Here is a 70,613-nt window from a genome sequence, read left to right as displayed (position 1 = left end):
GCAATATTTCAGATCCCCCCAACACCAAGCGCAGAGCCTTGTGCATGAAACAAAACCAACACAGCCAGACCGAGAGACAGAAACAGACAGACAGAAGGGCATAGAACCACCAGCTGCCAAATCTCCCTGGGTTGTTGACGGTATCGTTTCTGGTGCTCGGTGTAGCCCATGTGCCCTGCACGGCACAACCACTAAAGTAAAGGACAGGACTCGGTATATTTGATGAAGCAACAATCAGCAAGAATGTTTTGATGTCAGAAACTGGAAGTCTAGCCAGACACTACCGTGGCCGGTTGCCCAGAGACGGTCACGCCCATCTCTGTAGGACAGTCATGGAAACTCTGCATCCAGGGAGCCAAGAAACAGGAAACCTCTAATGCTGGGCCAGCCTGCGGCCCCAGTCCCGGGTCTGGGTGTGGCTTGAAGCAGCGATGCTGTCTGTTTGAAAATTAACTAGCAGCACTCTCACACACACTGATAGAAGTGACCATGGTCAGAACCTTTTAAAAACAGGTTTACTGCTCTTCTTGAAAAGTGAAAGTCATGAAAGTAATACAGGATCATTTTACTTCCTAAATACAGAAATGTGTTAATAGGAGAAGAGAGACACTTATAATGCTGCCTCCCAGGAAAAAAAATCACAGCCGACATATTGGTGTTCATCATTTTTTCTGAAAATTTTCTCTGTGTATAAAGCTCCATAATTTTCATAATTCTATTTATTTAAAAAATAAAATGGAATCATAAATACATAATTCTGTAGCTTTCCATTTTCCCTTTTTTTGTGTCAAAGAATATTAATCTACAGCAACATTGTAAAAGCTGATAGTAGTCCATTGTATGGATGGACCATAACTTATTTGGTAAATTCTCTTTCTGTGTGTGTGTGCTTAGTTGCTCAGTCCTGTCCAACTCTTTGCAATCCCATGGACAGTAGCCCACCAGGCTTCTCTGCTCCTTTCTAGGGACAGTTAGATTCATTCCTCCGTTTTCATTGTTATAGCCGTAGAAAGGCATTGAGAGCATGGACCCTGGAGTCTGCTTGGATTTTTTTTTTTTTTTTAATTTTTTGCTGGTTGACTTTCCACTTGGTGCCAGGCACAGAGTTATGGGGTGTCGGGAAGGTTCTCGTGTGGCTTGAATAGTAAAGGAGATCCTCTTAACTTCCTTTTTGGCGTTCTGCTGTTTTGATATTAAAGAATGGAGCTGCTTCTGCTGGCTACTGCCCGTGAAGCCTTGAGGTCAGGGGCTGGGGGAAGGGGAGGGGTGGGGCAGGGCTGTTAGTGCCTAGAGCCTTGGAAGGAAGCCCGGTGGCTGGCGGTGACCACTCTGGACGGGGGCTGGTATTGGTTTTGTTGGGGTGGCCACCAGGCTGCTGCTTCCTCATTGTTTTCCAAGCCAGGTCACAGGTGACCATGCCTCTGGATGCTGGGGGACTGAGGACTTCAACACCGTGGCCATGAATAGGGGTGTGGACTTCTTGGAAAAGAAGGTGGCCCATCAGTGCCTGAGTCGACCTTGAGGGGCCTGGGGTGGTAGGGGCTGGCGTCCCCAGGGTACTGGGCACCTCTGCAAAAGTTGTTACTGAAAGTGAAACCCAGGGAACCCTGGTGGTCATGGGTGGCCACTGGCTGAGCCGCTGGAGGGGCTGGTGGGAACCTCGACAGAAACCCACGGCTGGCAGGGATGAGGGCACTTGATGATGGAGCTCGTTTGCAGAGGAGACCAAGAGTGGCCACTCCATGACCCAGACATGGGGCTGCCTGCCCAGATTGAATCCCTAGAGCCACTTACTAGCTTTGGGACTTCTTGGTACTCAGCCTTCCTCTCACTAAAACAGGAATAACCATAATATGCACTGTTATCACAGGGCTGTTGTAAGGATCCAATGAGTTAACGTATGTCATGGATTTAGAACAGTTCCTTGCACATAGTCAGTTGCTGATGTGTTAGCTATTTTTATTATTGAGATGGTATTGAGATGAACATTCCTGCCTATATCCTTGGGAACATATTTTCTTATGTTACATTTCTGGAAGTGGAAAATTCTGGGAAACCAGGTATATGTTGAACTTACTTGTCACCCACCTGCCCTCCAGAAATGTATCAACTGATTGGGAGTAAAGATGAGGGTCTGAAGGAGAATTTTTGATTGTAACTGTATATTTCTGTATTAATTGAAGTTTCATCAGAAGGTACTCATGCATTACTTGTACATATACTTTTAAATAGTTTGCTCTCTTACCAACATATCTTTAAAAGAATGCATATGATCTTATCCTCACCAACACCGAGCATGTCAGTTCTTTATCAGTGTCAGTCTTTTAAATCTTCGCCAACATGACAGGTGAAAATGTTATCTCATAATTTGTATCTCTTGCTCATTTTTCATATAGTTTGGGAGAAATAGTTATGTTGCATATATTATGAAGCTTAAACATGTTTATGTCATTTGAGTCGATGACTCTACATCTAAGAAGTAAAATCAAGACATTATTAAAAAATAAAATATATTTTTAAAAATTAAAAAAAGAAAATTGATGTGATACCCACAGATTTATGTAACAATGATTACCTTATTATTATTTATAAGAGTAGAGAATGGTTAAATAAATTATAAAGTATGGTATCATCTATGTGATGCTATGTCATACAGTCATTTAAAAAATCATGTTTGAGAAGAGTTTGTAGGATATTATTTTATAATAAATAGGGGGAGAGAAAAATCACATTAAAAATACAAAGGAAAAAAATACAAAGGAAAAAAGCATGAGAAGGAAATATATTAAATTGTTAGCAATAGTTCTTTGGGGGTGATGGAACCTTAGGTAATTTTTTTCTCTATTTCTTTTTTTTTAACTTTTCTGTATTTTCCATATTTTTAATGGGTATGTTCTCACTCTTGTAATTTTAAAAAGGGATCCCTTGCCTTGAATAATTAAAAACTTGCATTTATAGGGGACGCTGTGAATATTTAGGGGCAGAGAATATGTAGGAAATCTCCGTACTTTCTGGTTAATTTGCCAGGAACCTAAAACTGCTCTAAAAAATGGGATCTATTAAAACAAACAAACAAAACAGGCATTTTTCTTTCCCAGACATACATTTCTGGGCACCAGACAGGAGAAGCAAATTCAGCTACAAACACAAGCATAGAACTCAGGCCTCATAAGATCACTCCAAAGTTATAGAGGATTTTATAACTAGAAAGGGCGAAATGCGGGCGAGGTTGAATTTCAAGTAAATAACAGACATAGGCAAGAAGCTCTGTGTCATTTCTTTTCAGTCGAAGTGTTTGAAGTCATGGGCACCAGCTTAAAAGTCAGTGTCTGGGTTATTCTCAACAACACAGATCACTTCTTGACCTGAGAACCTTTCTCTCTGTGAGTTTGTGCCCTTCCACAGAATCGCTCTTGAGTTCTCCCAAAAGCTCTGCCCACAGGAAGAGCTGCCCACAGGGTAGGCTGGGGTGAGACCAGCAGCTCACAGGTTATGTCTCTCCTTGTGTGATGTGTCCACGCTTGTGGAACAGCAAACACTTCTGACAGACTCCAGCAGGGCCACTGAGAACCAGTCAATAAAACAAAGTTGGCCGTAGGGAGTCCTTAGATGAGAGGCACCATGTGAAGCCCAAGAGATACTGACTCATTCTCATCCCTCTGACTGATGCTCAGCCCAAGGTTTATACGAGGTTTATTGTTATTTCCTTGATAATGTTCCTGCCAAGTTTGGGTTGGGAAAATTTAGTGTTTGTCTTTGCAGGATTTTGTTCATTCACTTCCTAGACTCAGTTGGATTTTGACTGGACCAGCCTAGTAGATCACTGCCCCAAGATGGTTGGAGAAATATGGAAGGAAGTGGAGAAGGCAATGGCACCCCACTCTAGTACTCTTGCCTGGAAAATCCCATGGATGGAGGAGCCTGGTGGGCTGCAGTCCATGGGGTCGCTGAGAGTTGGACATGACTCAGTGACTTCACTTTCACTTTTCACTTTCATGCATTGGGGAAGGAAATGGCAACCCACTCCAATGTCCTTGCCTGGAAAATCCCAGGGACGGGGGAGCCTGGTGGGCTGCCGTCTATGGGGTCACACAGAGTCGGACACGACTGAAGTGACTTAGCAGCAGCAGCCTTATCCTGAAACAGCCTCTCCTGAGCAGATTATCATGGGATCTAAGGGCCCACCACCAGTGATTCATAATAATGATCTCTTAATCACACACTTATATACAAATGCATTTTTGCCTGACCTATAGTATTTCTGAACAGCTTTCCATCCAAGTCCTTAGCAGGCTCAGCAAACTTTAGCTGCCACCGAAGACCTGTGCTAGGTGGTATATCTCAAGGACATACAGCATTTTTATGTTCTACTAAGGTGTTTTCACATATGACCTCACCTCTGCTTCATCTTCTTGTGGCCCCCTGCATTAGTTTCATGTGGCTGTGGGCAGGAACGGAGGCGCCCATTCATCTCCGGTCCAGCCCTGAGTAGCTCTGCCTGCTGCACTGGCCAATAGTGGAAATGGTGAGAGGAGGTCAGACTGATGGCCCAGTAGGCACAGCCCTGACCACTGACAGACTGAGATATAATCCCTTCAGAAGCCCTGGTGGTCCGTGTGACCAGTGCTCGTGAATTATGGAATCATCTACTGTGCTGGATTCACCAGCTCTCATGCAAGTTAACTTTGCCTCTTTCCTTAGTTTGTCTGTGAAATGGCGTTGATAACAATGCCATTTCCTAGGGGTTTGGTGAGGATTGCAGATGTTAACACATGCCCAGTACCTGAACTTGCACTCTCCAGCACTGATAATAGGTGTTTCTTAAATTGAAGCTTCCTTTCCCCCTAGGGCAGGTCTGGGAGGCCCCATAGTCTTGGCACTTTAGCACTGGAATGGGCTTAGGGAATGCCCTGGTACAGTAAGTGTTTCCAGACTTTTATATTTCAATCATTAATAAAATAATAATTAAAAAAGGGATTCATGTTGATGTATGGCAAAACCAATACAGTATTGTAAAGTAAAATAAAAAAAAAAAAATAAATTTATAAGGATCAGCCTGAGAGTTGCTGACACTTTATTTGCAGGTAAGGGCACAAAAAATAAGTGTACAAAGACTGAAATCTACTCTCATTTTATTTCATAAAAAAAAGAATCTTAACCACCCTGTTTTTAAAAAAGAGGACTGGCATAATATCCAGCTTCATTAAAAAAAAGAAAAAACTCTTTACATTGTCTTTTCTGAAAATCAGTGAAAACATCACTGACGATCCGTGATCGTCAAGCCAGGCCTTTGCTTTATGGATGAAGCCACTGAAGCCCAGAGAGGTGGCATGACATGCCCAAGGTTAGCCAGTGGCTGCCATGTGTCAGCGCTGTCTAGAACAACACAGCTCAGCGGGAGAGTCCGTTTCTTGTGGCTGAGATGGGTGCTCTGAGCTGACCGTAGGTCTGGGCTCCACTCCCAGCCATTTGCCCTCAAGGCACATTTTCTGCCTTGTCTGCTTCTCTAAAACAGGGATGATCATCACCCCCTCACTCAAGACTGTCTGAGAATCTAATGAAAAAAAGAGCTTCAGAACTGCTTGGAGGGACTTTCCTGGAGGTTCAGTGGTTAAGACTTCACTTTCTAATGCAGGGTGTGTGGGTTCGATCCCTGGTTGGGAAGCTGAGATCTCACATGCCTTGGGGCCAGAAAACCAAACCATAAAGCAGAAGCAGTGTTTTAACAAACTCTAGACTTCCACATCAACAAATCTTAAAAAAAAAAAAAAAAAAAAAAAACACACCTGCTTGGAGATGTATTCCAGGGTACTGGAGAATGAGGTATTAGGAGTGAAAAGTTTCACGGTCTGTGATTTGCTTAAAAGTATTTCAGCCAACAAAAGGAGATGAAGCAAATACGGCAGCATATGAACAATGATTAATCTAGGTGAAGGGTCTATAGATGGGTATAGTTACCCTTATCTCTACAGTTTTCTGAATACTTGAAATTTTTCATAGCAAGCATTCCATCGTCATCCAAAAAAGTACTCGAGCAAGGTAAACGGAAGAGACGGTGTTACTTACGGAGAAGATGCCCTCGGGGAGGTCCAGTCCTAGGGTCTTCAGCCAGGTGGGGTTCACCACCCCAGGAGCTGCAGCAGCCCACCCTTTACCAGCCTTGGGCACAGAGCCATGGTCAGGAAGTGATTTTGGTTTCCCTGCTTCCTCCCCAGACAGGCCTGGTGCCTGTGGCTGGGTGAGGAAAGCCTCCCACCTCTTCTCAGTGCAAGGCACTATCTGACAGACCCAGCTCCAAAGCAGGCACTGGGGACAGTGGGGGCTGCCTAGCACAGCCAACCAGTATGGGGGTGGGGGCGGAAGGGGCTGATGAATATGCAGATAGAGGCCGGAGCTGGTTGGCTGCCCCCTGCCATCTCCCATTCCCACCCCAACTCAGATGCACAGGAGAGCCAGCTCAGAGAGGACCTTCTTGAAATACCATCTCTTCTGCTGTTGCCTAAGGATCCACAGAGCCTCTTGAAATTTTGAGACTGAATTATCCAGCTTCTCCCATTACATAGCGCTCTCGACCTCTGCTTCCAGATTCTCCAGGGAGTCAGCACCAAAGGGATCATTTTTCTCCCTGTCCCTCAAGTTTCTTGAGGAAACCAGCTCAGCACCAAAAAAATGGCATCTCAGCTCTGCAGGAAAGCTATGTGACTTCTCCCTCCAGCAGAGGTCTGGGGAGGTCATTTGCTGGGCCCAAAGCCCCCTTCTCTGGCAGAGCTGGGGAGAACTCACTGGCCAAATCACTTCCCCCAAACATCACTTGAATTTTAGCAACTTCTCCTTCATTTTGGGAGGTAAAGTGAAGGTTGTGAAACACAGCAATGAAAGTTGATGAGCTTAAAGCTCAATTCACCATGGATAAGTCCTCAAAGCATAATGTTGAGTGAAAGACTTAAGTCACAGAATGATAACAGGTACTGTGATTCCATTTATATTGCATTTAAAAATAGGCCCAAATGTGTAGATTATTGCTGAGCACTTATCCATTCATTATTTTTAATTACAAATGAATGAAGAGATAGATGGATGAAATCTGGGTATCATGAGAATAGAAAGAGAATATAGGATATAGTCTCTATGGACCCCAGGCTCTAGCCCCATCTACCATCTGGTAAATATTAGGAAAAATGTAAGAAAGGATTGAGTGTGAAGTTCAGGCCACACTTATGAATACTGGAGGATTTCAGTTAGAGAAAAATTAGGCTGTGTGTATTATTTAGGCTGAGCTGCCCTCTTTGGGGCTTCCCAAGTGGTGCAGTGGTAAAGAATCCGCCTGTTGATGCAGGAGATGCAAGAGACACAGGTTCGATTGCAAAGACCCAACGCAACTGAGCACGCACGCACATGTCCTCTCTGCAGTGTTTATTTTTCTTAATTAACTGAGCCATTTATTCTTCCTAGAAATACATATTTTTTCCTTGTACAATTTGAAAGTAAATACATATTTTCCTCAGTTTAAAGAGCCAAAAACATGTGTACAGTTTAGGACACATGCAGACTGAAACTGCGATGAAAACAAGGAGATGGTTAATATACAGTCCAGTATAGCAGGGGTTAACTCTGGGATGACCAGCAAAGAAGGGTCACACAGGGCTTTGTCATTTCTTAAGTTGCATGGTGAGCATGGGTATTCTTTTTTATTCCTTCCCTTTAAATCACACACATGTATTTTATATGCCATATTGAATATATATTTTACCATAAAAATTTACAAATTTTCTTAGGACTCCTGCCATAAACATAAGTTTATGAACTTGTAGTCATCAGCTCCTGTCCCAGTAGATGATGCTGTGTTCTGGGAGGCTTTAAATACAGAAGGCATAAGCTGATTGGGGTGGACCTTGGGCTCCATGGAAGCTTATATGAGAATTTCAAGAAAATTAGTTTCTACCTTTATCCTGTGAGATAAATTTTGCATGTTACCAGATACGTGTGTACACACACATGTACACTCCTACATGTGTGCAGTAACTGATACTGTAACATCTAATTAACTTGGGTGATGACTGAAACTCCAGGAGAAATGCTTTGCCACATTTCCAGGCTTGAGCTTCTAAACTGTCAATGAGAATCTCAAAAACTAATTATTGAAAACTGCAAAAATTAAGTAGCTATTAAGAAATATTAACAGCTACCCCTGCAAGAGATTGCCACGACTTCTGATCACTGTTTTTGGACTCTTCAGCTGCATCCGTCAGTGTTGTCAGCATGGCAGTTGTGTTCATTCCACTTGTATTTATTGAGTACCTATGGAATACCAGAGACTGCATCCTGTGCCGAGCATTCAGGAAAACAAAGTCTACTTTTCCTCCTGCTACTCTGCCCAGTAGAGGAGACAAACAGGTAAAAATGACATTACAATGCAGTGTAGAGATACAGGCACATGCTTTGGAAAAACGGAAAAGATATGTTAATTCTGCTACATGGGATTTGGAAGGGATTCACAAGGTATGTAGAAGATGATTAAGAGTGCCTAAGAGAAGGCAATGGCAACCCACTCCATTACTCTTGCCTGGAAAATCCCATGGATGGAGGAGCCTGGTAGGCTGCAGTCCATGGGGTCGCTAAGAGTCGGCCACGACTAAGCGACTTAACTTTCCCTTTTCACTTTCATGCATTGGAGAAGGAAATGGCAACCCACTCCAGTGTTCTTGCCTGGAGAATCCCAGGGACGGGGGAGCCTGGTGGGCTGCCGTCTATGGGGTTGCACAGAGTCGGACACGACTGAAGCGACTTAGCAGCAGCAGCAGGCAAACGGGAGCTGGGAACAGCCCAGGCAAAGATGTGAAGGAGTGAAAGAAAGCTACTGAAGCTCAGAACCTGTGCAAATGAGGGTGGGCAAGTAGAGAGAGGATTACAGCATAGCCAGAGGCCAGATTATCTGGTCACACTGAAGAGTTTGGACTTTATCCCACTGATAGGGAGAAGCAATCTAAGGACTTTAAGCAGGGGAGTGACAGGATTAGATTTGCATTTCAAAGACATCTTTGACACAGGTGTGGGGAATGAGTTAAGAGAATTTGGGAATGGCCTCCTGGGTCCTTTCGGGAAGCTTTTTAAAATAATCTAGGTGAAGGATGTTGAGGACTTGATCAGGGGCAGCGGCAGGGCAAGGATGTTTTCTCTATTTCAAGTTACGGCTTCTGCTCACCCCTCCAGAATTCCAGGGGAAGTGCTTTCAGGGTCTGCATCATTGAAGGCACCAGAAAGTTCCTAAAGGCCAGGCAAGAGGACTCAACTAAAGAAACCAACATGAGTAGGCACCAAGTGGCTCATTCATTCATTCTTAATTCAACCAGAAGCGTATAGAACACCTTTTCTATTAGGAGAGTGAACTATGAAAGTGAATACTCAGGAGCCTGGGACTTTAAGGGGAGGGAAAGCTAAAGGATAGAGAGAGTGCCATGTGCTTTCAGTTTGAAGCAGGGCAGTACAATTCAGCCCAGAAATTTTTACTGCACATCTAAACTATCACAATCTCTGTTCTAAGTGCTGGGGATACATTATATTTCAAAAACAAACAAACATATAGAGAAATCTGACTTGTGGTTACCAGAGGAAGGGGGATTGGATTTCCAGTTATAAATAAGTACTAGGGATGCAACATACAATATGATAAATTATTTTGTATGTTATTAATATATATAAATGTTTTAAAGAGCATAACTGCTAAGAGTTCTCATCACAAGAAAAACATTTTTTTAAAAATTTCTTTAATTTTGTATCTATATGAGATGATTTGTTGTTCAGTTGCTAAGTCATGTCCAACTCGAGACACCACGGACTGCAGCACACCAGACTTCCCTGTCCTTCACTATCTCCCCGAGTTTGCTCAAACTCATGTCCATTGAGTCAGTGATGCCATCCAACCATCTCATCCTCTGCTGCCCTCTTCTCCTCCTGCCCTCAATCTGTCCAGCATGAGGGTCTTTCCCAATGAGTTGGTTCTTGCACCAGGTGTCCAAAGTATTGGAGCTTCAGTATCAATCATCCCGATGAATATTTGGGGTTGATTTCCTTTAGGATTGACTGGTTTGATCTCCTTGCATTCCCAGGGACTCTCAACAGTCTTCTCCAGCACCACAATTGGAGAGCCTCAGCCCTCTTTATGGTCCAACTCCCACAACTGTACATGACTCCTGGAAAAACCGTAGCATTAACTAGATGGACCTTTATCCGCAAAGCATGTCTGCTTTTCAATACGCTGTCTAGGTTTGTCATCCCTTTTCTTCCAAGGAGCAAGTGTCTTTTAATTTCATGGCTGCAATCACCGTCTGCAGTGACTTTGGAGACTTTATTAAGTCTGTCACGGTTTCCATTTTTTCCTCATCTATTTGCCATAACGTGATGGGAATGGATTGCCAAGATCTTAGTTTTTTGAACGCTGAGGTGATGATGCTCGCTAAACTTTTTGTGATAATCACTTCATGAGATGCATAAATCAAATTACGCTGTCTTAAATCTATACAGTTCTCCTGCTGCGTCGCTTCAGTTGGGTCCGACTCTGTGCGACCCCATAGACGGCAGCCCACCAGGCTCTGCCATCCGTAGGATTCTTCAGGCAAGAACACTGTAGTTGGTTGCCATTTCCTTCTCCAATGCATGACAATGAAAAGTGGAAGTGATGTCGCTCAGTCGTGTTCGACTCTTCGCGACCCCATGGACTGCAGCCCACCAGGCTCCTGCGTCCATGGGCTTTTCAGGCAAGAGTACTGGAGTGGGCTGCCATTGCCTTCTCCGTATACAGTGCTACAAGTTAATAATATTTTAACAAAAACTGTAGTTTTAATAAATGGCCGGAGATATAAGAAGTGAACAAGATAGACCACGTTCCTAATCTCACGGAGTTTACATTCGAGGGGTAGAATGACGAACAGCCTCCAAAATGCGCAAGAGGTATGGGGAACAACCAGCTTGGCTGGAGAGAGTTTGAGCAGGGATGATGAGGAGACAAGGATGCTGAAGAAGGCTTGCTGAACATCTTCAGGTCAGTTACAGGGCAACGGGAGCCCTTTAGAGGTTCCTCGGTGCTCCATTTCTTTGTTCCGGGGTTAGGGAGAGAGCGAAGGTTTTGTTTTTTTTTTTTTTTTTTCCGCTCTATCTTTGAGGAACCTGAGGCTTAGGGAAGCAATGTCACCTGACCAAGGCCACACAAAGTGTAAGATCGCACAGGCACGTCAGCCAAGGTCCGAGTCCGAAGAAGCCCACGCCGCCTTCGGCTTTTTGCCCCCCGGGAATGCGGGGGAGGAATAGCGCGGTGCCCTGGGTGGGAGGGTGTCCCAAGAGAGATGGACGCCGAGTTTATCCGAACCCTCCGCGGAGAGATACGGGGAGGGTGGGAACCCGGAGCGGGAGCAATCTGTAGCCAGACGGTCTCAGGAGCCTTCGGGAGGCCCGGCCTGAGCCGCAGCAGGCCCACCCCCGTTCCTCCCGCTAGTGGTTCGGTCCGGACACCCATTCGCCCCCCTCCCCGCGCAGCGGGTGCCGCGACCCGCCCCACTTCCGGTTGTTGCCGGGGCCGATATCCGGTGTCCGCCCGCCCTCGGCTCCGCCGCCGTGATGCTGTCCCGGTCCCGCTGCGCGTCCCGGGCGTTCAGCCGCTCGCTCTCCGCCTTCCAGAAGGTACGGTCCGACCGGGCCGGGACTCCCGGCGGGTGAGAAAGTCGCCGGCGGGCAGACGGGGTGGGGTGGGGACGACAAGGGGCGTGGCCCGCCGGCCAGGCCGGGCACCAAGGGCACCGGGACGCGGAGGCCGCCGCCGCGGGGCTGGGCGGCCCGGAGCCGCTGTCGCCTCCGGGGCCGTCTTGTGGAGCCTAGCGGCCGGGAGCTCTTCCCGCGGCCGCCGGCGCCGCGGCCCCTGCAGGACCCCACCCTGCGTCCGCGCGGGCGGAGGAGCCGCCCAGAGCCGCGCCCGCCGGGACACCAGACTATTAGAGCTCGGGGACGCGGGGCGGGAGGCGCCGCGGAAGCCCCCGTCTGGATCCCAGGGCCTCTTTTCTAATCTGTTAAAAGGCGGTGGGTTATCACTCACTTGGGGGAAGGTTGAGATAGTCTGGCAGGCCCGGCGTCCCGCCCGCGTTGTTGCTGTTGCCTTTGCCTTTGGAGGAGGCCCGAGGTTCACCTGTCACCAGTCCCGGGGGCAGCTTTAGGTCTGTACTTGAAAAAGCTGTTTTTTCCCTCACTTTTCGTCTCGGGTGACCGACGTCTTCTTTTTCAACAGGGGAACTGCCCTCTAGTGAGACGTTCCCTGCCTGGTAAGTTCTGCCCTTTTGCCGTCCCCTTAAAAATGCTCTCGCCTCCTCCTGGGCAGACCGCGTGTGAGGAAATTGGGTGCCTGTGTTTCTCCGCCTCGTGTTCAGAGGGAGAGAGAGGAGCGAAACAAAAGATTATTTTATTTTTTAAAATTATTGATTTATTTGGCCGCACCGGGTCTTAGTTGAGGCACTTGGGAATCTAGTTCCCCGACCAGGGATGGAACGGGGATCGCCGCCCCCCACAACCCCCGCCCCGCATTGGTTGGAAGTGCAGAGTCCCAGCCGCTGGAAGCCACCCCAAATGCTATTTAGTAACAGCTGCCGTTTGTTCATTTAGCACATAGTTACTCAGTATCTACTCAGTGTCAGGCACCTGTGCTGCTAGGCACTCACAGGGGATATAGCAGTGAAGGGGAGGTGGTGAGTTTCTCACCCTCCGGGAGCTTACAACCTAGCTAGGGAAAGACAATATGTAAATTGCTCAACAAATGTACTATCCTGAATGCTGAAAAGGAAACAAGTGAAGCTGGACACTGAAGCTGTGACCCAGAGGATGTGACAGGACACGAGCCATCCAGATGAAAAGCAGAAGGAAAGGGAATGACATGTATAAAGTCCTTGAGGAAGGAAAGCGCTTGTCAATATTTTGGAACTAGCAAAAGAGGTGATTTGGCCAGAGCATTTTGGTTGAGGGAGAGAGTGGCATGAGATAGAAGATGGCAGAAAGACGTGTGGAAAGAATTCAGGTTTTTATCCCAATAATTTCTTTATATGCCTGGCATAAATATTCATTGAATGAGTTGATTTTCTTATGGGCATTCTATGTGCCAAGTATTGTTCTGAGTGCTTTCTGTGCATTTTTTCAGTTACTCATCAAGAAACAGTAAAATAAATATTTTCTCTATTTTACGAATGTATGACTCTAAGGCCAAGAGAGGTTAAGTGCCTTGACCAAGGTCACTGTGCCAACTATTGGTCAAGCTGAGTCTGCTCCTCAGCCTGAACTCCTCACCCATCATATTATCATTTATTCACAATGAATAGATTATTTGTTGAATTGTCACTACATGCCAGACACTATGCTAGGTGGCAGGGATAGAGGTGGTCTCTACCCTCCAGGAGGGTACATAAGTACCCTTAATTACATAAGTACATAATTACATTGTGATTACTGTGAAAGAGAAGTAGGGGGTAGGATGATATAGCCAGGCTTGGGAGGGTGGAGAGTGAGGTGGCACCATCAGTAAAGGCTTCCCCAGAGAAGTGACATTTATGCCAAGTCTTGGAGAATATATAGGAGATGGCCAAGAGAAAGATATTTTAAGCAAAGGGAATGGCTTAGGCTAAGTTTTCAGACAGAAAGAGGCATGACCAGTCATAGAAATGGAAAAGAAGCTTGTCTGGAAGGGCTGGACAGGAACGTGTAAAGGTTTTGGACTTCATCCTTAGAGTCATGAGATCATAAGAACCCAGCACAGTGTTAGCTCATAGGGGACTCTCATTAATAAACTCTTTACCTTGGAATTTTGAAAAATGTCAGTGAACATTTTTTCCATTTTATAGACTGGCAGGACAATGGGAAGTGCCTTGTTCTTGGCTTTTGTGTTCTGGTTCAGGGCTTCTCCTTGGGCTAGCCACTTAACCTCCAAAAGCCCTGCTTATATATGAAATGAGAATAATGGCAATGGTCATTCCACTTCAGGGAGTGTGAGATGAAAATCAAAATGACGTCATTATGTGAAAGCTTTTTATAAATTCTAAAGCACTGTACAAATGAAACTTGCTGTAGGATAAACTCTAAAGTGAACTTAGAGTTCCAAAAATCAGTATGGGCTGCTTGCTGGCTGCAAGCTCATCAACATGCTGTGTTTGGGATTTGTACTATAGTCGTTGGCTGTTGATCATAAAGAGGTGATTTACTTGACTGAAACCTTGAGGATGTTTGTGGGAAGCTGGGACAAGAGAGAATTGTCTTCCAGTTGGTATTTCCTGTGCCCATGGTTCAGAAAGAGTTGTTTTTGATCTGAAAAAACAAGACACATGAAAGAATATAATCAGGTGAAGCAGATAGAGTAATTAGTTGTCTGTTGCAGCAGTGTGATTATTTGTAATAAGGACAATTGGTGGGGCAGAAAGAAACTCTCACCTTGTTGAGTGTGACCAGAATGGAAGGTCTCAGCAAGAGTGGGAAGGCAATAAATGGAAAGGAGGTGTAATAGTTTGCTTGAGCAAGCTGAAGACCTTGGGCCAGAAGTAGCCTGGTCTTTGCTGTTGGGATTCAGGCAACAAAACTTCCAGTGCATTTTAAGTAACCAGGGAAACAAACTCGGACCAAACTTTCCACTGCTTCTTTAGGCTGTGTGTAGTCACAGGATAAGCTATCATGTGTCTCAGGCTTCCATTGTATTTGAAAACTTGGGAAGTAGAGGCATTCTATCATGAAAACATACAGGGATAATGAAAGTTTATGAATTTTGAGTTAAATAAGATTATAGAATTCTCCCCTTTCTTCCTCAAACCCATTCCCCGCAGTCGCACATACCTGTTGTTCTCTGCCATTACGGTTACTATGGTGGAAAAGTTTAAGAGGCAGGACTCTGTGTGATACAGATTATATTATTGCCTGCTGTTGATCCTGCTCTATCTCAGAGTTAGGGGGTGAACAACTTCTTCTCCATTCCCAGCAGGTATCCTGTATGAGATAAAGAGTTGTTGGTTAAGAGTTGTTTTGTTTCTTGCAGGGATCTCCTTATGTCAGGGACCAGGTTACCCTGACAGCAGGAAGACTGTGTAAGTATCACTGGGGAGCACAGATATGTGGACCCGGGGTATTGAAGACACCAGTTTGACCATCTGCTTTCTTTCCTGTCTTTCAAGCCTAGTAATCAAGCTGGTTATATTGAGTCCCTTGACCTGACCTTGATGTTAATTTATGATATGAGCCTGAGCTTCAGCCCCATGTGAAGTATTGGACCAGGAGTGTGTCAGGACCAGGTGTTCAGATTATAATGAAAGTGGAGCTGGAATCCTCTTTTTATGGGAATTGTTAGAAGGGTGCTCCTAAATATTCTGGTTGGATACAAGTGAAGCTGAAGGACTGGAGGTTACGTTTATTGTGGAGGTTAAGAGCATCCTTTTGGTTGCATAGTTACGCATTTTAGAAACAGTAAAAGCAAGAGACTAGTATTTAACTCCTGGGACTTTGACTAGTGTGGAGGGAAGGAATGCTACTATTGCATAATGCAAAATTTGGAGAGAGGCCACCCATGTGTGTTTCAGATTAACTTCTGCCTATGAATGTTGCTTAATGCTACTTTGCATTCCAAGTATTTTCAGGGTGGTAGTAAGAGGATGCTCTTTAGTTTCCTGTTGAGCAGCTGTCAAGCTATTTTTCTCTATAGGTGGAATCTTTTTAAAATGAAGGGTCAGCAGATTGCTCCTTCTTCCCTGTGCATTACAATGGCAGTTTGGCATTCATAAGTCTTTGAACTGTGTGTACCTTTTGATCTAGCAATCCCATTTCTAGGACTCTGTACTGAACGCCTAGTGTACCCGTGTTTCTCAGAATGGTCAAACAACAATGGATGGGTTAGGCTGTGCTATGTTATATGTTCATTCTATAAGTGGGAAAAAGCAAGTTATAAAATTATTCCTTTTGTATTGTATGGTATAGTTCCATTGTAAATGTTCTTTTTGCTCTTTCTAAGTTTACTACTGTTAACATCTAATACTTTTGTAAATTTAAAATTATTTAGGGAGTGTCAAAGTGTGTTTCTCATCTACAGTTTAAATGAAAATTAGAGCGACCACAAATCCTATGCAATAAATAAAACAAATAACTATTTGAAAGTAAATTATTTTAAAAACCCCTAAACTTTGAATGATGAGGATCACAGATTAGGGTATTACTCTAATCTAGTAACTGTTTTTGTATTGTATCTTGTCTTTTTTCTGTGAATAAGGTACCCATTTTACTAAAAATCTTTTATTGTAAAACTATGTTTGGTTTTTTGTTTTTGTTTAATAGGTTACACATTTACATGGTTGAAAAGTAAAAAGAGTGTCCATGAGAAGACTTTATCCTGTTCTCCCATGCTACTGTGTTCCTATTCCCAGAGATAGCCGATGTGCCAGATTCTGGGTGTCCTCAGAGAGCAGTCTCTGCATTGACACATTACCCGTTAGTTATTGCCCATGAACGTGCACCTATACATGGTTGGAAACTTTTATGCAGAACACTTTGTATTCTGTATTTTTTTAAATAACACATTTTCCCTTGATTTTACATAGAACTTAAAAATACCAAAGGCAACTTAAGTCTGTTTTACTTTTTATTGTAAAGGTGCTCATTGTAGACTATTCAGACAGTCTTGAAGTATAGAAAGTGAAAGTTCCCATCAGCCCAAATCACTCTTCCAAAATGTATATATATGACAGATAACCACAGATACCATATACCAGATACCATGATTCTCCATGGTCATATCATTCTCCAGGTTACGTTATTTCAGGTTAGTGTCATATCAGAGAATACCTTGCTCTTTTGAGGTTCCTCTTGAATGAGTCCAGAGTGGACTGATGTGCTGCCTTCTGGCAGGAGAACAGGTGATTATGAGGTTTTCAGTGGGGTTTTTTGTTTGTTTTTTTGTTTAGGTTGCATATAACACCTTGTTTTACTTTCATCTTGCTGTCTTATCTAAATCTTTAATCACATAGACAGAAATTCTGTTTTACATGGCAAAGTGGCAAGTACCCTGAGGGCACACAGTTTTATCTTACTTGGATTTAGTTAAGAAAAAACCTAATCAGGAAGCTGAGTCCTTTTGTGATTGTGCAAAGGACCAAGACGCTGTCTTTTTCTTCAGAGATGCTAATGTAAGTCTGTTCTGGAAGAGCTGGCATTTCACTGCAGCACATTTCACTCACCCAAGGGCCTCACTGCTTGAGGCACCCAAGTAATCCAGGCTTTACTCTAGACCTGCTGAGTCAGGATCTCTGGGAATGGGGCCTAGACAGGTATGCTTTGAAAAAGTTCCCCAGGTAACAGTGATGGGCGCTCCTAGTCAAGAGTCACTGGTTTAAAGGGAAGGTGAAAGAATCTAAAAAAGAGTGGATATTTGTATAACTGACTCACTTTGCTGTACAGCAAAAACTAACACAACATTGTATATTAACTATACTCCAATAAAAATTTATTAAAAATAAAGGTGATTCGTCATGCCTTATCTAGACTAAAATGTGAATGATTCACCTGTTAAAGGAGTTTACTTTTATGTTTGTTTTGTAGCATTAACAGCAGTAATATCTTCAGCGTTCGCTTCTTTAGAACTACAGCTGTATGCAGTAAGTACCTTCAGCTCCCTGCGTCCTTGGGAATGGAATTTTAATGAGAAGAATAGCAATTGACTGAATTTAATGGCAGAAAAAAAAAGGAAAAATATGGACTGTGTGATTTCCCCCCTCCCCTTTTTTCCTAGAGGATGATGTGATTACAGTCAAAACCCCAGCTTTTGCAGAATCTGTCACAGAGGGGGATGTCAGGTGGGAGAAAGGTAAGATTTACTACCTTCTTACTTTTTAAGTTTAAATACTTTTGAAAAGTCCCCTTTACTCCCCTCACCTTCATGATAATCAGTGGAACCTGTGGCTCCACTCTTTTCTTTACATGCAGTGTACTTTCCCCTGGCCTGTAGGAAAGGGGTCCTGTAACACCTGCCAAAGGGGATTTTATGGCTACTTTTCTTGTTACCCACTGCTGACCCCTAACAGGTAGCCTTTGACTGTCTTTTCAGCTGTTGGAGACACAGTTGCAGAAGATGAAGTGGTTTGTGAGATTGAAACTGACAAGGTAGGCTTGCCCTGTTAGTGCCGTCTTTTCATCGTTTCTGCTTGGTGTCTTAACCTAATAAAAGGAACATGGACTTAGTTGTTTGAAGATATTGTTAGCTGCCTCAGTAAAATTGTTGGAATAGCTCAGTAAAAAGAAAAGCATTTAAAGTTTAATTTTAGATTGTTCTAGGTGTATGTACTATGTACTTTAGTAGCTTTAGTTTTATAGCTTTTATGTGTGTATACATGAACTGTTTCCAGTTGTTTTTTATGTATCATTTGGCAACACTAACTGAATCTTGCTTTAATGTTTCTGGGAAAGGACAGATAAGGTGCATCTTCACAGTAGCATTGATTACTCTTATTCTGAAAGTGTGGCCTTGATGTTTATGCAGGGTCTTGTATATCTGTGTTGCAACTCTTGTGACTCATTTGAGATTCTATACAATTAATTTTCTAATGCTGAGTAAAACTTTGGACTCTTTCTCCATCTGTCTTCCTTTTGAAGACCTCTGTGCAGGTTCCATCACCAGCAAATGGCGTGATTGAAGCTCTTTTGGTACCTGATGGGGGAAAAGTAGAAGGAGGCACTCCTCTTTTCACACTCAGGAAAACTGGCGGTAAAGAAGTTCTCCTGGTTGTCAAGGTCTCCAGTGTTCCCCTTCGGAATTGGGGCTGAGCATAATATACTAATTCCTTGATACATCAAATATCATTTTGCATTCCCTCTGCCTTTAGTGAGGCAGTAAGAGGAGATATATATATATAGTGTGAGCTTTAAATGTCAAGTTTTAGAAGAAAAGGGTATTAAGAAAATAAACCTCACAATAGTGTTCTTTTTGGTGCTGGACCTTTTCTTAAATAGGAAGGAAGAAGATTCTAGAGATAGTGTTTTTTTTCCCATCCCCTTCCCCCACCCTGGCAGCAGAGTCACATGGGGGCTTTAAAAATAATACAAGTGCCCAGATTCTGAGGCCAAGGGATTCTGATATATTAGATCTGGGGTTTTCAGATCCTGGTTATCTTTCATAGTTTTTGTTAGTGTCTTTAACACTCTCCAAGTGATTCTGATACATAGCCAGGGCTGGGAGCCACTGTTCTAAAGTGAGAAGCAGCAGTGTTTGATCATGTCTATTATGGAGAATTTTGGAGTAGTTTTTTCACATCTATTCTGTCACAACATTTTTTAGGTAGGGTTGAATTTTTCTTGGGAAGAAATGAGAAATAAGGAAATGAATTTATATTGGATCTTATAGTCAGTATATTAGAGATTAGGAAAGAAGACTTTTGATTCTTAGTTAAATGCTGTAACTACTAAAGTCTATTTCATGGTTAAGATAGGTAAGCAGAAAGATGGTAGATGGCCTCATTATGTTCGATCAGGGTAAGATTAGAAGCCCAGAATGGAAAGAAAATACAGTAGAAGACTAGGGAATAAGATCGATTCTTCTGGTTGGAGAATTTCATCTTCTGACCATTCCTTAAGAGGATTGTTCTTCTGATTTAAATATAAACCCAGATGGTGATATCCAAATGGGTAAAGTAAAAAAATATTTAAAGTTGTGAATTTCATTGCTTGACCACCTCATTGGTTTCTGAGAGTTATTCTAGATAAAATGCTTTGAACTCTTAAGTCTAAATGTGTCCTTGATTATTTAAGCGTTTATTTTTTAATAGTTAAGAGAGTTCTTCCACATGTGATGTTAAAATAGGAGACATAGGAGACAGTATTACTGTAACTGGAAAGTTGTTGCTTTTATGTGTGTGTTTCAGCATCTTAAATTGCTGGGTTTCTTTTGCTTTGAAGTCTATTACCATTGACTTAGGTGCTTTGAAAGTACTGGCTGAATTTGATGACTAATAGATATTTATGCAATCAGGAAGGCAGCTGAATTCAGCCAGTTATCTAATGTAGGACGTCTAGGAGTCCTGGGGAAACAGTGCCTAAAATCACTGCTGTGTATCTCATAGCCTTACACGTATAGCAGGTACTCAGGAAGCATTTGCTAATTGATGAGAGAGAGAGCTTTTGCTGCTAAATTCTACTTAGTATCTGCAGTTTGGTTGCTTTCCATTCCACATAGTGCCAGTGGCATCTATTTTTCTTGTTTTCCAGCTGCTCCTGCTAAGGCCAAGCCAGCTGCAGCCCCTGCTGCCGCAGCCCCAAAAGCAGAACCCGCAGTGTCTGCTGTTCCTCCTCCCCCTGCAGCACCTATACCCACCCAGATGCCACCTGTGCCCTCGCCCTCACAGCCGCTCACTAGCAAACCAGGTAAGCCTCTGCCTCCCATGTGTCTTTCTACAGGAGACCATCTCATCTATTGCCATGTTCCCTCAGAGGGCAAAGTCTAAGACTAATTATGGCTCTGGACAGGTTTCATTGGCTGCATTGTAGAAGAAACTCTAGACTTTGTATCAGAAGACCTGAGTTTGCATCTCAGCTTTCTGTGTATAGCTGTGTGACCTTAGACTAGTTATTTAACTTCTCTGACCAGATTGTTCATTTGTGAAGTAGGAATGACTAATATATCTTAGCATACCTTGAAGCTTAAGTGACAAGTGCAGTGTGAAAGCACGGGCATATACTCAAGTAAATGTTTCTCATTTTCTGATGCAGTGTACCCTCTCTTCATTTACAGTGTCTGCTGTAAAACCCACCGCTGCCCCTCCAAGAGCTGAGGCAGGAGCTGGTATAGGTCTGCGTTCAGAACATCGGGTAAGCCTCTAAGGACCACTTCCAAGAAAAAAGCCGAGGAGCAGTGTTGAGATTAATAAAATATGGGTCTGCTCTGCCTGCCTTTGAGTGACCGGCAGCTGATTCCCTTGGCCTGGCAAGGAAATTCAGTTTAGGAAGTGGCTTGTTCATTCATATGACTGTTCATTCAGATGACGAGACTAGAACTGGAGGCCTTCTGAACACTTGTCCATTGGTTTTTCCCACTCTTTTGTGCTCCCACTGAAGTGCTGTGGGTGAGAAAGGTGCATGTGGGGGATGGTAGCCTAGTAACGCATCTCCTCCCTCCCACACTTCAGAGAGGTGGTTTAGTGAGCTCTATTCCTGTTCTTCCCGGATGCTTAGCTGAGGGCTACCCAGTGGCAGTCAGGGGCAGACATAAAACCTCAAGGAAGTATGGTCAAGAGCGTGGGTTCCTCTGCCTGAGAATACCTCCTAAAAATACGATAGCCTGAGAAATGTGTTGCTTCTGAGTTTCCATTCTACAAGTAGCTATTATCATGCAAGTCTTTATCACCAGAAATTGCCTTGTCTGTGATGACTCTTGGGCTGGCTAGCCCTACACCACACTCTTCCTTTCCATAAATTGGTTTTGGATTATAAACCAAACCATTTCCTGGGCCTCTATTCTTCATCAGACTTCAGGGCACATCTGAGTGAGTAGTTTTTGTCTCTATTTCCTTGTTTTTGCTCAGAGGAGCAAGCCACCCCAGGAAAGAGGAAGCCTGGATACAGTCCTTAATTATCCCCTCCCAGCAAGCCCAGTGCTCCTGCAGACTAAGTGGGAGGGCTAGGTCCAAAGACACCAGGTTGGCGATACTTGTCCCACTCCCTCTTTCAGGAGAAAATGAACAGAATGCGGCAGCGCATCGCTCAGCGTCTGAAGGAGGCTCAGAACACCTGCGCGATGCTCACCACTTTCAATGAGATTGACATGAGGTGAGAGCTCTAGTCCCCTCCTCCCTGTGCTCTTTTTCTTGCAAAACACTTGAACTTGCCCAAAACTAATGTAACAGGAAAGAAGTACTTCTTTGCACTGTTTCTTGACTTATACAGAGTGACCCACTGGTTTCATTTTCTGATTGACTTTCCTAATACTATGCCTGTCTCCTCTGTGACTTAAAAAACTTAGCCTTGTAGATGTATACCTGAATCCTGTGATTTCTGATAAACGAGGCTGGTAATAGTCTTAAGCTCTAATGACCACTATTAAAAGTAGAGAGAGGGGAGCCAGGCCAACAAGGCTCCCCTTCAGGATGGAGGATCGTTTGACAGCACGCCCAGAGTCAAGGGGCCATTCCCTGCTTCCTTCTCACTCTGACTGCTCCTTATGTGTGTTCCTAAGCGACTCAGGATTGAGTGGGTAGAAAGGCATAGGCTTTTTATATCTTTCACCTTTCTCAACTTTGACAATGAAATGGGAAGCAAGTTTTGCTTTTAAAGAAAAAGACCTCAGAATATTAACCAAACGGGCTGATTCAGTAAGCTCATTTCTATACTGAGCTAATTGTTGACTCACTTTTCTTCTTCAAGACTTTGTTTACAGATGTAGGGAAAAGAATGTAGTTAAAGTCAACAGACGGTTTTTGAGTGCTTACTGTGCACGAGATATTACACTATATTTTGGTGGGATGCAAAGATGAGTGATAAAGAACCCTTAGCCTGGAGCTACCATCTTGTTGGATAAATGCAAAGTAAAATCTAGAAAAACAAGTATCACAAAAATACAAAAGGTGTGAGGTGGAGGAGAGAATGAGATCATTTGTTTTTGAGGTGGAGGTAGGAGTCAGGAAAGGCTTCCTGGAGAAACAGATCTTTAAGGGGCCGTAACGATTCACATTTTGACATAATGGAGGAACGCCATTCCAGAAGATGTTAACAGTATGGACCTGGCACAGATAGAAAAGTACAGGACACATCTGAGAAACAATCACTGTGAGGAAGATGTGTAGGAAAGAATGGTGAAGAAAGTTGCATCCGTATTACAGAATGTTTTAAGGGCCAGGGTAAGAGTTCATATCTAATACAGGAAGTAAAGTCATCAAGTCTTCAGGTCATCTCTTTGCTTCTTTTTATCCCAAGTGCTTAGTCTGCTAATCTGCATTTCACTAGGATAAACAGTTTTCTTTGGAAGGGGTCTGAAAAATGTAGAGAGGGAGAAGATTTAGTCACAGCATGCTGTAGCATTGTTCACAGAGTAGGATTCTGTGGTCCATTTCACTGGCCGTCATCCATTCTATTGTGAAGCTTCCCCAAAAGACTAGACGTCATCCAAGCCAAAGATTTCTCTTGTATCCATAGGATGTAGGGAAGGACCTTGACTAATGAATCACAAAGGCTGCAGCTTATGTTTCAGTGCATTAGGGCCAAATTGTACACAAATTGAATTGGATTTTGAAATTCTACCCAATTCCTTAAGACAAAACATGTAAATATTTGTGGCCTTGAAAGATGCAGTTGGCCCAACAGCTTTGATTGGAAAGTAAGTACAGTAGTTGGATCTCCTTTCAGCAGCTAATCGAGGCCTCACTTAATGATGGCCTGGGGTCCCTCTGCAGTCGGTAATCTGGTTTAGATTGAGTGCCCTTTGGGTCTTGTGCTGATCAGCTAACCCATAAGGGGCCTTTCTGAGACTGCCTCCTCTCCCCTGTTGTCCCAGCCTCTGCCTCCAAGGACAGAACTCTGAAATGGAAACTACTTAATGACCAGACAATAGCATTTGGGCAGTTTTGAGAGCAGAGATGTTTATCGCTTCTCTTTCCGTCTTCTGCAGCTCTTGTGTCTTGGGAACCAGTAATGTCTTTAGGGTGGTAATCCTAGCACTAAATGTAGTTAGACTCAGGAAAACAAACATTTTAAACCCAATCAGTCCCCCTAGGAAAACTTCCGTTTTAAAAAACAAGAGGTCTAAAGAGGGGAGTTAAAGTTATACCATCTTATCTTTCGTGCTAATGTCAGATTAAGCCATTATAGGGAGAAAGAGAAAACTGAGCATTTGGGCCTGAGATAAAGTTAAATTCAATTTCCATCACACAACTGTCTTCCCATAAATACGGAGATTTCTGCAGCAAAATGATGGGAAAGCCATTTCCCGCTAACTCTAGTACACATGTTGTATGTTTGTGAAAAACGAGCCCCAAAAGAACAAAGATTGGTCTCACTGCAAAGGTTTCCCAGTAGCCTTGTTGCTTATACTTTAAAAAGCTTAGGTCCACATAAATAACCAAGGAACTATGTTCATTATATTAATTTTAAGAGCAAGAACTGTGTATTGTCTTTATGTCTTGGTGTCTTGCATTGACCACCGTGTGTGGTGGGTGTGAGTGCCCATTTGAATGAACCAAGCAGATGAACTGCTCACTCGGGGGGGATGCATGAATACACTGACTTCCTCATGAGCCTAACACAGCACTGGATTGTATCCATCCATAGGTAGTCAAGACTGTTTTTGCTCACATGAAACCTGTGCACGTGTGTGGTTTGGGGTTTTTTTTTGTTTTCATTTGTTAGGAATGTCACAAGAAAGTCATAATTAGGTTTGGTGGTATTTTGAAAATAAGAAATATTGAATGAAAAAGTTAGTCACTCAGTCATGTCCAACTCTTTGGTGACCCCAAGGACTGTAGCTCGCCAATCTCCTTTGTCCATGGACTTCTCCAGGCAAGAATACTGAAGTGGGTTGCCATACCCTTATCCAGGGGATCTTCTCAACCAAAGGATTGAACTTGGGTATCCTGAATTACAGGCAGATTCTTTACCATCTGAACCACCAGGGAAGCCTGTTTAATAAAAAGAATGGTGCTTGTTTTGTGGACTTTATGCTTTTAAGAAAAAAAACCCCAAAACTATTTTCAGAGTAGATAGCTCATGAATTCAGTGTAGCTAGAAGGCACTTTCTCGTCCAGGGTGAAACTGTTGATGTGCTATGAACTCGTTCATTTTGTCTGTCACAAAATCTCTGACTTCTGGAGCATGAAATCGTCCTTACACAAGAGTGGATCTGATTCCCTTGGACCCAGGCTTTTAAAGGAATGAAGTAATTGTGTTAACCTCTAGTGGAGTATTTCAAAACTTGAACTTACATGGTCCAGAGTAAGGGAAAACTTTACCCAGTTGTATGCATGGCGTTAGAAACCAGTGTGAAAGTCAGGATTGAGGCTTTTGTGGTCAGTTTGTTTTGTAATGTGTTCTTGCAGTAACATCCAGGAGATGCGGGCTCGGCACAAAGATGCTTTTCTGAAGAAACATAACCTCAAACTAGGCTTCATGTCGGCATTTGTGAAGGCCTCAGCCTTTGCCTTGCAGGAACAGCCTGTGGTAAATGCAGGTGAGTTTGTGATGGCCAGAATCAACAGAGGTCCTGGAGATATGTGTGTAAATACAGAAATTCTCCCCCTGCTCAAGACACAAAAACGATGGTCCTCTGACTGAGGCTTCTTATTTCAGATGTGTGAGAACTTGAGTACCTTTCCTAGGGATTTCTGGACTGACCTTCCTAAATGGGCATCATGAGTGCTTCCTCCCCACCAGCCGGGCAGAATAGGTTCCCGTCCCAGTGCAGAGCTTGGCAGCGGCTCTGGTGACAGGCGGTTCTGAGCCAGTCCATCTCTCCAAGTTTCTCATGTCAGTGTGGAAACTCTTGCTGTGGCTGGTGCCCACTCTCCCACAAGCCCTGTAACTTGGGACCTGACTTCTGTACTTGGCATAGCTCCAGGGTTACCTTTGATTTCTGATCAGTGGACTGGATTGGAAGGCCTTGGGCTTGGCCCCTCTTTTGTGGGCTTGATGCTCGTTTTCCTTTCTTTTTCCTCACCTACATCATTGAAATGTTGACTTAACAAGCAGTTCTCTTCTCCACTGAGACAATTCTCTGTGTCCTTGGAAGATTATAGCACATTGGGTACTTTTGCACCCCTTAGCAGTGCAGGGTCCCTAAAGGACTAGAAATAGAAGTCCTAATCCCTTCCGCCAGGTGGTATGCCCTCAGGTAGGGGAAGGGCTTGGTTTCATCCAAATGTGAAACCTCTGAACTTCTTCCATTCTTATGCTTCCTGATGACTCTCTCCATCTCTTCTGCTTGCCCATACATGGAGGCATTTCTCAGAATTCTCTTGTCCTCTTTCTCACTTTATATGCTTTTCCGGGGTGTCTTATCTACAAAACAACATAGAATTCCTATGGAAAAGATTCTTGAGCCTGTGTTTTCTCATGAGCACCAGACCTAAATTCTTAGCTATTGGTTTGCTCTCTCAGGCTAGCATATTAAAGACAGACCACACCGCTTCCTACTGAGTCTTCTGGAAAGAGGCTTCCCTCGCTCCTTGTTGCAAGTGAGCAGCAGAATGGGTGACATCCCCCCACTTCAACTTCCTTTACTAACTTGCCCTTTCTGGGGGGTACTTTAAACCTCAGCCGTTAGCTGAGGGAGGGCTGGAGTAGAGCTGGTGAACGAGAACTTGGGCACGTACTTACCCTGTGTTAGCCCGTGTACCGATCCTTGTCAGGGCTGCCGAGGAGGTGGATGCTCCTGTGCTCAAGCTTAGTCAGGACACTTGGGAGAAGTTAGGATTGATTGGCGTGGGAATAAGAGGGGTGCCGGCTGCCACTTGTAATGCGGTGGTTTTTGTCAGTCCACACTGTACGAAGCATCTCGGACTTTTACTCTATTAATGCAAATGTTTCCTCACTAGCCTCGGCCTGGGGAGTTGTATGTAATGTGTGTTTTCTCTCTCATAGTGATTGATGATGCAACCAAAGAGGTGGTGTATAGGGATTATATTGACATCAGCGTTGCAGTGGCCACCCCTCGGGTATGTTGGAGCAAGAAGTGGAGAGCTCTGGTCTTTGACTCTTACCCATTTGAAGAAGCAGACCTCTTGAGAGACTTTTTTCTGTACTTCCGTTTTTCTAGAAGGGAGTTGTTTGAAGAATAAACCTGTTTTTGACCATACCACATTCTTTTATCTTTTGCAAGTCTAAATATTTTAGACTACATTAATCATGTTGAGTAATTAAGATACTCTGGGGCGGGGAGACCTTTGGCTTGAATCAAGAGAGTTGTAACTATAATGGGTACTATTAATTTACACCTGAAAAGAGCTTTCTACTCTCATCAGGGTCTGGTGGTTCCCGTCATCAGGAATGTGGAAACAATGAATTATGCCGATATTGAGCGAACCATCAGTGAACTGGGAGAGAAGGTAAAGTGGAAGGGTGTGTGTGAGCTGCAGGGCAGGTCAGGGAAGAGACCTTGGGGAGGCTGGGCCAGTGAGCAGTGCTCAGGGAGCTGGAGCTTCCCTTTGTTGTGAAAGGAGGACATGGCCCCTGAGAACGGCAGTCACGAGCGAGAGTCGAAGTACAGCTCTGGTGGAGCTTACGGTGCTCTTGTGAGTGAAGATCTCATCTCATCCAGTTAAACCTGCTCGGAAAAGGAAAGATCCCGGAGTCCTTTCCTCCGGCCTGTAACTAGTCACAGGCATCTCAGTTAAAGCTAGAACTTGGACCATTAATCTCAGATGTGAGCCTTCGGGACTTCCTTTAGGTGGAGGAAGCTGAGTTGACATTACCTTTCAATCATGAAATCTGTTTTTAGGCCCGGAAGAATGAACTTGCCATTGAAGATATGGATGGTGGTACTTTTACCATCAGCAATGGAGGTGTTTTCGGCTCGCTCTTTGGAACGCCCATCATCAACCCCCCTCAGTCTGCTATCCTGGGCATGCATGCCATCGTTGATAGGCCAGTGGTCGTGGGAGGCAAGGTAGGAACCATCCCCATTAATGTCCCAGCAGCTACATGATGAGGTGAGGGGAGTCTTAACTAAATGTTCCTTAAAGATTCGCAGTAATTTCAGGCATAAGTTGAATCTCTTCATTTTTAATTAATAGCTAAGGCATTGGTTCTCAAATTGTGTGTGGAACAGCAGCACCTGGGAACTTGTTGGAAATGCAAACTCTTGGCCCCTTCCCAGACCTAGTGAAGCAGAAAGTACAGATGGTTCTGAGGCACGTTAAGGTTTGAGCACCATGGAGCTGAGAAAGCTTGCTCCTTCATCTGGGACTAGTCAGCAGGCTTCCTTCTCTAGGGAGCGTGGGGGTGCCATCGAAGGCGTGGTCTTTGCCTCGGGAAGTGGAGGACTGCAATGCAGAGCCACTGCCAGCCTGCCCGCTTGTCGTAACGAGGGTTAGAGCTTTTCTGGGAGTCAGGGAATGAGGTCAGAGGGTCTTGAGCTAGCCTCGCGAGCTATGTTGATAGGAAAATGTTTTCTGGGACCCCTGTGTTTAGAACCTTTCGAAGTCCCTAACTCCTTGAATCCAAAAATTATAGATATCTGCTGAAAATGCTCATATACCCAACCTTGCATAGAGTTTCAAAGAATTTGTGGACCCCAAGTTAAAAAAAAATATTATTATGTCTTTAAAGAAAAAACTGCAGGTAGCCAAAATTGAAGAGGAACTTTTCCTTGTAGATGGCAGACAAGTGAGGGCGCAGAGCATGGTTTTTATTTAAAGACAGTTGTAAGGAGACTCCTTTTTTCTTGGGTTAAGCTTTTTGTTTTTGAGTATGTGAGTTTTGCACTCAGGGTCTGGCTTGGTCTTTGAACACATTGTATCTAGAAGCAACAAAGCAAAGTAGGAAAGTCTCTGGACCTGGGGACTTACCTGTGGGCTGTGCTTAGTCATCTCCCCGCTTCATTAGGGCTTTCTCTGCCCCATTGCAGACAAACCTGTTGACTTCTCTTCTCTGTAGGTGGAGGTGCGGCCCATGATGTATGTGGCCCTGACGTATGATCACCGGCTGATCGACGGCAGAGAGGCTGTGACTTTCCTCCGCAAAATCAAGGCAGCGGTAGAGGATCCTAGAGTCCTCCTACTGGACCTTTAGGAGGAAGCCTTGTGCCCTACACATCAACCATGCAGGAACTGAAAACCAGTCTTACCCTGTCCCCTCACAGGCCCCAGGTTAGCCTGGTGACAGGCACATGCTGTTGGCCTCAAGCAAGGAAACCAGGGCACTATGTAACCAGCAGTCACAGGCCTCTCTCGGTGTTCCTGCTAGGCTCTCTCCCTCTCTGCACCCTCTCCTGTGCGCATATATCTGATTTCCTTAAGCTTGAGGGAGAGAGAGAGCCTTAATGGATGCTCGTTATTATTCCTGCCTTTCCTCCCATTAGCCCTCCACAGAGGTGATTTCACTTTCTTCCTGTCCAGTACACTGTAGGGAACCTGCCGGGGACCATGTGATTAAGTTTCTATCTTTTGAACGTCTGTTCTCCAGAGACGCCTAGGAGGGTGCTCTGCCTCCCAGGCTCGGAGCAGCCTCTGTCCTGGCTGTGCACGTCCTCACTCGATTCCACCCGTGTGGAGGTACTGACCACAGGCCACAGGGTGCTGCTTTGCTCAAGTGGCACCTGCATTCTCAGCTGTCATTGTCTAAAAGCTGCCTCTTCTACCTCTTCCAGGAAGCACATGCTGGGGGATCTGGAGGGGCAGAGCCGGGGAGTAGGCAGCGTTGAGGTGGGAGAGGGCGGATTCTGAGGTCATGTGTTATGAACGAGACTGGAGCAGAGCCCAGGCCTGCCCTCACACTCTCCGTCATAACTGCACCAGGAAGACCCATTTTGGCCCAAGCACACGCAGCTGAGGTGGTGCCGACCTTTCCCGGCTGCTAGGAACAGTTTCTCCCATCCTGTCCTCACGTAGATGCCAGCACCTCTTGGCAGGGAGACCGAGCGTGTCCCAGCCGCGGGCTCGCATGGCTCCTGGTAGAGATTGGCCTGGAGGTGACTTCCTGTGGACTGGCTCGGATTGTCTTGAGCTTTTAAATCCTGTTGGTATAAACCTGTGGGCTGCAGAGGCGGTTCGGTTCCTTCCTGTGTCAGTGCCCTTCAGGAGCGGAGCCTCAGCTCTTCCTCCATAGAACACAGGTCTGGTGCAGGATGGCTTGTGGTGGAAACCAGCCCAAGATGCTCGTACACAGTGGGGAAAAGGCCAGTGTCACCTCGGAGGTACTGCCTTGGGTCTGGGCACCACATTGGAATTCTTCGGAGCATGGTTAAATGCACACATCTTGTCAGGAAAGTTACTGGGCTTCATCACATTGTATCCAACTGCATCCAGGCCTGAGGCTGCTGACCCTTGACAACCGGGAGCCATTTGGTGTGGAATGCCCATTTGTATCTTGAGCAGAAGCAAGGCCTGGGGGTTGGGTGGGGGGAGGGGTGGGAGCCAGTACTGAGTGCCTGCAGCAGCTACTACGTCTTCACTATTCAGAACGTAACTAAAATATTTAAAGAAACTGATTTTAAATGCAAATTAAAGGGCAAATGTTCGCAAACAGTGTTTCTGCTTCTGTACTTCTTTTGGTTACTGAGGTTATACTGATGAAGAAAAACTTGTTCCCCCCTGCTTGAGGCCCCTTCAAATGCCGACATTTACATTTTGGTGGGGCCTCTTGTTATTTCTGGGATGGACTGGGGAGAGGTGGAGCGACTCATAATTTCACATTTTCAGTTGATGGCCATGTGGGTACCCAGATGCTCAAGGCTGGTCAGAACAAATGAGAGTAGATCACCTCTTGGGGCAGTGGTCCGTGAGGGCTAGCGGGTGGGGCGGACAGCTGATCTGTGCAGCGTACGTGTGACAGTGCCTGGTAGTGTCCAGGCTGAAACAGCCTGGCTGTTGCCCACGCAGTCCCCACCTGCTGACCTTGCTCACGGTGGTACCATCTTTGTATGAAGGTCGGTCACAGGAACAGAGTGGCTCCTAGAGGGCAGAACTAGAGCGAGTAGGGAGAAGAAACTTGGGTTCAATGAAAGAATTTTAGAATGATCAGATCTGGGGCATGGAGCTACAAGCTTTCATATCTTTAGTAAACCTATAAAGGAGGTGTATTTAGCCCCATTTTTATCAAATGGAGACAGACTGTAAGCCCCGCTGGGACCACAGTTCTAAACCCAAGGCCTAGCAGAGTGCCAGATGTGCAGTGCTTACTGCACAAAGGAGGCCCAGAAGTTCCAGAGGCACTTCGTTCGGTGCTTAGAGGTGGTCTTGACAGAGTGTAGCAGAAGGAACAGACTTGGAACGGGCTCCACCAGGCTCTGGCCAGGCCCTCTCGTTTACCTCCCTGAGCTCCAACCTTCTCAGGAGTCACCATGTGTTCAGGGGGACTCTGTGAGGATTGGACCCCCACCCGCAAGCACCACGGCCTTCTGAAGACTTTTCCAGTGTCCCCTACATGCTGGGACTTTTCTGTGGGTTCACAGCTGCTCTGTGGGGTATAGGCTGGCATGCTGTTCACTACTAGCCCTGCTTCCTCCTTCCTAGCAGGTTCCAAACACACTCTTGGTTATCACGGAGCTCCTCTGGGAGAACCCTCCTTTATCCCATTCTTGCAGGGCCCCTCTCATTGCGTTAATGAGGCAAGGACAACAGAGGTAAGAGGAAGCTTTATTGGAGTGGGGGTGGAAGGGGTGGGCAAGCCCCAGGGAGAGCCAGCACCTCCCTGTGTCCTTTGCCTCAGGCTCATCCCAAGGACCTCCCCACAACACCGGTCCCCAGCCCTTCACAGCCAGGACTGGAGGGTGGTGTCCCCCTGGTGGTGATGGAGACTCAGGCGAGAAGGAGTTGAGGGCAGAGGTCAATGGAAGTTTCTGTCTTGGATGCCACACCCCAGTGACAGGGTGAGTCCTAAGAGGAAGAAGAGGGCCCCCAAATCTGGGGAGGGAATTATCTTTGGGGGTAACTACTTATCCTAGCTCTTCAGAGACCAGAAACTTCTTGCTTCCGGCTAGAAGCTTGGGCAATCATTCTGGGTGTTGCGTGGTTTCATTTCAAAAGGAAATGAAGTCACAGTGGGCAGTGGATTGAGTGGACCCTCAACACTGAAATGCAAGATGGTAAACAGGACAAATGTCCAAGAAGGGAACCCGAGTGGAGACAACTTTCCCTCAAGTGGCTTCAGGCTGGAGTCGGTTTTGTGGTCTCCCAGCTCAGACCCACAGGCCAGGGTTTGCTTTCTCTCCACGTGGGTGGGCTAGCTGGGGAAGGGAGCCCTTTATTCTGTTTATAAAGCTTCTGTAAGTGGCAGAGCTGTGCCTTCCCCTCTTTCTCCCCCTCCCTCCTTATCCTTATTTTCCTCCCCTCCTTTCCTTTTGCTCTCAAAGGTCTGTAATTACAAGATAAGCAGCATGGTCAGGAGGGGGTGGGTTGTCCTGTCCCCCCCCCGCCTCTCCCCGCTCCACCCCATATCCGCTACAGACTTCTTCCTTGCTTCCCTGCCTCCCCCACCCCCTGGGGAAGTAGCCTTTGGTAGAAGGGGCACACGAGTTGCGTGGCTAAGATGACGAGCTAGGACAGCCCTGGTTTGGAGCCAGGAAGCCAGGGGACTAGTAACCTGAGATGAGTCTCCAGAGACCCCCTGAGTGGGGCACATGGCAGATCATGAGTCAAGATTTCTCGGCTCAGCAGGTGGTCAGTAGCTCAGAGCTAATGCCAAGGAAGGCACCTTTTAACAGGGCAGGTCCCAGTTCAAGGTACAGGGTGTAGACACAGCAGGTGACTGTTGACTGATGGGTGGAGGGTGGACAGGTGGAGACGTTCAAGCTGCCTAACAGGCTGAGATGTCTGCCCCTCAGCACCGACTAGAAAGCATTTCTCCAAGAGGTGGCTGGGGGAGTCCACAAGGCCCTTCCTGGTCAGTGGTGATGAGACTTCTGAGGCCCAAGGGTGGAGTCCTGACCAGGAAAGGCAAGCTGCCTTGCGTTCTTTGCCCGAGGGCCACTGCTGGGAAGTGGCAGGCAAAGAGACGAGAGGAGATCCAGGCCAGTCCAGCCGCTCCCGTCGCTGACGCCACGCCCTCCTACCCCCCCAGTTTGCTCCACTGGATGGAACTGAAAAATGGGTGGGCCTTGAGTTCATGGACGCCGCCTCCTCCAGCGCCCAGGCGCCGGGCCGGGTCGAACTGCAGCAGCTGCGGAGAAAAGCCCAGTCAGCCCTGGGCAGGCCGGCCAGGCCCCGGGAACCCTGTTACCCTGGTGGGGGGGCAGGGGGTCGACATTGGTGTTTGGCCACCGAGGTATAGAAATTTGTTGGCCCTATGACCCTCCTGCACCCATGCCGGACACCTAGTACATGGGGTGACTTGTTCACACACAGGGCTCTGCCCTCCCTTCTGTCCACCCTCAGGCCAAGAAGGCGCCACCGGGAGGCCGCCTGCACCTCACCTCAGTCAGCAGGGATGCCGCCGGGCCACTGAGCCACTCGGGCAGCTGCAGCTGGGTGTGGGGCTGGATTCCTGAGGGGTGGCTCTGGGACAGCGCCTGGGAAGACACAGGGAGGCGGCCCCCAGGAGTCTGTACACTCCACTGGCGGCCGAGATTGTATTTCTTCCCCCTGTATTATACCTCACGGGCATGGCCATAACTCCATCGCCTTCTGCTTTGGATCTGCTGCCTGCCGGGCTGAGGAAGGTGCCTGACACCTGTGATCCCTAGTTTCTGCAACAACCTTCAAAGTAAGCAATTGGCACCCCCATTTTAAGGGCAAGAAGCAGGTTGACGGATTTGTGCTGAGTTCAGGGTTTGAACCCAGGCCCCTGTGGCTCCAAGCTTGCTAGAAGCACTGGTCTTGGGTTGCCATCAGGGCAGGCACTCTATCAGGAATAGCACTGAAACCTGTCTCCTTACAGAAAGCAAATCTCCACGGGCGGCTCCTTTGCCACGGCATGCTCCTGCCAGGGTCAAGGCAGGGCTGCGGTGGGAGAAGAAGGCAGGACCTATCTGCGTTCCAGAAGGGTGCAGCTGCGGGGGAGCAGAGGGGTGTGTCTGGAGGTCAGGAAGACAGGCAAGAAGCCACCAGGAGGAGGGCCAGGAGCCCTGAGCTGGACAAGTGGGAGGGCCCTGGCTAATAGGAGAGAACCACTCTGGGCTGCTGTTTGCAGCCAGAGCTCTCAGAGGCCCTGGCCTCGGGACCAAAGCGGGAGGGAGCCAGGAGTGACCGGTCAGCTCTGAACTTCCAGTTACACCACATCTACTCAGGGCACTTCCTGCTCAAATGGAGCTTGGCCTCTCCCTGTTGCCTGACTTACCCAGCCCCAGGTGCAGCACTGAGCTCATGAGGGAGGACAGAGAGCTGAGCCCACCACCCTGAGCAAGGTGTTTGCGAGGGGAACTTCAAGCTCTGGTTCGACCCAGGCTGGACAGGGCAGCTGCTGGCCTGGGATGAGGGATACCCTCTCTCTGGTCTTCCAGCCAAAGTCTAGGGGTCACAGCTCTGAAGGGTGTGGGGCGGGGCGGGGGGGGGGGGTGGAGCGTGGTGTGAGCAGTGGGGAGAGGAGGCCTGTGAGGGATGATCTGAGTGTCACACTCAGCTGCCCTCCAGAGCCAGGCCCAAGCGCCCTCTTCCAGGAACCTTCCCTGAGCACCACAGCTCGACTCTCCCTCATCTAAGTTGACAGTCTCCCTAGCTATCGCCACTTGCCTGACGAGGGTCGGGGTGCAAGGTGTGGTGAAGGCCTTGGTGGGAATTGCTTCCTCCTTCTCTCACGGCCTCTGGGCTGGGGGAGAGGGGGCCTGTGCTGACAAGACATTGGGCCCGATGGCCAGGTATTGAGCGATCAGGTAGGCTCAGCCCCTAAGACTGACCAGTTGGACTAACCCCAGCCCATTCTATGCTCAGTGACACCAGCCAGGCTCCACACCCTGCCCACACAGAGCTCACCGTCCCAGTCAGCAGTTCATACAGGAGAGACCCAAAGCTCCACCAGTCGCAGGCTTCGGTCAGCTCCGAAATCCCACCGACCTCTGTGGGAGCCAGAACAGTCCTCAGTCTTGCTGAGTGGGCAGGTCTCCCTTCAACCCCTTCCCCACCATCCCCACCTCCAGGATGGGCCTGTTGTCTCTCTTATCCTCAGTCCCCCGGCCCACCCACACACAGACACTCAGGGGCTGCCTCGCCCTTCCCTTCTTGCCTGGGGCACTGTAGAGGTTGTGCGAAGCCTCCCTGCAGCACTGGGGCTCCACCTCTGACCACTGGCCAAAATACGTGAGCCGGATGTGGCCTTGTCATGCCGTGTGTGTGCAGGGAGGAGCCAGAGGGGGACGAAAACCGCAGTTAGTCATCTTGGAGCCTTTGGCGTGGGGCAGGGGACCCCAGGAGCCAGTGGGCCGTGCTGGGCAGAGGTTCCCTAGGGGCTCGGCCCCCCAAGGCCCCTGGAACAACCTGGTCATCACAGGAGCAGCTGCCCCAGAGCTCAGGGTGGGGAAAGGGTCTGCTTTCCAAGCTTAACCACAGCCGGCCAGCCGGGCTTGGCCGAGGCCTTCCCGAAAAGGCAGGGGGTGGGGGTGGTCCAGGGGGAACAGTCAGATACCGTCTGCCTCCTCTTGGCTCTGGGGAAATCTCAAGGCTGTGGGGGCCTCCCTCCTGAGGGGTGGGGTGGGGTTAGGGCCCACTCCTCTGCCCCCAGCCCCCACACCCCGCCTGGGGCTCCTACCGGCCTGGTCCAGGAGCAGATTCCGGGGATTGAGGTCCCGGCACAGCACCCCTTGCTGGTGCAGCGCCTCCAGGGCCAGCAGCGTCTCGGCCGCCCACTGCCTCACCTGCTCCTCCTTCAGACTCCAGGCGCTCCCGCCGGACACCAGGCTGGCCCCTCCAGAGGCCGAGAGGCGGCTCGGGCCTCTGCCTCGGCTGCAGCCCCCCAGCACCCGGCCGGCCCCGGCCCGAACCCAAGGGAGCCCCCATGGGAACGCGGGCTCCGAGCTCCGGCCAAGTCCTCGCCCGGTGTGGGAGTGCAGGCAGCCACCTGGGGCCTTTGGAAGGTCCCAGACGCGGGCAGTGCTCGTTCTGGCTGAGGCTTCACCCCCAGCCTCTCTCTGGGGTTTAACGGCCACCACCCTCCTGGCTGGGGTGAGGCTCTGAGAAGTCCATGGAGGCTCCAGAGGGATTCCGTCCCGCGGGCGGGTGTGCCCCGGGGGCACTGAGCTGGTCCCGAGGCTGAGATGGGAGTTTAGTGGAGCCTTCATCCTCTCCGGGCTGGAGCCAGATCCGGTCCCAGACTGCTGGGGGCACGGCTGGGAGAGCAGGTGGGACCAGAGCGTACCTCCTGAGCCAAGCAGAGGGAGCCGCAAGCGTGGGGATGGGAGAGGAAATGAGTATGGACGCGTCTTTGTCCCACGCCTGCTCCCCCTCTGTCTTGGGCACAGACCCTCTGCCTTCAGATCCTCACTTGGCTCCCTCGCCTCCCGAAGCCCAGGATGCCCTCTCTCCTCCTCTCCACCCACCTGTGACGGGGCCCCAGCCTCACAAAATAGGTGCTTAACCCCTAAGAAGATGTAAATTATTCTCTAATGTCCTTGGTCTAGGTGGCGGGTTCTCCAGTGTCTGATGTATTATATATTTTTCAAAGGGAGAATCCTGGAGAAGGGCATGGCAACCCACTCCAGTATTCTTGCCTGGAGAATCTCATGGACAGAGGAGCCTGGAGGGCTGCAGTTCACGGGGTCACAAAGAGTCAGACACAACTGAGCGACTGAGCACAGCACAAAGGGAGAATAGTGTCATGAATTTAATTAAGTAAAATAAAACAAGGCTAGGCATGGATCTGTGATGACTATATGTCACGATCCAGAGAGATGTACCTCACTGAAAACAAACAAACAGAGATCCTAGCTGATCAATAAATATCTGCTGTGGCCCAGTTCCTGTACTTACAGCTTTGGCACCATCATCCCATATGGCCACTCGGGGGTGGTGGGCATGGACTAGAAAAGTGAAAAGAGCCAAGACTGGGGGAGATGGTGACAAAGGGGACACCTGCATACGTGCCCTTATTCATCCAAGATGTGAACGTCCTCCTTGGACGTCTCCTGCCCCCTGGCATCACTGACAAGCCCGCAGCAGGCTAGTCCTGCCTTCACCCTCCAGGAAGGCCGGGCATGTGGCTGGGTAACGAGCTCCGAATTTTAAGGGGATGAGACAGGACAATCTCCCGAAGGCCTGAGGAGCCGATGGGGCCCCCGGGGTCCGCTCACCTTTCACGTGCTCCAGGTGCAGGAAGATGGAGTCATCAGTCACAAAGTACCGCAGCAGCTGGGTCATGTAGGGGACGCCGTGTGGGATGATGGTCAGCCGCTCCCGGCTCGCCACGTGGCACCTGGACAGGCCCTGAGGAGGGGGCAGGCCGGGCAGATCAGCTGGGGACCGGCCAGAGGCCACTCTGCTCTTCAGGGACAACCAGATGAAGTGTGGGAGCCCCCCTTGAGGAGCAGCTGCCTCCCCCTAGTTCCTGTCCTGACCTGCAACCCTCTTTCCACCATGGAAGGCAGGCCCTCCCCTCCCTGTCTGGGCCAAGGGTAGGGCAGTATATGTGTGTGTGTTTCTGGGAAGTCAGGCACATGCCCGGGGTGCAGAACTAGCAGCTGTGGGATCTGGAGGGAACGTGGGCTTCCCACACGGGTTCTGGGTAGAGGTTCCCCAGAGGGCAGGGGTTTCCAAGAGCTCTGAGAAGGTCCCAAGGGGAAGGAGGAATGGCAGGGGGTGGGGTGGCACCTGCCTTCACCACGAAGGTCCCTCCAGTCGCTAGGTCCTGGACCAGCTGTACCTGCAGAGGTCCAGGAGGCACTAGTCAAGGCACAGGCTAGTTCCCAGGGCTCCACACCCCCAACCCCAGGCCCCACGCTCCTCCACCCAGGCTAGGCAGGGACGTCAGGCTTTGGTGGTACAGAGTATATCCCCTCCTCCACCAACATGACATTGAACCTGTCGGATTCATCCACCCTCGTTAGACCTGCAGGTCTTATCAGGTACCACCTCCTCCAGGGAGCCTTCCCAACCTCAGATCAGGCCAGGACTCCTAATCTGTCTGCAGCGCTCTCCCGGCTCACCCCCAGCACACTGTGTGTGATTTCCTGTCGCTCCACTGGGCTGTGAACTCCAAGAGCACAGGGACCATGCTGTCTAGCTCTGTATTCCCAGAGCCCTGCGCCGCACAGGGAAGTAGTCAGGGCTTTCCACACATGAGGTGAATGGTCCATTCCACAGGATCTGAGGGTGTCATGGCTGGAAGGGACCTCAGGGCCAGTCACCTTCCCTCAACTCTTATTTCACAGGTGAAGAAGCCAAGGCTCTGAGAATGTAGCCCCAGTGGTGCCCCAAACCACACAGGCTTGGCGTGCTCCTTCAGGTCGCACCCCCTGCCCCCCACTCCCAGTGATGTGATGGTCTTTTGCTTTTTTTAAATGGTCTTTTCCTCTGGACTCTGTCCTTGGCGAGCAACCTCTTCCTTCTCCTGTCAGTTTTGTTTGGAGGCAGTGGTCTGCCAACTGCTGGGTCAGAGCCTTGCTTAGAGCTGGACCCTAGACTCATCTCCATTATGGGCAGGGGTGAACCCCAGCCGTAGGAGAGGACCTGTCAGGGCAGAAAGGTAGAAGATTCAGCCCAGGCAGGGGGGCACGTGAGGGCAAGACCTGCACCCTGGGTCATAGCAGTACCTGCTTCAGAAGGCCATTAAGAGGGTGTTGTTAAGTCAGACAACTCAAGTATGGCAGCAGCTCAAGCCTGCTGTATAACGTGCTCTCTATAGTCTTTGCTGATGGCTATTAATATCGGCACAGGGAGACTTGTGCATAGTATTACTGTATAGTACCACTCTGTATAGTATTACTATAGTATAGTATAGTATTATATTGTATACTGTATAGTATTACTCTGTGCTAAGGGCCTTATCTGGAGAAGGCAATGGCACCCCACTCCAGTACTCTTGCCTGGGAAATCCCATGGATGGAGGAGCCTAGTAGCCTGCAGTCTGTGGGGTCACTGAGGGTCGGGCACGCCTGAGCGACTTCACTTTCACTTTTCACTTTCATGCATTGGAGAAGGAAATGGCAACCCACTCCAGTGTTCTTGCCTGGAGAATCCCAGGGACGGGGGAGCCTGGTGGGCTGCCGTCTATGGGGTCGCACAGAGTCGGACACGACTGAAGTAACTTAGCAGCAGCAGCAGTATAGTATTATACTGTATACTGTAGAGTACCACTCTGTATAGTATTACTATAGTATAGTATAGTATTATACTGTATACTGTAGAGTACCACTCTGTATAGTATTACTATAGTACAGTATAGTATTATACTGTATACTGTAGAGTACCACTCTGTATAGTATTATTATAGTACAGTATAGTATTATACTGTATACTGTAGAGTACCACTCTGTATAGTATTACTATAGTATAGTATAGTACTATACTGTATACTGTATAGTATTACTCTGTGCTAAGGGCCTTATCTAGCTTGCTTAGTTTCATTCTTACAGCCCTACCCGGTGAGGCCCTGTGCTGCTGTGCTGTGCTTAATCGTGTCTGACTCTCCGAGACCTGCCAGGATCCTCTGTCCACGCGATTCTCCAGGCAAGAAGACTGGAGTGGGTTGTCATTTCCTCCTCCAGGAGATCTTCCCGACCCAGGGACCAAACCCACATCTTTTGCGTCTCCTGCATTGTCAAGCAAATTCTTTACCACTGTGCCACCTGGGCAGCCCCAAGTATTACGTGACTCATTTTATTGATGAAGAAATCGAGGTTCAGAGAGGTAACGTTGCCTGCGGTCCCACAGAGCCGGGATGCGAATTCAGATGGGCTGACCCAGGAGCCTTGAAGACATAACTGAAAACGGGCATAGCTAGTTGACCTGGCACATGCCTTCCCCTCTGGGCCTGTTTCCCTGCCATCAGTGAGATGAAGGTGGTGGATTCCGACGGCTGGGGCATCAGGAGTGAGGTACCCCTTATGACCACTAGAGGTCTCTCCTCCAACAGCCGGAGATGGAGTCCAGCCTGGTCCCTGTTGCTCCGCCCAATGAGTTTGAAAGAGAGAACTTTGGGGTCATTTAGGATAACACGGTTTCCCACAAGTGCTGACACCCCGGATAATTCCCTACTGCCTCTTGCCAAGTGGGATTCCCCACCACCTTGTCCTGGGCAAGGCTTCTCATTTACATATTCAGAAAAAAAAAAAAAACCCAGCAGGGAATGTCAGGGAGGCCAGAAACAAAACTTGATCAGTACACTGAAACAGTGCGTTAAAAAAGAAAAGAAAACACACACACACACACACACACGAATCAAGAAATAATTAGGCCACACCGTCAATGCTGGTTCTCTTGGAATGAGGTGGGATGGTGGGCGATATGTGCTGTTGCTGTTGTTTCTGGCCACACTGAATGGCTTGCGGGATCTTAGTTCTCCAACCAGGCATCAGCTGTGCCTCCCTGCAGTGCAACTGCAGAGTCCTACCCACTGGACAACCAGGAAATTCCCATTTACTGTTTCAAACTCTTTTCTTTTACATCCTATTTCAAAAGAGTAGCAAAGGGGGCATCCCCCCTGCCACCATTAAACCAAGCAAACAAAACAAAAACCCCCTTCCTCTTCTGTTCTGTGCTACGGGAGACAGAGCACTGGTTTGTCACTTGACCTCTATGAGCCTCAGTTACATTCTCTATGGAACAATGGTTAAAATGCAGCACTGCCCAGGAGGACCTTCTGCTGTAACAGAAATATTGTCTATTTGTTCAATATAGAAGCCATGAACCACATGTAGCTATCAAGCCTTTGAAATACAGCGGGTGCCACTGAGAGAATATATAATTTTTATTAAAACTGGACTTCCCTGGTGGTCCAGTGGTTACAGCTCTGCGCTTGCACTGTGGAAGGTATGAATTCAATCCCCACTCGGGGAAGTTCTGCATGTCACGCGGTGTTATAAAAAAATATTTTTTTAAATAGTATTATGGGCTTCCCAGGTGGCACTAGTGGCAAAGAACCTGCCTGCCAATGCAGGAGATGTAAGAGACTTGGGTTTGATCCCTGGGTTGGGAAAATCCCCTGGAGGAGGGCATGGCAACCCACTCCAGTACTCTTGCCTGGAGAATCCCATGGACAGAGGAGCCTGGCGGGCTACAGTCCATGGAGTCGCAAACAGTCGGACACGACTGAAGCGACGATTCCATTCCATTCCATGTGGCTGGTGACTACTATATCTGACTGTACAGTATAACCCTTCTTCCCCCGCAGGGAGACTGAGCGGGTTTAATGCAGCAGCTGTGCCGGCTACAGTGGGCTTAACAGATGCCAGGAGAGAAGGCTGTCAGGAAGGTGTAAGGCAGTTCTGAGTGCCAGCTCCCATCTTTTTAAAAAAGGAAGTCTCTTTTTTAAAAAATAAAACCCACTGAGCTCTCGGGATGTGTGGATAATTAAAACTTTGGTAAAACACATTAACCCTTCATTTTAAAATGTCCGGAGTGTCAAGGCCAGGAGGACTCCCTCCTGGAGCAAACAAATCCAGAAGTTTCAAATAGGTTCTCAAGCACAAAGGTCCCCAGGGGCTGTTCATGTGTGCCAGTGGGCAGGACAGGAAAGGGCAGGCCGAGCGCCTCATTAAAGCAGGCAGCCCTTCATCTGCCTGGGATTGACAAGCAGGAATGTGAGCCTGCATTTCCAGATCCTCTCATTTCTCAGGAAAAGTAGGAAACTTGGGCTTTCTCTATGAAACCTGCCAATTGTCAAATGCTGATAAATAGTAATAATTTTAAACACCCTCATGTTTGAGCCAAAAACACAGAAGGGACTTGGCTGTCCTCTTTCTTCCCATCCCTGACTCAGGGCCTAGCTCCTGGACGAAGCTCAGCAAATAGCCAGTGTTGTCTCCTAAGCCCCCCAAGGCTCCCTGAGAGTAGACCCTAGGCATCCTGGCCAGCTGCCCACCTAGTCCCTGACCCACCCACCTCACTGTTCTCTGCCGCCCCCTACCCTTGCAGGTATCTCTTCTGGCCCCAAGGAAACCCTCTTCAGCCCCATGAACCCTCACAGTGGGACCTCTCTGGGGGCTCTCAAGGCTTCCTAAGTGGGGCCCTTTGCTGCCCTGAGGCTGGGGGCTGCTGCAGACTGGCACTGCTCTGCCAATCACCTGCCCTGGGCTGTCTGGGCACAGCTATGGAATGAAAGGCAGTGACATCCAACCGGGCGTGGCTGCAGGGACCTGGGCCCAGTGGCCCTAACATCTCTCCTAATTTGGGAGACTGATTTTCCTGGCTTGCGAATGACACAGGAAAAGGCCATAGGATTTTAGGAGGGATGCGGAGTGGCTAAGTTGAGTGCCCAAGAAAGGGTAATAAAGGAAAAAAGAGGGCACTTGTAAGACAGAACGGTTGGGCTTGGCCTGAATCTGTTTTTCCCATATGCACAGGCCTCGGAATACAGGATTCCAAAAATGCTTTGCACATGTGTGTCTGGGGTTAAACAAATTCAAATTCGGGGAATTCTGTCATAGACCTCCCTCTTGGAGATTCACTGTGTACATTTGCATCCTCAAAGCCTGAAACTTCCTAGAATTAAAGCAATGAAGTAATGTAACTTTAACGCACTGTTTCTAAAGCTTATTTGACCCAGAACCCCTCTCTCCATAACACCATCGGTTCAGTGGGATCCCACACGGGCAAACAGTGGTGGCTGTCGCCTCCTTGGCTTGCCCACGGGGGCGGCCGAGCCACGTGGATGAACGTGGTGGGCGGGAAGGGCTGGGCAGATGGAAGCTGGCTGGGCCTTGGCTGACAGACCAGGCGCCTGCTCCAGGGAATAGGAAGCAGCCGCTGGAGCGAGGCCAGGGATGGGAAGCCTGCTTCCTGCTGACCCACTCTTGTCATCAGCCTTCAGCCATCGAACTTGTATCAGACGCTTTAGCGTGTGCCAGGCCTTTCCCAAAAATTATTTCACTTTAGTTCCCACATCCCCCTGGGTGGGTGGGAAGATCCCTTCCCCGCTTCCAGATGAGGAAACCGGTGCCCAGAGAGGGCAAAGAGCTTGCCTGGGGCCACGTGGTGCCCGTCCAGACAGCACTTCATCCTCGGCAGTGTGTGAAGGAGCACACACCAGTCCTCTTTTCTCTGCTGGCTCCCACACCCGCCCGAATCCCCCGTGAGTGTCTTAAATGACAGATGCCTGGGTTCAACCCTAGAAATTCTCATTTGGTGGGTTTGGGATGGGGCCCAGGCATCTGTGTGGTTAGGAAACTCCCCCAGGTGATTCTGATGAACGGTTCAGTTTGAAAAAAACATAAAAACACTTAAGCAAATGCTCCAGCTATCTCTGGGTCCAGGCAGAGAGCAATCGAATATTGGCTCAAATCTCATTTGACCCAACCTGTCTGTCCTTCTGCTGAGTGTCCAGGTCCAGTTCGCACTGTCGACTCCTGTCTGCCCTGAATTAAGGGAGCCGATCCCAGGTTGGGGCACCGCGGGAGAAGCCAGGAGACAGAGGGCAGAGCTGCCAAGGACCTGGACAAGGCAGGTTTCTAGCGATGAGCACATTCCTGCCCCAGGAACCTCTGGGCTGGGCTTGGCAGGGGAGATTCTTGGCTGCAGCCCCTGGAGGAAGCCGGGAAGTGGGGGCGCACAAGGCAGCTCAAGCTGGCTGGGTGCCCCTGCGGCTGCTGTCCTGAACTGCCGAGGGAGCGGTTCTGTGTCTGAGCTGGAGGGTCTGTGGAGAGGCGCTGTCTGCCTCTATGGCTTCCTCACTTTTTCCTTGCCGGGGCTGGTGTGTGCTGGGCTGGAGGAGGGGTGGGGCACCCCTGGACCCGGCTGCCCTTCTCCGCTTGGACCCCCTGACCCCTTTCCAGCACTGGCCACTCCCGGTCACACACACTGTGTCCTCCCACACCTTGGGCGTCGCTCGCTCACCTTCTCGATGACCCCGACCACCTTGCAGCCCCTCAGCTGCTCCAGGGCAGAGCTCAGCGTGCGGATGGGCCGGAGCCTCAGGCTGCTGAAACCCTGCGGTGGCGGGAGAGAGCCCCGCGGCAGCCTCAGGGTCACGGCCTCCTCACCCAGCTGCAGCGAGCAGGGCTCAGCTTGCCAGGAGACCAGTGGCCACAGAGGGCAAGGACCAGGGTACGGGCAGACCCCCACCTCACAGAGACAGACCCAGCCTTGGTCCAGGGTGGCCAGGCCACCCTCTCAGCTCAGCGCCTACCCGGGCTTCCTCCCAGGCTCAAAGAGTCCTCTGAAACCCCCTCTCAAAAGTGGCAACCACAGGAGGCAGATGCTCCCAGGGATGGGGAAATAACCTGGGCAACAGGCTTCAAAGACCAAGGCAGGCCCAGGTACCTGCACTGTGGGAAGCATCTTACAAGGTGCATCAGACTAGGAGTGTGTATGTGCACACCTAGGGGTTGAAAAGTGGGCGTGCATTCTCAACCCTCTCTGAGGGGCCTGCTGGGTCAGGATGTGGGGAGAGGATTTGTGCACATTTGTATATGCACGTATTCAGGTGTGTGTATATGCACATGGGTATTCATGTCTGTGTATACGCATGTGGGTGGGTATTCATGTCTGCTCCAAACACTCACTGCAGCCCAGCAGAAAAGCACTCTGGGAGCCTGAGTGTGTACACAGGTGAGTGTGTGTATGGGCTGTGTGGGAGAGTGAGGAGCTGCCTCTGTGTGTGTGTCTCCTCTGTGAGGGTGCGAGACTGGACTGGAGATGATTCACCAAGTGTTAGAATGTGAATGAGCTACGGAGAGTGTGGGAGAGAGAGGGAGGAAGCCAGGAGGAGGAGGGCAGGGCGGCAGCCCCGGGACACGCGCCAGCCTGCCTGTGCTCTCCACTGTCTGCCCAGCCGGGGATGGCAAGGCGACAGCTCCCTGGCCTGGGGGGTGGGGGCCTTAGTTCTCTTCCCCTGGATCCCTCAGTCTTCTGGGGGCTCCTCACCTCATCAGGGCTGGCTCCGCTGCCCAGCGTCCTCTGCAGGTGGCAATTAAAGATCTCCTCCGCCCGCCGCAGGTACTTGGTTATCTTCAGTTTGACAGCCTCACACCTCTCCTTGTTGGGGTCGACTGTGGGGAGAAGGGGTCAAGAGGACCCTGCCAGCCCTGGGAGGAGGCGGGGGTTTGGCTCCCATTGCCCACACTCTGCCCCCCACAGGAGGGCAGCTATTTCTGAGGCTGGTCAGTGGATTCTGACCCTCATCTGTTCTTGAGTCCTCTTCTGGGTGGGAGACCAGCAGGGGAGGAGGACGAAGGATGGTGGCGGGAGAGCCTGGGAGCCGGGCGGGGGGGGCGGCCCTCGGACTATAGCACCTTACAATTGGCATGCACAACCTCCTGGCCACTGTCACAGCCTGGGAAGGGATGGAACGGAGTTTCCCTGTCTGTTTTTCAGGAAGAAAGAGAAGCCCCCAGAGAGCACACCTTCTGCTATCTTTGATGCCCAGTATGAAAGAGGCCAGAACAGGCATTGGGCCTGGAGGGTAAAGGTGTTCATGGTACAGGCATGAAGCCAGCTGTTGAGAGGCATCATCAGTGCAGCAACTAGAAGCATGAATTGGGGCCTGACTCTTACCCCCAGGCTGGCCATCAAGGCCCTCGGGTATCTCCAACTGGCCTCAGGGCCAGCCTCTCCCACAACTTGGAAATGCCTCCTTTTGCCCTGAACAGGCCTCCCCTCTTACCTTCAGGCCTTTGCCTGTGTTCTCTGCCTGTCTCTTCTCTCTCCCACTAAAGGCTCTTCAGCTGGACAGCATATCCACCATTCTTCAGGGCTCAGATTAGGGTTTTGACTTTTAGAAAATGCCCTGTGCCAGGCTTGTCTGGCCTCAGTCTCCTTTTTCCCTCCCTTTACTTCCTCCCCATTGTCCTTGCTACCTGGGACTATAATTGTCCATCATCAACTCATCAATCTTCTGCCATCAGAATGTAAGTACCCAGAGGGCAGGACCCTAGCCCAGCTCCAGGGGCAGGAGAGCTTAGTGGGCCAAGCTCATAGCCTCTGGAGCCCAAACTGTTCAAGTCTCAGCTTTGTCATTTGATAGCTGTGGAGTCTTAAGCAAGCTATTTAACTTCCCTGTGCCTCAATTTCCTCATCTGGAAAATAGGAATAAAAATCATTCTTGTATATTTGGAAGTACATGCCAGAACATACACAGTGGTTTGTATTACTGTGAATCAGAAATGAATTGATACAGGTAAAGCCCTTAGACCAGTGCCTAGTGTAAAGGAACTGCTTTATAAGTGAAGGCTATTATTATCAATACTACTGTCCTTCTCATAGGTCCTGCAGGGCCAGCACAGAGCCCTGCTCACCCAGCACAGATGGACAGATGATGGGATGGGCCCTTCCTCGGCCCCTGCCCAGCCCCAGCCTCACCGTGCATGCCTTGGAGGAGAACATCCACGCCGTTCTGGTAGTGGTTGAAGGCGGCCTCGTAGTCCTCACTGACGTCGCGCTCCAAGGCCAGCCGGATCTGAGTGGCTGCATCCACCAGGTAGTCGTGCTTAGTCATGTCAGGTGCCCCCGGAGCCACCCGGTTGCGAATCTGCTCCAGGTACACGCGAGCCTGGGACCGTGCTCGAGAGCAGGGCTCAGGCTCCAGGCCAGGGCCAGGAGGGCACTCACAGGCCACCAGGCTCATGGCTGCCTTGGGTCAGGGACCTGGAATGAGCAGAGGCATTAGGAAGAACCCAGTTGGAGACAATGTCCCATCTGTACCCTGGTTTCTTCCACTGAGTATTGTGGAGACTGATACTCACCTCCAAGGGCCGGAGGGATCAGAGCTAATGGGGGTAATACCCCTTACTAAGCCAGATCTTTCCTAAGTAGTGGTCATAACAATAAAAACATGCTTTGGGCTCTGAGTTGTTTTTACAATTCTTTCCATTCAAATTCAGTTCAACATGTATTTCTGGAGCACCTACTATGTGCTGAGCATCACAGAGAGCTGAAAATATTTGTGATACAGAGCTGCCTTCAAAGGGCCTCTGTGCACATTAAACATATGCAGGTCACCATACTTTGAGGCTGAAGCAAAAGCCTGGGGCCCAAAGGCCATTCCTTATACTGTGCCCTGTCCGCCCCTCCCTCCTCCCATGGGAATCTCACTTATCCTTCAGGGTTTGGCTCCATGGTACCTCCCCGAACAGGAGGGATTGCCCCTGCTTTATTTCACTTCCCTTGGTCCCAAGATCAGTGTGGTCAGGGAGGGAGGACCCCCAAGGAGCCAGGTGGAGAGCTGGGCACCAGGCTTGGCCTTAAAGACTGCAGGCAAATGAAATGACTGACTGGCAGATTCAGTACCACTCTGGATGGAATTAGATGAATGAGGTCAGAGCCCAGCCAGCCCTAGGGAGGGGATGGCTCTGTCCCCCTGGCTCTGCTCTGAGAAGTCCAGGAGGCCACGTGGCCTCCATGGACCGGAGGGCAGCTCCACCCTGAGCAGCAAGTGATACAAGCGGCTGCCAGGGTTAGAGCAGTGGCGGAAGGAGAGGAAAGAGCTCAGAGGCCAGAAAGCTGCCTCCATCCTTCACTGAAGCCTCTGCACCTTTGCTCTCTCAGGCCTCATTGGGAAAGGGCGGGGCCCAAACCCCAGGTCATTTCTACTTCTGTGGAGAGGGAAGAGAGAACAGGATGGGGAGTGAGGCAGAGAGGAAAACCCACATCGCCAAGCCAGCGGGCAGCTGAGCCCCGGCCAGGATGCGGCCAGGAGGTGGAGGAGGGGAGGAAGGGAAGCCGCTCCCTTCCCATTCGGCCCAGTCACCAGGGCATGCGGCTCGGAGGCCTGTGATCAGAGGCACCCAGGTCGGCAGTGTGTGCTACTCTAAGTCAGGGCCTAGCTTCAGGGTTCACCCGCCGGGCCGGGTCCTCCTAGGCAGAGCTGCAAAGCTGCGTCTGGACCCAGAAAGACATGCATCCAGCCCGCGAGTCCCCTGCACGCAAGGTGCACCGCCCCGTGAGGGTCGCCAAGGAAGGGGACTGGGGGAATGAGAGATGAGGGCATTCTCTCCTGGGGAAGAGGGTATGGAGGAGGAGCCAGGCTAACACCGTACCTGCCCGAGCCAGGAGCTCGGTCCGCGCGGCCCGACTCAGCCCTGCGGCCACCTACCCTTCGCCCCCGCGGGGGACATACCACCGCGGGCGGCTGCTTTCCGCCTTCCTCCTAGGTGCAGCGGTCTGGCCGGTGCAGCCTGGTCATTGGTTGCAGATGAGCTCATCCGCTATCGTTAGAATAAACCACCAATCAGCGCCCGGCTCGGCTTCTGCGGACTCTTAAAGCAGCAGCGCCGGGAAAGCGGAACTATGCGAGAGGGCATCGAAGGGGATGGGGATGGGCAGGGGGTGCGATGGAGATGGGGATGGGGATGAGGATGGAGATGGGGATGGGGATGAGGATGGAGATGGAGTTGGGGACGGGTGGGTGGAGCTGCGGAGAGTGGAGGTCCAGACTCTGTCAGGGATGTGGAAGGAGTTTCTTCGGAAGTTTAGGCCGACTAAAAGCACACGCGCCACTTTGGGGACTTTTCTCATTCGTTATTTCATGCATTTATTCAACTATTTGAATATGGTTGAAGATGGTGACTGCAGCCATGAAATTAAAAGACACTTACTCCCTGGAAGAAAAGTTATGACCAACCTAGATAGCATATTAAAAAGCAGAGACACTACTTTGCCAACAAAGGTCCATCTAGTCAAGGCTATGGTTTTTCCAGTAGTCATGTATGGATGTGAAGTTTGGACTATAAAGAAAGCTGAGCGCCGAACAACTTTTGAACTGTGGTGTTGGAGAAGACTCTTGAGAGTCCCTTGGACTGCAAGGAGATCCAACCAGTCCATCCTAAAGGAAATCAGTCCTGAATATTCATTGGAAGGACTGATGCTGAAGCTGAAACTCCAATACTTTGGCCACCTGATTTGAAGATCTGACTCATTGGTAAAGACCCTGATGCTGGGAAAGATTGAAGGTGGGAGGAGAAGGGGAGGACAGAGGATGAGATCGTTAGGTGGCATCACAGACTCAGTGGACATGAGTTTGAGTAGACTCCCGGAGTTGGTAATGGACAGGGATGCCTGGCGTGCTGCAGTCCATGGGGCTGCAAGGAGTTGGACACGACTGAGCGACTGAACTGAACTGATTCAACTATTTAAATATTATGTATTTAGAGAATACTGTGCAGGAGGAGCTAGATGGCAAGATACAGCGACTGAGTAGACACTGTCTGTTGATGTCATCCTGGGGTTTACAGTCTAAGTGAGGGGATACAGGGATTAAAGAACTAGAGAATACCATCGACATTTCATTCTAGGTGTGATCAGAGTTGTAAGAGAGAAGCACCACAGGGGCCGTGAGACTCACAGGAAAGGGAGTAACCTAGTTTTGGGGTCAGAAGACCTTTGGGAGGGGGTGATTTCTGAACTGGACGCACAGACTTCATCTGCACCCTAGTGCTGCCTGGACTTATACTATCCTTCCCTAGTATACTTGCTCCCTGCTAGATGTCATTCCATTCCCTTCTAATTCCCAGTGCGTTCCTCCCATCCCTACTGTCAGCCAAAAAGCATGCTTCTTCCATCCCTCAAAAACATAGGAACACAGACCCCTACTCTGCCTGCTGGGCAAGTCTGCATCCACATACCGTCTCCCCATCTCTTTCTTTAGATGACCTGTCTGTGCCGCATCAAAGGCCAGCCTTCCCCTTGGGGTCAATCTTGTGCCATCACCTACTCAAGGAACCTCCTCCAACAATTCTCCCCTCTCTTTCCTGCACCATTAATTTTTGGCTTCTATTGCATCCTTCTTTCTCATCTGAAACAAACATCATGCTGATTCTTGCATCTTGAAAACCATACAAAAACCAGTCTTGGCCTCACTTCTCCCCTCTCTATCACCCCAGGGGAGAAGAGAAATTGGAGAAGAGAAGCTTCCCACTGGAGAAACTACTTGCTGTCCTTAGTTTCTCTTCTCCCGGTCTTTCTTGAACTCTCTCTGATGAGGCTTTCTTCCCCAGCATTGGTCTGAAATAGCTCTTTGTCATGTTACCATGACCTCCTGGTTGCTAAACCCGATGGTCATTTCTTGGTCCTCATCTTACTTGACCTCTTAGGAGCCTCTGAGACCCAGGGGATCACAGCCTTCTCTCCATGCGGTTTCTCCCTAGGCTTTCAGGATCCCTAGTCGCTGTTGCAGACCCTTCTCAGTCTCCTGTGATGGCGTCTTCTCTTCCAGATGTTTAAGGGTCCCAGGGCTCAGGTGTCCCAGATGCTTGACATCTTTGTTCTCTCTGTGCTTACTTTCTTGATGAGGGATTGCACTTCATCTCATGATTTGAAATAGTGTTATTCTATATGTTAATGATTCTGTGCATCTATTTGCAGATATCGTATATCTTCTTTATCCCTTAGCCCTTATCTCTCTACTGCTGCCGCTCCTGCTGCTAAGCCGCTTCAATTGTGTCCGACTCTGTGCGACCCCGTAGACAGCAGCCCAACAGGCTCCCCCGTCCCTGGGATTCTCCAGGCAAGAACACTGGAGTGGGTTGCCATTTCCTTCTCCAATGCATGAAACCTAAAAGTGAAAGTGAAGTTGCTCAGTCCTGTTCGACTCATAGCGACCTCATGGACTGCAGCCTACCAGGCTCCTCCGTCCATGGGATTTTCCAGGCAAGAGTACTGGAGTGAGGTACCATCGCCTTCTCTGAACCTCTTTACTAGACTTAAATATTTAGAAGTTTAATAAAACACCTCAAATTCAACAAGTCCATAACCTTGAAAACAGAATGCTGAGTGAAAGAAGCCAGACACAAAAGGCCACATGTTGTATGATTCTATCTACATATAATTTCCAGAAATAGGGAAATTCATAAAGACAGAAAGTAGATGTCAAGGAGGGGGGAATGGAGAGTGGATAGTGGGTATAGGTCTTTTGAGGGAGTCAACGAATTTTCTGGAATTAGATAGTGTGGTGAATACACAACTCATGAATATACTGAGAAGCATCGAAGCCACATTTTAAAGAGGTGAATTTTATGATATGTGAATTATAATCAATAAAAAATCATCATAATGGAAAAGAAAAACAACTGAATTCTTGATCTTCCCCCACCTGAAACCTTATCCTCCTAAAGCCTCTTCCAATCTTCCAGCCCCATCCTTCCCATCGCTCAGGCCAAAGTTTTGAAGCCACGTTGGCTTCTTTTCTCATGCTTTACTCTAATCCATTAGAATATCATCATGGTATTTTCCTTCAAAATATACCCAGAATCTGACCACTGCTCAGCATCTCCGCTGCTATGACATCTTCATCTCATACCTGGTTTACCATAGGGGATTCCTCCTATCTTTTTGTTTCTGCCCTTACCAGCCTACAGGCAGTTTTCAACACTGCATTGGGGGATCCTTCTGAAGCACAGTAGACTCTGTACCTCTTCTGCTCCAAACTCTTCCAGAGCTCAAAACTCATCAGCCCAAGAAAAACTCAAGTTTTTGCTATGACCTCCTCCAAGGCCCTCATGGTCAGCCTCCTCTACTATTTTTCCAGCTTCATTGCTTGCCAGGGTCATTCACTCAGTTTCAGCTCCCGAGCTTCCTCACTGATTTTAGAACCCACATGGCATCTCCCACCCTAGGGCCTTTAGCTCGCAGCTGCCCTCTGCCTGGAACAGTCTGCCTTTGGATACCTGCCTAGTAAACTCTGCCCCTGTTTTGAGTCATTTCCCTGATGTCACCTCTTTGAGAGACTTACTCTGAGTGTACCCTCCCTATACCTCCATTTCTCCCTTGCCCTGCTCTGCTTCTCTTCTGCTGTGTCCAAAACTATTGACAGGGACTTCCCTGGTGCTCTAGTTGTTAAGAATCCGCTTGCCAATGCAGGGGACACGGGTTCAGTTCTTGGTCCTGGAAGATCCCACATGCCGCAGAGGAACTAAGCCCTTGCGTCATAATTACTGAGCCTGAGCTCTAGAGCCCAAGAGCTACAATTACTAAGCCCATATGCTGCAACTACTGAATCCCATGTGCCCTAGAGCCTGTACTCTGCAACAAGAGAAGCCACCACGGTGAGAAGCCCGTGCACCACAACAAGGAGTAGCCGCAGCTTGCCACAGCTGGAGAAAGCCTGTGCGCAGCAACGAAGATCCAGCACAGCCATAAGTAAACAGATGAGTAAAAGTAAAAAAGACTATTGGTCTGCATCTGATTTACTTATTTGTTTCATATGCTTATTTCTTCCCGCCCCCCCACCCCCAGGGTAAGGTAGATCCACAGGGGCAAGGCTTTCATCTGCTTTGTTCACTGCTGTCCTAAGCGCCTAGAATAACATCTGGCACATAGCATTGCTCAGTCAGTATTGATTGGATGAATGAATGAGCTCTAAAGAATGAGAAAGAATTAACAAGGAAAGTGTTTGAAGAGGACTGTGGAGGAGAATGTTTTAGGCAGAGAATCATCATGTATAAATGCCTTAACAAATTAAGGCAGAAAAACAATATTTATACATGAAACAGATGGCATAAAACCAGTTGATAAAATTTAACACTCATTCACGATAAGGATACATTCTTTGCTTAATGAATTCTAAACAAACTCATGAACTTACTTCTAAACTTGATAAAGGGCTATCTACCAGAAACGTAGAGCAAACACTATGTGATGATGGAGCATGAGGCACATTCCCATGCTCAGCTGTCTTTCTGACACATGGCAGGATCACGCCTTCCTACTCCTTTGGAAGTTAGACTTGGCCATGGGACTTGCCTTGAAATGCTAGTGGACAGAATACGAGTTACTTCAGGGCAGAAATGGTATGGACCTAACAGAAGCAGAAGATATTAAGAAGAGGTGGCAAGAATACACAGAAGAACTGTACAAAAAAGATCTTCACGACCCAGATAATCATGATGATGTGATCACTAATCAAGAGACCTTTTCCATATATCAACAATAGCAATTTGATGGGACTTCCCTGGTGGTCTAGTGTTTTAAGAATCTGACTGCCAATGCATGTGAGTTCAATCCCTGGTCTGGGAGGATCCCACATGCTGAGGAGCAACTAAGCTCCTACACCACAGCTACTGAGCCGTCCTGCCTAGAGTCCCTGCTCTGCAGTAAGAGAAGCCACTGCAATGAGAAACACTCTCATTGCAATGAAGAGTAGCCCCCTCTTGCCACAACTAAAGAAAGCCCATGCATAGCAATGAAGACCCAGTGCATCCAAAAATAAACAAAGAAATAAACAAAAAAACTTTAAAGAAGTTTAAAAAAATAGTAATTGAAAGTGTAATAGTAACTTTAAAATTTCATTCATCAGAGTAACAAAAACTGTGACATACTTAGGAAGAAACTAATTAGAATTATATAAGACCTTCTGCTTTTTTTTTGCATTTCTTTTCCATGGGGATGGTCTTGATCCCTGTCTCCTGTACAATGTCATGAACTTCATTCCATAGTTCATCAGGCACTCTATCTATCAGATCTAGGCCCTTAAATCTATTTCTCACTTCCACTGTATAATCATAAGGGATTTGATTTAGGTCATACCTGAATGGTCTAGCGGTTTTCCCTACTTTCTTCAATTTGAGTCTGAATTTGGTAATAAGGAGTTCATGATCTGAGCCACGGTCAGCTCCTGGTCTTGTTTTTGTTGACTGTATAGAGCTTCTCCATCTTTGGCTGCAAAGAATATAATCAATCTGATTTCGGTGTTGACCATCTGGTGATGTCCATGTGTAGAATGAAAACTGACCTTTTCCAGTCCTGTGGCCACTGCTGAGTTTTCCAAATTTGCTGGCATATTGAGTGCAGCACTTTCACAGCATCATCTTTCAGGATTAGAAACAGCTCAGCTGGAATTCCATCACCTCCACTAGCTTTGTTCATAGTGATGCTTTCTAAGGCCCACTTGACTTCACATTCCAGGATGTCTGGCTCTAGATGAGTGATCACACCATCATGATTATCTGGGTCATGAAGATCTTTTTTGTACAGTTCTTCTGTGTATTCTTGCCACCTCTTCTTAATATCTTCTGCTTCTGTTAGGTCCATACCATTTCTGTCCTTTATCGAGCCCATCTTTGCATGAAATGTTCCCTTGGTATCTACAATTTTCTTGAAGAGATCTCTAGTCTTTCCCATTCTTTTGTTTTCCTCTATTTCTTTGCATTGATTGGTGAAGAAGGCTTTCTTATCTCTTCTTGCTATTCTCTGCATTCAGATGCCTGTATCTTTCCTTTTCTCCTTTGCTTTTTGCCTTTCTTCTTTTCACAGCTATTTGTAAATTCCAATTCCAAAGAAAGGCAATGCCAAAGAATGCTCAAACTACCGCACAATTGCAATCATCTCACACGCTAGTAAAGCAATGCTCAAAATTCTCCAAGCCAGGCTTCAGCAATATGTGAACCATGAACTTCCTGATGTTCAAGCTGGTTTTAGAAAAGGCAGAGGAACCAGAGATCAAATTGCCAACATCTGCTGGATTATGGAAAAAGCAAGAGAGTTCCAGAAAAACATCTACTTCTGCGTTATTGACTACGCCAAAGCCTTTGACTGTGTGGATCACAATAAACTGTGGAAAATTCTGAAAGAGATGGGAATACCAGACCACCTGACCCGCCTCTTGAGAAATCTGTATGCAGGTCAGGAAGAAACAGTTAGAATTGGACATGGAACAACAGACTGGTTCCAAATAGGAAAAGGAGTACGTCAAGGCTGTCTATTGTCACCCTGCTTATTTAACTTCTATGCAGAGTACATCATGAGAAACGCTGGACTGGAAGAAACACAAGCTGGAATCAAGATTGCTGGGAGAAATATCAGTAACCTCAGATATTCAGATGACACCACCCTTATGGCAGAAAGTGAAGAGGAGCTAAAAAACCTCTTGATGAAAGTGAAAGAGGAGAGTGAAAAAGTTGGCTTAAAGCTCAACATTCAGAAAACTAAGATCATGGCATCCGGTCCCATCACTTCATGGGAAATAGATGGGGAAACATTGGAAACAGATATCAGACTTTATTTTTTTGGGCTCCAAAATCACTGCAGATGGTGATTGCAGCCATGATATTAAAAGACGCTTACTCCTTGGAAGAAAAGTTATGATCAACCTAGACAGCAAATTCAAAAGCAGAGACATTACTTTGCCGACTAAGGTCCGTCTAGTCAAGGCTATGGTTTTTCCTGTGGTCATGTACGGATGTGAGAGTCGGACTGTGAAGAAGACTGAGCACTGAAGAATTGATACTTTTGAACTGTGGTGTTGGAGAAGACTCTTGAGAGTCCCTTGGACTGCAAGCAGATCCAACCAGTCCATTCTGAAGGAGATCAGCCCTGGGATTTCTTTGGAAGGAATGATACTAAAGCTGAAACTCCAGTACTTTGGCCACCTCATGTGAAGAGTTGACTCATTGGAAAACACTCTGATGCTGGGAGGGATTAGGGGCAGGAGGAGAAAGGGACGACAGAGGATGAGATGGCTGGATGGCATCACAGACTAGATGGATGTGAGTCTGAGTGAACTCTGGGAGTTGGTGATGGACAGGGAGGCCTGGCGTGCTGTGATTCATGGGGTCGCAGAGTTGGACATGACTGAGCGACTGAGCTGAACTGAACTGAACTGAAGACCTTCTGCAATGAGGGAGACCCAGGTTCAACCCCTGAGTCTGGAAGTTCCCCTGAAGGGGGAAATGGCAACCCACTCTACTATTCTTGCCTGGAGAATCCCATAGACAGAGCATCTTGACCCACTGTAGTCCATGAGGTCGCAAAGAGTCAGACTTAACTGAATGATAACGCTTGAGAACACACTTGAACTTTCCTGGAGAAAACAATAAAATTGAAAGTCACCAAAAAGTGAAGAGATGTGTTGTGTTGGGAAGATTCCCTGGAGAAGGAAATGGAAACCTACTCCAGTATTCTTGCTTGGAAAAATCCCATAGACAGAGGAGCCTGGTGGGCTACAGTCCATGGAGTCACAAAAAATCAGACACGACTGAGTGACTAATGCTGGACAGCTGTTTTGTTCAATAATGGGATAACTATCATCATAAAAATGTCAATTCTCCTCAAAGTAAGGGAAAACTTGAATGCAATCTCAAACAAGATACTAAAAAGACTCTTTGTAGAACTTGATAGGATGCTTCTAAAACCCATGTTTCTTCATATCCTTAACAAAAGCTTACGGAGGGCCTACTTCGGGCCTAACCTTGTTCTAAGTACTGAGGATACAGTGGTAAATAAAACAAAACAAAACAAAAAAAGGCTTCCTGGAGCTCTTATTCTAATGCAGAAAAAACAGTAGTAAACACACAGACATAGATACCTAATATCTCATGACGGTTTTATGTGGTATATATAAATGTTACATTAGCCTCCTAAAAAAAAAGACAAACGATGGGATCCACTTTACCAGATCTAAAAACTTACGATAAAGCTGCAGTTTTAAAAACAGCTGGCTACTGAGACCGTGTGCAACAACTACTGAAGACCACCAGTCCTAGATAGAGCCTGTGCTGCACAAGAGAAGCTACAGCAATGAAAAGCCTGTGCTGCAACAAAGAGTAGCCCTCCACCCCTCCTCATCGCAAACAGAGAAAGGGTTCAGCAACAAAGACCCGTGTGGCCAAGAATAAACAAATAAATTTGAAAAAAGCAGTTGGCATTAGTGCACATAAAAACTGTGTTGGCTAAAAAGTTCCTTTGGTTTTTAAGCTTAAAAACAAAAAGACACCTTTCTCATTTTCACCAAGAATGTTACTGAACAACATATTCACCGTTTTGTTCCACTACTTCTTGCCATTTTCCAGGCAACGTCACATTTCCAATTTCTCAAAACCAATACTTTTTGAGCAAAGAACCATTCCAGGTGACTTTTAGTTTTCCAGAGAATTGACATTTTTTCCATTTAAGAGAATTTTGTAAAGACTGAAATAATGGAAATCTGAAGGTGCAATGTCTGGTGAATATAGTAGATGAATCAGAACTCCCCAGCCAAGATGTGACAGTTTTTGCCTGGTCATCAAAGAAACAGGGTCCTGTGTTACCCTGATGGAAGATTACGTGTTTTCTGTTAACTAATTCTGGATGCTTTTTGTTCAAATGCTGCTTTCAGTTGGTCTAATTGGGAGAAATACTTATTGGTATGAATTGTTTGGTTTTCTGGAAGGAGCTCATAATAGAGGACTCCCTTCCAATCCCACCATAAACATAACATCACCTTTGGATGAAGACCAGCCTTTGATGTGGTTGGTAGTGGTTCATTTCACTTGACTCTTCTATCCTAAATCATTCTACAGTATCCACTTTTCATCTCCAGTCACAGTTTGTTTTTAAAATGGAAGTTTTTGTTATGTTTAAATGGAGAATTGCTGCTGGAAATATGGTCAAGAAGGTTTTTTTCGCTTAACTTATGTAGAACCCAAACTTCCATGCAATTAACATACCAAGCTGGTGCAGATGGTTTTCAAGGCTTGCTTTGGATATTTTGAGTGTGTTTGTTATCTTGTGTGGTATAACATTGATCATTCTCAATGAATGTCTAGGTTTGATTGCCATCAGCTTCAACTGGTCTTCCTGACAGTGGAGCATCATTCAGTGAGACATATTCAGCACAAAACTTTGCAAACCGTTTTTGACTCTGATCAGTCACAGTACCTTCTTCATATGCTGTACAAACTTTTCTTTTTTTCCTCTGCATTTTAATTGCATTTTTACCTTTCTTGTGATAATAAAGCATATGCTGAAATGTTCCTTCTTTTTCCATTTTCATTATTAAAATGGCTACACAAAAATTCACCAACTTTGATAAGTTATTTTTAAAAACACATGCTAATATAACAGCTGTTACAATACAATCCAACAAAATTGTTTTGAATGAAATTAAAGATAACTATGTGCTACAAGAGGCTGCTAATAGAAAAAAATTTTTTTGGTCAACCAATTCTGTAAGAAAAGACTAGAGTCCAAAAAAAAAAAAAAATTGATAAAAGCACTTCATGCATCTGAGGGGGATTTGACTTAGGATAAGGAAGGCATTTTGAACCAGTGGGGTAAGGACAACTCTTCATGAGAGGTGTCAGGACAATTGACTTGAGGAAAAAAATCGATCTCTTCCTCACAATATATACAAAAACAAATTCATGTTTAAAATTCTAAAAAAAAAGAACAACCTCACAATTTTATAAGAATTAAAGAATATCAGCAAGATCTTCAGGTAGAAAATATCTTTAAATATTCATGATGGAGAGGGATATATGAATTAATGCATTTTGGAGGGTGATTTATCAGAACTATTTAAGTGGAAATACACTTAACCTAAATTATCTATAACCTATCAATTCTGCTTCTAGATATTGAAGGAAAAAAAAAAACTAGCCCAGATTCATAAGGATATATGTGGATATTCATTGCAGCATTGTCTGCAATATTAAAAAAAAAAATGGGAAAAAATTCCAAACATGTATTGTGGAATATCAGTGTAGACTAGAATTAATAAAATGAAGTATATTTATATGTTGATTTGTTATTAGTTATTCAGCATTTTAAAAGAATGAACTAGGACTAAATCTATATGTACAAACATGCAAGATCTCAAAAATGTTTTGTTGAGTAAAAACAGTCAGTTCCTAAAAGCTACCTACAATTTGATGCCATTTATATTTACATTTTTAAAGTACACACCAAGACAATACTAAATGCTATCCACATTTTGCAGACTGTTAGGATTCTCCAGAGAAACAGAACCAATAGGATGGATAGACGGTAGATAGATAGTTGCTCTTACTGTAAGACACTGACTTGTGCAATCAGGGAGGCAATTGTCCCAAGGTCTGCTGCTCTGTCTGCATGCTGGAGACCTAGAGAAACCTGGCAGTTCCAGCCTGAGTCTTAAGACCCGAGAACCAGGTGCAATGATGGTCTAAGTCTCAGATCAGTGTCCCAGCTCAGTCAGGCAGAGAGAGTAAATTCTCCCCTCATCCATTTTATTGTTCTGTTCAGGCCTTCGGTGGATTGAATGATGCTCATCCACTCTGGGGGCTTCTCAGCTGCTCAGGGGTAAAAAACCCACCTGCCAATGCTGGAGACGCAGGAGACGGAAGACATGCATTCAATCCCTGGGTCAGGAAGATCCCCTGGAAGAGGAAATGGCAACCCACTCCAGTATTCTTGCCTGGAGAATCCCCTGGACAGAGGAGGCTGGCGGCCTACAGTCCATAGGGTTGCAAAGAGTTGGATACAACTGAGCGACTGAGCATGCGCACACACACCCACGTTGGGGAAGGCCATCTGCTCTACTTAGTCTACCAATTCAAATGCTAATCTCATCTGGAAACCCTCTCGCAGACAGATCCAGACATAGTGTTTACCCAAATACCTGGGTACTCCATGACCCAGTCAAGTTGACACATAAAATTAACTATCACCAACAGTAATAGCTAACATCTATCCAGCACTTACTATGAGCTTGGCACTATCCCAATTATTTACCAAGGAACACCTTATGTGAATCCTAATCCTACACTATTAGTTACTATTATTAATCCTTACCTTACAGACGATAGAACTGAGGTTAAGTAACTTGCTTAATCTTACCCACTTAGGAAGGAGGAGCACTGGGAATCAAATCTAAGCAGTTTGGCTCCAGAACCAAGCTCTGGACCCCTATGCTGATCATATTAAGTTTTTAACAGTGGTGTTACCCAGGGAGTGGGGGAGGCAGGGACCGAGACTTGGGAGAGGAGATGGTCAGTGGGCAAATAAAGCTCTACAATACCTGTAATGTTCTATGTTTTTAAAGGGTAAAGTAAACTGGTATATTATTTGTGATAATAAATTAATTTTAAATATAGATATTTAAAATGATAATAACTATTATATTGTGTGGGCCAAAAAATTTTATCTTACCAACCCAATACATGAAATTAAAGAATTACTTTTTGGAACATGGTGATTCATAGGACTTCCTTGGTGCTTTCCAATGTACAGGGATGTAGGTTTGATTTCTGATCAGGGAACTAACATCCCACATGCCACAGGGCAACTGAGCCTGTGCACTGCAGCTAGAGAGAAGCCTGTCTGCTGCAACAAAGACCCAATGCAGCCAAATAAATAATCAAATATTTCTAAAAGCAGAATATAGTGGTTAATGCTAGTAGGTGGTGCTCCACAAGCCTCTAACGGTGGGCTGTACCCGGTTTGATGCGGAGTGGGGTTTGGGAAACTTTCTTTGAGCTGAGCGGTGGATGATGTGTATGTGTTAGTCAGCAAGGGTGAGGAGCGGGGTGTGGGCAGGGGGCGGGGTGGAGGGGGCGTAGATTTCCCGGCAGAGGAAACAGCATGAGCAAGAGCCCTGAGGGGGTCACCACACACCCCCGGAACTAAGACAAGTGTGTTGGAGTCTAGAGAAAGAGGGAACATGGCTTGAAGTGAGGCTGGAGAGGTAGGCAGGTGTCCGACCTCATGGAGGCTGGTAGGCTGAGGAAAGGCCTGAGAATTTAATTCTCAGAATAGTGTGTACTGTTGGGTAGGGTGAAAACTGGACGCTGATGGCATCACCGAAATCCCTGGAGTCATTTTTGCAGAGCTGTGTCCGGGGAGTGGGTAGACACGCCAAAAAAGAGACTGAAGATGTAGAGGTGTTGCAGTCACTAATTCACGTCTGAGTCTTGCAACCCTATGGACCAACCAGGGTCCTCCATCCATGGGACTGTCCAGACAAGAATACTGGAGTGGGTTGACCTCGACAGCTCTCAAAACATGTGGATCTGAAGGATGAGGCTGGGATAGAGAGGCACCTGGAGGGTGAACAAGCCATTGAAGGCTGAGGTTAACTTTGGCTGGCTGTCGTTATCTTTATGATGAGAAAGATTTACACCCAAAGACACATCCACAAGAATGTTCACCATAGCACGGTTTATTACAACACAAAGAACTTAAATATCCAACAACAGTTCAATTAACTGAATAATGGAGTATCTAAGCGATGCAAAACAAACAATAGTATACTCAGACTCTTGTTTCAGACAGTGAGTGGTCACATCTTCCTCTAAAGCAATTCAGTGCTTAAAAAATCATTTTGTAGAAGAATGTCTATTGTTGTGGGGGAACATATAAAGTTCTATAGCATATTAAGTTTAAGAAGCCAGTTATAACATAATGAGTATATTATGATCTCATTTCGGTATTGGGAAGTCTCCATCTCTACCTATCTCCCCGTCTTCATGCCTGGTGGGGTAAGACGAGGGGGTCTTTTGATATAATGCACCATGGCAAAAATTATGCCATGGGAAGTGACCCACTTTATCAAACGAGAGATCTATTTGTCTTATGGATGCTTCATGTCGGTTCAGAAAGGAGCTAGGATGTTGTGGGGAGGGCAGAGGGGTTAGAAGGAAGGTCCTTCTGGCCCCAGCTTAGGCCAACTTTATACCAAAGCTGAAAAAAAAAAAGGTATTGTTCATTTTCTAGACTTTGGAGGAATATGTGATAGGTTATAAGAAAGATTTGGAGGTGGGGGGGGGAGTTTTAAAGGAAACTGTGATCACTCACTACATGAAACAAAAGTCTTTGAGTCCACTGCTTGCTGTGGACAGCAACGGAGAGCTGTTCCTGAAAGGCAGTCTCTGAGCAAGGCAGAGGGGTCATCTCACACAGACTTTGGGGAAGTGAGGAGTGCAGCACTGGGTCAGCTTTCAGAGAGTTTAGGAATGGTTGACCCTCTAGAAGCACGGTCAATGGAGTGAGGCTGCTGATACCTGGTTGTTCTTAGAAGAGTGGGCTATTACTGGTTGAGCACGAGATTCCAGGTTACTGAAGCAAGTGCTCACAGAAGTGAGGTTTATACCTAGTGTTAAGAGTTCAGTTCAGTCGCTCAGCTGTGTCCGACTATTTGTGACCCCATGGACTGCAGCATGCCAGGCCTCCCTGTCCATCACCAACTCCCAGAGCTTGCTCAAACTCAGGTCAATCGAGTCAGTAATGCCATCGGTGTTGAGTCACCTAACAATTTATCTTTGTGTGTGTATGTGGCCGTGCTGCTGTGGCTTGTGAGACCTTAGTTCCCTGCTCAGGAATCAAACTCAGGCCCCTGGCAGTGAGAGCATTGAGCCTCAACCACTGGACTGCCAGGGATTCCCAGCAATTCATCTCTTCCTAAGAGGATGGGAAATGTTATTTCCTTAGGGGAGAAGGACTGAGACGGCAGGACAATCTACACATACATGAAGATGAATGGTCTCAGTGAAATAGCCCAGGTGGGGCCTCTGTGCTGGAGCTAATCCCGATTAGCCAGGACTGGTTTCTAAAGAAGGATCCCAAAGACATCCAGAGTTTCCTGGATTTGGACTCAGGATGTGGTCTTGAGGGAAGAGTCTTACTCGCTCCTTACCTCCCCCAGTCTGGTGACAGGGTGTATTTCATGTTGATGGTGGGGGCGGTGGGGAGTAGCCCCTGGGCACCCCCCACCCTCAGGTTCTGACTGGGCCCTCCTGAGTGATGCCCTCCTCCCTCCTGAGTGATGCCCTCCTCCCTCCTGGGTGATGCCCTCCAGGACCCTGCAGGGCCAACCGCCCAGTCCACAAGCAGATCAGAGCCTGCGAGGCCTCAGCCTCTGCCTCACCCTGCGTGGCAGCCGTAGCCAGCTGTCGGGCCCCCCTGACCCTCCAGAGACTCTGGGGCTGGAATTCCCTGGGCAGATTTCTCACCCTCTCAGTACTTGCTTCCAGCTTGTCTGGCAAATGAGAAGACTTCACAGACTTCAGAAAGAGGGCTGTGGCAGAGACAGATTTGAGAGGGATCAAGAGCTCAAGGAGGGGAGGATATCACTGTTACAGTCTAAACCTCAGGCCCCGCTGGGGGCGTCGGATGATCACATGTCTGTAAACAACCAGCGCTGCTGGCCGGGCTGTGTGAGTGCAGAGGCTCGCGTTACCGAGTGGCCCACATGGTGACTCACAGGTCCCCGGCTGATGGCTGGGTGGGTGGGACAGGGGCCTTAGAGGGGAGAGAAGAAGGGAGAGACTTCGAGATAGGGGTCAGGAGTGGGGTTGGGGTGGGGTGGGTCTCTCCTATTCTGAGCCCAGTGAGAACAGGGGCCTGGACCTTCTGCCTGTCATCCAGGTGACACTCTCTCAAGTGAGAGAAATGGAGGCGGTGGGGGCGGGGGCGCCCAGCTCTGTGGGGAAGCCCTCACCCTCCTCCCTGTCTGGTGGTTTCTATGGTAACAAAGTTACCTCAGAAACTAGAAACACGCCATCTTGTTTGCCTGGAGCCCCATGGCCTGTGAGGTGGGGCCCACAGACAGCTAGCAGGGACCAGGCTCTCATCTGCCTCAGTCACAGCCAATGTTGAGTGGGCGGTGAGGGGCTGGGAGCCAGGCTCCCTTCAGGAAAGGGAAGGTTCAGCTTTCTTTAGGAAAAAACAGCTGCTGGGCTCCGGTGCTGACAGAACCTTCTTTCCACACCACGGCCCTGTCCTGTCACCGCCCTGTCTGGAGTCTTGGTTTCCCACCAGAGTGTGTGGAGGGGCCTGTTCTGTGGACCCACCTCATAGATGTCTGGCCTGCTTCTCAGATTTGGAGCAGACACCATTTGCTTCCCCGCCTCCTCTCCTCTGTGCTCTATCCTGAGATGAGATAATATGGTGAGGGGTAGAGAGCACAGGTTCTGTATTCGGATCTGTATTCAAATCCATTCCAGTCACTGGTCAGTCATGAAATTCTGGCTCACTTAACTTCCATAGCTTTGGACACAACTGGTCCTCAGCTTTTGGGCTTCCCTGGTAGCTCAGAGGGTAAAGAATCTGCTTGCAATGCAGGACATCCAGTTTGATCCTTGGGTCTCAGCTTCTTCATTTGCAAGATAAGGAGACAGAAATGGATTATTTCTAAGTTTTCTTCAACCTTGAATGCCAAGATCATGCCACATTCAGGCTTAAAGCATTTCAGTGCCTCCCACTGCTTTGCAAAGTCCTAATTCCCTAGGATGGTATCTGGGGTCCAGCCCACCCTCCCCTTCCTGCCTTTTCCATCTGCTGGTACCTTAGGCATCACATCAGCTACACTGAACCACTTGAAAACCCCTGGCTTTTCTACCCTGGGTCTTTGTTAAAGGGTTTTCTCCAACCTGTTAATGGGTTCCCCAGCCATCTCTCCACACTCAATCTGGCCTATTCCTCTATGTCACTGCCTTTGTGAAGCTGACCCTGATTTTCCTCATGTGTAAATTGATTCAGACTTCTTTAATAGCACTCCATCTGCATTTGCTGACTCTACATGGACTTTCCCCTTTCTATTGTGGTCATCTGTGCGTATCTGATTCCTTTGACTCTCTTTTTAGGGTCAGGGAAAATGTCTTAGCTATCTCTGTATGTGTGTGTATGCATGTGCTAAGTCACTTCGGTTGTGTCCGACTCTTTGTAAATCAATGCACTGTAGCCTGCCAGGCTCCTCTGTCCATGGATTTTCCAGGCAAGAATACTGGAGTGGTTTGCCACGCCTTCCTCCAAGTGATCTTCCCGATCCAGGGATTGAACCTGCGTCTTTTATGTCTCCTGCATGGCAGGGGAGTTCGTTATCACTAGTGCCACCTGGGAAGCTCTAGCCCCATATATATCTATATATGCAGAAAAATATAGAAGCCCTGGCCCTACATATATATCCATATATATATAAATATATAGCCCTATGTATCTATATAGATATCTATCTATATAAGAAGCCTTATATATATCCCTATATATATCTCTGTCCAGCTCTCTCTATATATATCTCTGTACAATCCAGGCTTTTCACTGGGCTCTGCTTCCCCCTAAGAACATTAGGGCTGGACATCCCTGGTGGTCCAGTGTTTAAGAATCTGCCTGCCAATGCAGGGGACATAGGTGAGATCCCCAGTCCGGGAAGATTCCACATGTGCTAGGGCAACTAAGCCTGTGCGCCACAACTGTTGAAGCTCACATGCCTACAGCCTTGCTCTGCCACGACAGAAGCCACTGCAACGAGTGACCTGCCCATTGCAACTAGGGAGTAGCCCCTGCTCACTGCAACTAGAAGAAGCAATGAAGACCCAGCGCAGCCAAACATAACTAAGAAAATAAATAAAATTTAAAGAAAAGAACACTAGTACTTTTGGGAATTCCCTGGCAGGACAGTGGTTAGGACTCTGTGCTTCCACTGCCAGGGGCTCAGTTCCAATTCCTGGTGGAGGAACTGTGATGCCACAAGCCACAGAGCTAAGAAACCAAAGCAAAACAAAAAATTAGGGCCTTCAACATTAGCAAAGTAGTGTAGCAACACTTCCCAAGTCACTTCCTTCACACCCCATACTTATTATCAGAAGCTCCAAACAGAACACCAAGTTCCTTCTCTAGCTCTGACCCTGATGTCTTTTATTTCCCTCTCCCATCGTGCCTTCTCTCTCTTGGTTCTCAGGTAGACAACTTAGCCTTTCTAACTAAGACCTCTCTCTTTATCCTTCTTTCTTCCTGAATGGGGTTTTCTTCAGTAAGTGGGAAACTGGAAAGACTTTGAGGAGATACCCCACATCCAAGGGCAAAGGGGAAGCCTCAGTGAACTCATCTTGGGAAATAATACAGTATCCATCCTTTCTGGCTTCATTATGTTGATTTTATAGCCATATATAACAAGAGATTATGTCTTCTTGCCAGTAGGAGGAGGAAAAAAACAATGAAGAAGAAGAAAAATTTTGAATAAACACTTCATGAAAGAAGATATAAAATCTGAGGCTCTGGAAGATGGCCACTGCATGACAGGAGTGAGCCTCAACCCCTGAATGGCACCATGGAGCAGAGCTGTCTCTCCCAATTTCTTCACCTTGGGTGAGACAGAAATGAAGAGATGTTTCTGAAGTTGGTTATTTCCCTTTCCCCCCATCAAAGTACAATTTAAGGAGACAGCCCACATTCAAAGGCAGAGAAGCCCCACCAAGATAAAGATAGTAGGTGCTGGAGCGACAGCTGTGTGGTGCTGGAGCGACTTTGAGGAGATACCCCATGTCCAAGGGCAGAGGAGAAGCCCCAGCAAGACGGTAGGAGGGGTGAAATCACATTTAGAATCAAACCCCATACCTGCCACAGATGCTCAGAGGGCTCAAACATACCTTGCGCACACCAGGACCCAGAGACCCTACAGAGACTGAGACAGAACTGTGTCTGGGTGTCTCCTGAGGAGGTACAGGTCAGCAGTGGACTGCTGCGGGGGCAGGGGCTCTGGGTGCAGTAGATCTGGGTATGACATAAGCCCTCTTGGAGGAGGTCGCCATTAACCCCACCATAGAGCCGCCAGAACTTCCACAGGACTGGGAAACAGACTCTGCGAGGACACAAGCAGAACCTTGTGCGCACCAGGACCTGGGGGAAAGGAGCCGTGACCCCACAAGAGACTGATTCAGACTTGCCTGTGAGTGTTCAGGAGTCTCTGGCGGAGGCGTGGGCTGACGGTGGCCTGCTGCAGGGTTGAGGGCACTGAATTCGGCAGTGCATGCATGGGACCTTCTGAAGGAGGTCGCTATTATCTTCATTACCTCCACCATAGTTTGGCCTCCCTCGAATAACAGGAAGGGAACACAGCCCAGCCCTTCGACAAAAAATTAGATTAAAAACTTACTGAGCATGGCCCCGCCCATCGGAACAAGACCCAGTTTCCCCCTCAGTCAGTCTCTCCCATCAGGAGGCTTCCATAAGCCTCTTATCCTTCACCAGAGGGCAGACAGACTGAAAACCACAGTCACAGAAAACTAACCAATCTGATCACATGGACCACGGCCTTGTCTAACTCAATGAAACTATGAGCCATGCCATGTAGGGCCACCCAAGACAGATGGGTCATGGTGGAGAATTCTGACAAAACGTGCTCCACTGGAGAAGGGAATAGCAAACCACTTCAGTATTCTTGCCTTGAGAACCCCATGAATGGTATGAAAAGGCAAAAAGATAGGACACTGAAAGATGAACTCCCCAGGTCAGTAGGTGCCCAATATGCTGTTGGAGATCAGTGGAGAACTAACTCCCAAAAGAATGAAGAGACTGAGCCAAAGCAAAAATACCAGTTGTGGATGTGACTGGTAATGGAAGTAAAGTCTGATGCTGTAAAGAGCAATATTGTATGGGAACCTGGAATGTTAGGTCCACGAATCAAGGCAAACTGGAAGTGGTCAAACAGGAGATGGCAAGAGTGAACATCAACATTTTAGGAATCAGGAACTAAAATGGACTGGAATGGGTGAATTTAACTCAGGTGACCATTATATCTACTACTGTGGGCAAGAATCCCTTAGAAGAAATGGAGCAGCCATTTCTCCAAAAGAGTCAACAAAAGAGTCCAAAATGCAGTACTTGGATGCAGTCTCAAAAAGAGCAGAATGATCTCTCTTCATTTCCAAGGCAAACCATTCAATATCACAGTAATCCAAGTCTATGCCCTGACCAATAATGCTGAAGAAGCTGAAGTTGAACAGTTCTATGAAGACCTACAAGACCTTCTAGAACTAACACCCAAAGAAGATGTCCTTTTCATTATAGGGGACTGGGATGCCAAAGTAGGAAGTCAAGAAATACCTGGAGTAATGGGCAAATTTGGCCTTGGAATGCGGAATGAAGCAGGACAAAGGCTAACAGAGTTTTACCAAGAGAATGCACAGGTCATGGCAAACACCCTCTTCCCATAATACAAGAGAAGACTCTACACATGGACATCACCAGATGGCCAACACCGAAATCAGATGGATTATATTCTTTGCAGCCAAAGGTAGAGAAGCTCTATACAGTCAGCAAAAACAAGACTGGGAGCTGACTGTGACTCAGATCATGAACTCCTTATTGCCAAATTCAGACTTAAATTGAAGAAAGTAGGGAAAACCACTAGACCATTCAGGTATGACCTAAATCAAATCCCTTGTGGCTATACAATGGAACTGAGAAATAGATTCAAGAGACTAGATCTGACAGACAGAGTGCCTGAAGTAACTATGGACAGAGGTTTGTGACATTGTACAGGAGACAGGGATCAAGACCATCCCCAAGAAAAAGAAATGCAAAAAGGGAAAAATGGCTGTCTGAGGAGGCCTTAAAATAGCTGTGAAAAGAAGAGAAGTGAAAAGCAAAGGAGAAAAGGAAAGATATACCCATTTGAATGCAAGTTCCAAAGAATAGCAAGGAGAGATAAGAAAGTCTTCCTCAGTGATCAATGCAAAGAAATAGAGGAAAACAAAAGAATGGGAAAGACTAGTGATTTCTTCAAGAAAATTAGAGATACCAAGGGAAATTTTCATGCAAAGATGGGCTCGATAAAGGACAGAAATGGTGTGGACCTAACAGAAGCAGAAGATATTAAGAAGAGGTGGCAAGAATACACAGAAGAATTATACAAAAAAGATCTTCACGACCCAGATAATCACGATGGTGTGATCACTCATCTAGAGCCGGACATCCTGGATTTCGAAGTCAAGTGGGCTTTAGGAAGCATCACTATGAACAAAGCTAGTGGAGGTGATGGAATTCCAGTTGAGCTGTTTCAAATCCTAAAAGATAATGCTGTGAAAGTGCTGCCCTCAATATACCAGCAAATTTGGAAAAGTCAGCAGTGGCCACAGAACTGGAAAAGGTCAGTTTTCATTCCAATCCCAAAGAAAGGCAATGCCAAAGAATGCTCAAACTACTGCACAATTGCACTCATCTCGCACACTAGCAAAGTACTGCTTAAAATTCTCCAACTCAGGCTTCAACAATACGTGAACTGTGAACTTCCAGATATTTAAGCTGGATTTAGAAAAGCCAGAGGAACCAGAGATCAAATTGTCAACATCTGTTGGATCATCGAAAAAGCAAGAGAATACCAGAAAAAACATCTACTTCTGCTTTATTGACTATGCCAAAGCCTTTGACTGTGTGGATCACAACAAACTGTGGAAATTTCTTCAAGAGATTGAAATACCAGACCACCTGACCTGCCACCTGAGAAATCTGTATGCAGGTCAAGAAGCAACAATTAGAACTGGACATGGAACAACAGACTGATTCCAAATTGGGAAAGGAGTACTTCAAGGCTGTATATTGTCACCCTGCTTATTTAACTTCTATGCAGAGTACATCATGAGAAGTGCTGGACTGGATGAAGCACATGTTGGAATCAAGATTGCCGGGAGAAATATCAAGAACCTCAGATATGCAGATGACACCACTCTTATGGCAGAAAGCGAAGAGGGACTAAAGAGCCTCTTGATGAAAGTGAAAGAGGAGAGTGAAAAAGTTGGCTTAAAAGTCAACATTCAGAAAACCAAGATCATGGCATCTGGTCGCATCACTTCATGGCTAATAGATGGGGAACAGTGGAAACAGTGAGAGACTTTATCTTCTTGGGCTCCAAAATCGCTGCAGATGGTCACTGCAGCCATGAAATTAAAAGACACTTGCTCCTTGGAAGAAAAACTGTGACCAACCTAGTCAGTTAGTCAGTCAATTCAGTTGCTGAGTCATGTCTGACTCTGCAACTGCATGGACTGTAGCACGCGAGGCCTCCCTGTCCATCCTAGACAGCTTATGAAAAAGCAGAGACATTACTTGGCCAGCAAAGGTCCATCTAGTCGAAGCTATGGTTTTTCCAGTAGTCATGTATGGATGTGACAGTTGGACTATAAAGAAAGCTGAGCACTGAAGAATTAATGCTTTTGAACTGTAGTGTTGGAGAGGACTCTTGAGAGTTCTTGGACTGCAAGGAAATCTGTCCTGAATATTCATTGGAAGGACTGATGGTGAAGCTGAAACTCCAATACTTTGGCCACTTGAGCGGACTCGTTTGAAAAGACTCTGATGCTGGGAAAGATTGAAGGCGGGAGGAGAAGGGAACGACAGAGGATGAGATGGTTGGATGGCATCACGGACTCAATGGACATGAGTTTAAGTAAACTCCAGGAGTTGGTGATGGAAAGGGAGGCCTGGCATTCTGCAGCCCATGGGGTCGCAAAGAGTCGGACACGACTGAGCGACTGAACTGAACTGGAAAGATTTTCATGTGCTAATATATTTTGCCCCTTCACACATGTATCCATTACAAAATGCCTGGTCTTAGTAGACTCAAAAAATGTTCAGGAATGAATGAATGATCAGGGTAACCAGCTCACATGCATAATTAAGATCGAACTCTCTTCTGGCCTTCTCAGCGGTATTTGTACCTGGTCTCGTGCCCCTAGGGTCCATTCTCCACATGGAAGGCAGAGTGAGCTTTTAAAAAACGTGCAGATTATCACTTTGTTTCCTTGCTTGAACCCCTCCAATGGTTTCCATCCACATTATAACAAAATTCAAACTCCTTACCCTGCAAAGCCCTTCATGATCTGCCTACTTTTAACATCATATGTCACGGCCCTTCCTCCCTTGCCCTTCAGGCTCCAGACACACTGGGATTCCTTCCAGGCTTTAGCATCAGCTGTGTTTTATGTTTGAAGAACTCTTGTCCTGCTTTGGAGTAATTGTCACATGACCATAACTTCACCATAAATGTCACCTCCACAGAGAGGCCTTCTGTGACCTCCTGGTCTAGAAAACTTTCCCCAAACACTGTCTCATCACCTTTCTGTATTTCCATGAAGCCTCCATTGCTGCATGACAACTGCCTACAAATACTCTGTTATTATTTTATTTCATAATTCAACAATGAGGAAATCAATTAAGGTACAGTGGGTACAGCTTCTCTCTCCTCTTCTTAATTTTTGTTTCGTGAGAAACAATTTCGGTATGTATTTGTTTGGATGTGCTGGGTCTTTGCTGCAGTGCACAGGCTTCTCTTGTGGAGCAGGGACTCTGGAGCGTGCCAGCTCAGTAGTTGCAGCTCACAGACTAAGTTGCCCTGCAGCAGTTCCTCAAGCAGGGATCAAAGCCACGTCCCCTGCACTGGAAGGCGGACTCACAACCACTGAACCACCAGGGAAGTCCCAA

The 70,613-nt window shown here is 47.4% G+C and overlaps 2 protein-coding genes across 8 annotated transcripts; one reads left to right on the top strand and one right to left on the bottom strand.

The window, feature by feature from the left end:
- DLST (dihydrolipoamide S-succinyltransferase) lies at positions 11,556–30,199 on the top strand. Its single transcript, XM_018053968.1, has 15 exons — positions 11,556–11,673; positions 12,272–12,305; positions 15,047–15,095; positions 17,593–17,648; positions 17,783–17,857; positions 18,098–18,153; positions 18,643–18,754; positions 20,251–20,406; positions 20,774–20,850; positions 21,710–21,807; positions 25,065–25,195; positions 26,605–26,678; positions 26,985–27,068; positions 27,461–27,628; positions 28,618–30,199. Exons 1-15 carry the CDS (start codon positions 11,611–11,613, stop codon positions 28,750–28,752), a joined length of 1,368 nt encoding a protein of 455 aa, XP_017909457.1. The 5' UTR covers positions 11,556–11,610; the 3' UTR covers positions 28,753–30,199.
- On the bottom strand, positions 31,299–47,861 carry RPS6KL1 (ribosomal protein S6 kinase like 1). Of its 7 annotated transcripts, none has more exons than XM_018053963.1 (11): positions 47,788–47,861; positions 46,056–46,340; positions 44,622–44,746; positions 43,593–43,685; positions 37,417–37,464; positions 36,896–37,028; positions 35,359–35,967; positions 34,837–34,926; positions 34,587–34,669; positions 33,092–33,187; positions 31,299–32,838 (listed from the first exon to the last, which is right to left on the bottom strand). In XM_018053963.1, the coding sequence occupies exons 2-11, from the start codon at positions 46,318–46,320 to the stop codon at positions 32,728–32,730; spliced, it is 1,653 nt and encodes a 550-aa protein (XP_017909452.1). In that variant the 5' UTR covers positions 46,321–46,340; positions 47,788–47,861; the 3' UTR covers positions 31,299–32,727. The 7 variants fall into 7 exon arrangements, 6 of the variants coding, with proteins under 6 accessions (XP_017909452.1, XP_017909451.1, XP_017909454.1 ...); XM_018053962.1 differs by having other exon boundaries at positions 47,732–47,852; XR_001918643.1 differs by having other exon boundaries at positions 32,819–32,838; positions 33,092–34,443; positions 47,732–47,852.

The sequence above is a fragment of the Capra hircus genome, chromosome 10 (assembly GCF_001704415.2).
Source record: "Capra hircus breed San Clemente chromosome 10, ASM170441v1, whole genome shotgun sequence".
Lineage (NCBI taxonomy): Eukaryota > Metazoa > Chordata > Mammalia > Artiodactyla > Bovidae > Capra > Capra hircus.
The sequence above is the reverse complement of the archived record's forward strand: the minus strand, read 5'-3'. Positions and strand labels throughout refer to the sequence as shown.

What these genes read in the sequence shown, in the direction of transcription:
- DLST (XM_018053968.1), top strand. Translation starts at nt 11,611, where the DNA reads ATGCTGTCCCGGTCCCGCTGCGCGTCCCGGGCGTTCAGCCGCTCGCTC. An exon ending in CGCTCTCCGCCTTCCAGAAG is followed by an intron (nt 11,674 to 12,271) that starts GTACGGTCCGAC and finishes CTTTTTCAACAG; the next exon opens with GGGAACTGCCCTCTAGTGAG. An exon ending in TAGAACTACAGCTGTATGCA is followed by an intron (nt 17,649 to 17,782) that starts GTAAGTACCTTC and finishes CTTTTTTCCTAG; the next exon opens with AGGATGATGTGATTACAGTC.
- RPS6KL1 (XM_018053963.1), bottom strand. Translation starts at nt 46,320, where the DNA reads ATGAGCCTGGTGGCCTGTGAGTGCCCTCCTGGCCCTGGCCTGGAGCCT. An exon ending in TCTCCTCCAAGGCATGCACG is followed by an intron (nt 44,747 to 46,055) that starts GTGAGGCTGGGG and finishes TTCTCCCCACAG; the next exon opens with TCGACCCCAACAAGGAGAGG. An exon ending in TGGTCGGGGTCATCGAGAAG is followed by an intron (nt 37,465 to 43,592) that starts GTGAGCGAGCGA and finishes GGACCTCTGCAG; the next exon opens with GTACAGCTGGTCCAGGACCT.